Source organism: Odontesthes bonariensis, chromosome 3, assembly GCF_027942865.1.
Source record: "Odontesthes bonariensis isolate fOdoBon6 chromosome 3, fOdoBon6.hap1, whole genome shotgun sequence".
Lineage (NCBI taxonomy): Eukaryota > Metazoa > Chordata > Actinopteri > Atheriniformes > Atherinopsidae > Odontesthes > Odontesthes bonariensis.
In genome coordinates, this window is record NC_134508.1 from 11,573,021 (window position 1) to 11,644,209 (window position 71,189).

Genomic DNA, 71,189 nt, shown 5'->3' on the forward strand with positions numbered 1-71,189 from the left:
TGAAATCTGGACTGTTTGACGGACATGGTATTGAGTTTTGAGTCTTTCCAGAAGGAAAGTTTGAATTCATTATCATCCTGGAGAATGACCTCAGCATCACCAAACCTACTTTATATTCATGGATGACAAAAGTGTCCAAAAGCCAGTGTATACCTGTACAATACAATACAATGCAGAGGTCATGACAGCTATCTTCCCTGGTCCTTTAGCTGACATCAACGCCATTTAAAGGTTGGGTAGGAGATCCTGGATTTTGAGTCCAGCGAAGCTGCATTTTGAAAATACACAGGTAAAAAGTCCCAACCCTTTTCTTCACTTTCCCCCCGAAGGCACGCCTCTAGAGTACATGAACGCGCACGAGCACGAAGGTGCACGAGCGCTGTTCTGACAGCAAGCATCGATCTTTGCAGTATTTAGTATTTAGTATATGCTAACTATACATTTAATAATGCTAGGTGCTAGCCAAGCTGGCTCTTGTTTAGCTTCCTGCCAAGCTTCTGGACGCGTAATTCGTTCATGGCGCAGGGTACGCGCACAGGGGGAAGGAGGGGGAGGGAGGAGCAGATGGCAGTTTGATAGACGGCATCGGAATCCAATCATTGTGATACTGTTTTTCCTAGATTGTACGTTCCAGAGGCCACAAAAAATTTTCATATTTCTGTCAAAACTTTTAATTAATTGGTTGCAATGGGGGTGTGAAAAGTATTTCAAGCAATATGTAAAAAAATGCTCCAGAAAAAGATCCCCTACCCCACCTTTAATCAATGATTGTGGAAAATGGTTTGTTTTCTTCGGGTTGTCATCTCTATGTGTTTCATTGGACCTGAACCGAACAAATATCCAGCATCATCTCTCCTTGTCCAAAGTAGATTGGTGATTAGATTACTGAAGATCCCTTCATCCAATCATCCACAGTCCATGATAGCTTCTCTTTAGCACACTGTAACCTGGTTTTCCTCTGTTTCGGTGTTAGGGATAGTTCATATCTGGCTTGTCTGGATGTAAATATTTTGCCTCACTCATGAGTTGAATAACCTTTGTGGAAGGGTTTTATAAACATTCCCATTGTTTTCATTGACTTGTTGGGGTCTTGTTTCCTGTCAACTAACCAGGTCCCACAGCTTGTTAAGCTCTGCAAACACAGTATTAACTGCACTCATATTTAGAATTGCGCAGGTATTTGTATTAGAAATACTAAACACAAGGTCATTTTTATTCCATATTTTCTTACTGAATCTGAAAAAAGGAATTGCAAAAGATTAGAAACATTTTGTTGAGATACTTTAGGTATGTTTTACAAAGGCAGAACATTTTGATATAAAGCAAATAATACTGGTTCTGTGTCACATCTGTGTTTTGTTTACCTTTTTTCAACTGTTTAGGAAAGCTGAATGTACATCTCTGAAGTGTGGTGATTCCATACTTTGCCAGGGGTTGGAAGTGCCTACTAAGCCAGTTTGCATTCTGCAAGCTACATAGTCTACAATGATGACCTGACTGTAATGATGCAACCATCGTAGATTGGGTCGTGTGGACACTTTTTAAAACTTTGGGTTAATGAAAAGTGTATCTGTAAATATGAAACTGCCACTATTTATTTTTATCTATGTGTCTTTATCGTCTGTGCAACTTGTTGAAAATGCAACAGAAACACCTGACCTCCCTCCTCTGGTTCCCTGTTAGCTATGAAATTGAAATTTGTTTAGTATGCCTACAAGGCATTAGTTGTTCTGTCCATTCATATTTCCCCAACTCTTCATGCTTTTAGTCTCCTCTCTGTCTGGCTGCAGAGGTTTTGGTTGCTGATCGTGTTGTCATTGTTGAGTAGCGTACAACGCAAAACACACTGCACAATTTCAAAGCAACAGAAATTAAGCCGAGGTGAGAATGTACACATAAGAGAACATCAGAAACTGCTGTCTGCGAACACCCAGAATGGGATAACATCACAAAAGGCCAAAAGAGCAGCTTTTTGTGTTAATCACTGGATGTTTGGGTTGTGAGGTCTCCCAAACTGAAGCTTATGAGGACAAACATGATGCTGGAAAAGGCATTACAGCAATTAAAAAATAGGAGGCCAGGTGATTAAGTTAATGGTATAGTGTCGCTAATCAAGCCATCTGATAAATTTTGTATCACTCGCAACTTACACAACTTGTGTAAGTTTTGATTTTGGGATTGTCGTTGTTGCTGAAAATGTCCACCAGAGGACGGCAAAGATCGCGTTTGCTTTGAATGCCTTTTGTGTACACAACTTAAACAAAAGACACTTTATTTCCCACGTTCTAATTGCAGTCATCAAACATTCTTTTCACGTTTCAGGGTTGTTGTTTTTTTTATACGGTAATAAAGTACATTAAGAGAAGTTTATTGTGATCTCTTGTAAGCCCCTTTGTCAACCTGTCAAAAATGGTCTTTTTGTTGTAAACAGTTTCATGAAAGTTTAAAGGTCTGAAAAGCAGTTGGGAGGCTGGAATATATATTATAAAAAAGCAAAAGCAATAAAAAAAAAAGGGTCCACAAAATGCAAGAGTTTTGTGCATGAGGATTTAATTTCTTTCTAAAATGTTCTAACCCTCATTCCCCCTAATATGAGAATCAAAACTTAGCGACAACAGTATCAGAATAGCTGAGTATTGTGCGATAACAAGAAGTTGTAAGAGCTGTTAAGTTCTCCCCTCCGCAGTTGCAGACTGCATGACACATCTACTCCATGTGGTGGTACTGCAGCAACAACTTGCGAATGCCATTTCACTCTCCTCCACAAACAAGTGGTGAGAATATGCAAATGGGTGAAACAGCAGAACCTACAAATACAGTCACTACATGACAAACGCAACACAATCCAGGTGCACTGCCTCAAACAGTGCTAAATATAAAAGGCTTATCAACACAGGATCAATGCCATCAAAAGCACCCAAAAGCAAATGTACTTGTAGATCAATGATTTATGTGTCATACAAGATCAAATTTTCATAAAAACTATTTTTTTCATTTAAACATTGCTCATGGAATTATAGTCTTGTAGTAAGAGTATGACAAGTATGTAATGAATATTGTCAAATACTTTATACACAAGGCTTTGTCTCATCTTTTCCTTTGTTTAATTTTTTACTTCTTTCCCCAGCCTGCTGGCGGGTTAGTATAATTTCCAGCTGCATCTTGATGATCTTGAAACCCCTTAAAATTTAAATAATCTCACAGTGCAATTACATTTAGCTCTTGAGGAGAACAGCCAAAGGAAAAGTCTTAAAAGGAAAAGGTGGCTAAAAAAATGTAATCTGAAAGATCTTTTTAGGTTACTACATTAATGCAAATGTGTTATAAATTGGATGTCTGAAATAAAAAAAAGGCATTCTTTCATCCCGAGCATGTCAGTCATGTCCTTTTGTGTCAGTTTTGTCTAGCTGAGAGCAATTGTGTGACATATTGAGTTTTTCATGGGCTGGAGCCCATCGCAGCTGCCATCGGGCAAGAGGCAGGACAGACCCTGGACAGGTCAACAGGTCATGAGGGCCAAACCCAACACAAATAAGAGGAAACACGCATGCTTACTCCCAGGGTCCATTTAGAATAGCCATTTAACCTAAAATGCCTGTTTATGGAAGAGGAAACAAAGAGAACTGATACATGTACGGGGAAAACATGCAAAGTCCACACAGAAGTCCGCATCTTGCTGTGAGGCGACAGTCTTAACCACCACACCACAATGCATCATATTCAAAAACTAAAAAGTGTTCCGACAGTTTGTTCCGCACATTTACCAAAGCACCTGCATGTAGGTTTAATCGGTTAGGAATTGCTTTTGTAAATCACAAACTGTTTGCTTGGTGAAAAAGAAGGGTGGTGTGGTGGTTAGCACTGCTGCCTCACGGCAAGAGGGTCCCTGGTTTGACTCCCGGCTAGGGCCTGTCTAAACTGGATTAAGCAAGGATAGAAAATGGATGGATGTTGAAATAAAAAGTCTTCCTCAAAAACTAAACCAAAGCAAATGAGAAGAAATGTTATTGAGTTGTGTGCAATGAGTACTGAAAGTGTAAATGTATTATCTCTTGAACCCCTTCCTCAAAACAATCAATTTAAACTGAACACAGCACAACAGACTGACAGACTCAAGCTCTGAATAGCTGTTGAAGCAGCATCTAACCACTAGCTTCTAACCAGATATCCAGTGTACTTCTCTGTATTTCCCTATATTATGTTAAAGACAAAAAAAACACAAAGGAAAACCTTGAGAAATTTAGAGTTCTGCATTTATGCTCCTCTGTAGGAAATCAGAATCAGAATCACTTTTGTTGCCAGGTATGTGAACACACATGAGGAATTTGACTCGGGTTTCACTTCGCTCTCTTAGTACAAACAGATAAAAAACAAACAAACATAGACATAAACAAAAACAAAAAGCTATGTACATGTGAAAAAGCTAAATAGATAAGTATATACATATATCTGGTGTATAGACATGGAACACTATTTGGCGAAAGCAGACGTTCAGTTGTCTGATCTGATTTTCAGCTTCGTGGCTTTGTAGGATGTGGTCTACTTCAAGTTATTGGTACAATACTGGCTCGCAGGGCCATCGGCAGTTTACCAACCTGTCCAATTTCCTCCATGGATCTTCCCAAATAAGTTTTATAATTTGTTTCAACCTGCTCATATCCTCTCATTGGGATAGTTGGGAGGTTTGCTAGCTCAGCCAAGTTTTACTTGCAGTGCTGGTTTGGCTTCTAGCATGCTTTGCAGCTCTCAACTTGCAAGATGCCAGCAATGGGTGTCTCTGGTATTTAACCCCTTAAACCTCTACACAATTTGGCCCGATTCACAAGTGCTGTGTATAAATAGGTGCACACGCAAGATCCCGTTGGAAAGCTGATATTTTTGCAATTTGATTGATGCAAAAGCATTTTTACAATACTGTGACCACAGCGGGTACAATCCATGGCAGAAATGATCAAAACGAAAATCACCTCCACTGAGCAATATTTTCCTGACAAAACGCTCTTTTTGGATTGGCAAGGGTTCCAAAAATCTTCTTTATTATGTTCCCACAGATTAATGTGGTTTCAGCATGCAGTTGGCTGCATGATTCTATATATCGTGACTTCAAAATTAAGCTAGCATTGTTAGCTTTTGAGTGACTCCTCACATGAAACTATAGCAGCTTCTGTGTCTTCTCAACAGGTTTGAATAGCCAAAAGGAATTTTTAGGGAGAACCTGGTCATAGTTTTAGAAAAACCTTTATAAAACCTTACATATATGTGCTATTGTTATCAAATATAGACCGGAACATTGTGAGACACCAGGCTTTGGTCTGATTGTGTTTTTAATAAATGGTCGCAGCTACAGTCATATACAAGCGCACCCATCCATCTTCTCTGGAAACGGGTCACAGGGGCAACTGAGGAGAGATCCCTAGACTTCCCTCTTCCCAGCCGCCCCCTCCTGATCTTTCTGAGGGATACCGAGGCATTTAAAAGCCAGCCGAGAGCTGTAATCTCTTCAGCTAGTGTCCTGGATGCCCCTTGGTCCTTCTCTCTGTGAAAATGTCCAAAACACCTCCCCTAGGAAACGTCCAGACGGCATGACTGAACCACCTCAACTGGTTCCTTTCAACTTGCATATGTGTACACATTAATTTGGATTTGAAAAGAACAATTATTTGTGAGTATATTTAAACATCTGTAACTCAGGCCCAGTGACACTTGGGCGTGATTCTGACAGTTTAGGGGAAAACAAATATTTGATTTCAAAAGAGACCAAAGCAAGCATTGACTTAGGCTGCGGCTACACGGAAACGTTTTTCACTGTAAACGATACTTTTTCTTATCGTTTCGCTGTCGCGGCCACACGGAGCCGGCGTTCCCACTACCCCAAAACGATAGTTTTTGAAAACGGGTTGGGAAAGTTTGAAAACGGCCTCGTTTCGTTTCCATTGTTACAGCTAAAACGTTTTTGCGTCAGTCACACGTTGACGCTGTGAGCCAATTTTAACACTTCTCTATTGTCTCACAGCGTGGCGTGACACAGTGGCGTGTGTACTGCATCGTTTCATCGTTTTCGTCTGGACAGCAGCGCGTTTCCGTGTGGTCGCAAGAATTTTCGTACCCGTTTTCAAAAAAAACCTCGTTTCGTTTTCGTGTAGCCGTAGCCTCAGTGTTGTTCAGCTATAATTTGACTATGCCATAGATAGACATTTTAGGAAACTTACCCAGAATGGGCAGGCGTTCATTTGAATAGAGTTAAGTTGTAAAAGAACATCTGCCGTACTTTTAACGGAAAAAAGACTTCTTTCTCTCAAATTTGAAGGAAATCTTGTTCCTCCATTTAGGGAGCTTAATTTTAAGCAACCCTGTGTTTCAAAGGCTTCACATGATTCTGAAGACCCATTGTTTAAAACACAAAATTCAACTGGTTATGACGTGGTAAATCAGCCACTGAAAGGCCCATAAACTGCATATCTGTCACAGAAGAACAAGCTTTACGAGAATCAATAAAAAAAAAAAAAGGGTGTTGCTGTTTCAAAACAGACAGTTGTCATAGTAATTCAGATAAATCTTTTTTTTTTTTTAAATAGGAAAAAAAAAATATTGTTTCAAATGCAAAATTCTTTCTTTTTGCATTTACTTCTAAGGATCATAATGTAATGTTATAAGTTGTCTGCTTTGTGTGAATAACAATGGAAGAATTATTCACCCTGACCTGGAAAATACTAAAGACATACTGAAATGAACAAGCCATCAATAAGAATGAGGACTGGTGGCACAACAGATGACCTGCTTAAAGGACGGAAAAGGGATGAGAGCTCACTTGTTGTTGAAGTTACTTATCCTGCCTTGGTTTATCAAATTGTTCACGACCACATAAAGAATCAACCATGAAAGTTGGCAGGAGGTTATGTCTGTCAAAGCACAAAGGAGTATGACAGTACCAGCCCATCAAGGTCAAGGCTGATGGGGCTGGCTTAATCTGCATTGGAGGGGGCGGGGGAAATATGCAACTAAAGACTCAGAAGACAGGATGCACATTGACAATGGGCCAATGAGACAGTGAGTGTGTCAGTCAGGGGCCACTCTCAGGAGGGTAGACCTTACCATGTTAACATCTGTTCCACCAGCAGAACATAATCCCCTTGTACTAGAAATTAGTCCTAGTTTCCTCCCTTTGCACAAACATCCCCTCTTTTAGACCGTTTAACTTGTTGTTTAACTTGAACTGCAAACTGGTTACATTGTACTCACTTTGATTTGAGTTTTTATATCAGCTTCTGAGATGTGAAAATGAATTAAAGCGAAGACTCTCATTTCTTAAAGTGGGTGATTCTTTCTTTCTCTGAAAATATCCTTTCCAACCGGTGTTTTTAATTTGGGCAGGATGCTAGACCTTTTTTAGTTTTCTAAATAAAGTGATGCAATGCTGTCACTGCATTATAATAATAGCTCATATGAAGTATCATCAGAACAATAGCTTGAGGGCTAATCTCAACGGGCAAAGATTTGGTGTGCACGTGAGGGGGGAGCTGCCGTGGGCTGCGTGGTGCACACATGGCACTGGGGTGAGCCTAATCACAGGCTTGCAGAAATCCTCACAAATGGGGAGGGGGATGGGGGCGGTCCCTGGGGTGACTCATTTAGGTGTAAGCATCAGAGCCGGCCTTTGCCCAGACTTGGAGACTCATCGTTCGTTTTCTTCTCTTTGTCCTCCCCACACGTGTGCATGCACAGCAAAGACAGGCGCAGGAACGTCATCCTGTTGCTTCCCTGACACTTTGTTCGACCGCTCCATAATAATAAGAAAAAAAAATGGACAGTCTCATCCCTCCCATTTCCTTTCTCCTGCAGTTTGGGTGGATTACTGATATTTTCCATTGTTCAGCCAACCACGAAGCCACAACAGTGTGGCACTCCTTTCCTTTACAGAGTAGTCACTGGAAAGTAAGTCTGCAATTCGTCCAAAGTGGTACATATAGTGTTCTTAGAAGCCCGTAAATCCAGGCCTTGTAAATTAGTCTGGCTTCGCTGTGTTCCTTTTGTCATTCTGTGTGATGGACAAATGGAACACAGAGAAGTCACGGTGACAGACTGCTCCAAAATGAAGGTGCGTGTTCACTGTCTCAATGTATACCTGCAGGTTGATGTCTGTCCTTTCTCCAGTAGATTTTTTTTTTTTTTTGTCTCATCCTTTGACAGTGCAACAAGATTGAACTTTACACACCCAGCAGATAGACAGCAACTTCCACTTTTACCTGGTTTCATGTTTCTGGTCAATGAGACCATTGTTCAGTCTTTTTTTTTTGTGTGTGTGTATGTGTATATTGATCCAGAGAGATTTAACTTTCTACATGTTATATGCACCGCTGCTAATTAGTTCATTGATGTTTGTTACATATATTTAGCTTGTTAGCCATTTTTTTTAAATAATTTGCTTCCAAGGAGCCAAACTTTCTTGTACCTATTGTAGAGTGTTGTCCAGGCATCCTGGAGGCCTTTCAACCTGTTCCATTGGACTTTGGCTGCTTTTTCACTTCACTCAGGTGTGTGAGCCATTGATATGTCTACACACAACTTAGCAAAGAACTCATTTGAAATTTTATCTTTAGCCTCTTTCATACTATAGCAACCTGTCACTAAGACAGATAACTTGTTGATAACCGAAAAGGTGGTTCCCAAAGAACTATTAGCCGAAAACTTGGCATATCTCAGCATGGTGTGCAGTGTGTCCGTAAAATTGGAGGACAAAAGAAGACAGCTAATGAACAGTATCTGGAAGTGATCCCCTAAAGAAATGCTCAGAAATGCCCTCAATTGAAGGGTGGCTGTCAAGACTTTTCTCTATCTTTCTATTAATGATTAATGACAATGATTAAGAACATGAAAGCTGACAGAGACAGCATATTAGATGGTGGAAGTGTGTGTGTGTGTGGGGGGGGGGGGGGGGGGGGGGGGGGGTTCACCATGGGTGATCCATTTTTCATGACACTGAAATGTGATCCACTGCTAATAATAACTTTAGGGTACGAGAATGAAAAGCTAATAGCCTATTGTGTCATTCTGAAAATGCCAATACAGTATTCTCCCATTTCATTACAAAGATAACAATGTCTATTTCATTACAGAAGACCATCCAGCTTAAAATTATTTGTGTAATCCCTGTGTGTCAGAAGAATGAAATCAAACACCACGAATTTGTTTTATTCTATTCTATTTGATTGTTTTTCCTTTAATTGTTTACACATCTTTTATACTGTTCGCAGTTGCAACACAATCATTTCCCAAATTGGGATGAATAAAGTATTTATCTATCTATCTATCTATCTATCTATCTATCTATCTATCTATCTATCTATCTATCTATCTATCTATAGAAGGAAAAGTGTGCTTGTGGCGAGTAGAAGTTTCGTGACTGAAAGCGCTCATTTCTCACATCAGTCGTGGTTTAAATTGAGGACTAAAACGAGGACTTGCGTATCAATTATAATTACTGAATAAAAAAAACCCACCAGTGGTGCGTTTTCGCAGCACAGAGCGCCGCTTTATTGGCCAGCAGCGCAGCTGCGACGCGCCAGCGGAGGGACATTCAACTGTCCCATCCGTGGAAGGCAGCGAGGAGGAGGGGGAGGCGGGGAGGGGAGGAGGAGGCGGGGAGTGTGAGTGGATGGGTCTCGTTGTGTGGAGTGTGCGACACCGGGTGATTATGCCGAACAGGCAACAGATTCCTCTCTCGGATTTATCTGACCCGTCTCCGATGAACTCTGCCGGTTCCTAATTTCCATCCGAACATCTCATTCTGGGGAAGAGAGCGCTTTTAATGGGAGAAGTGGTTTTGTGGGACTGACCGGGTGCCGGCTGAGGCGCTCAACGGGCAGACAGACAGACAATAAGTGCGAGCGATCAGATCACAACAAAAGACACAAGGTGAGAATCTTTCCATCCAGAGCTTGTTTTGTAGGAACTTTTTGGGCAAAAGCAGCACGCAGCGTTGGGGTCACCTGTAACAGCTCCACTGTGAGCCAAATGTTTTGTTTTGTTTCCATACATGTTTGATAAGGCTGCCACGCACTCTTAGCTCGGCTACCCTTAAATGTGGACTCTTTCTGTGAAGAAAAATGTATTTAATACCCTAGTTTGACATTGACCCCACAAACTCTGTAGCCCTCATGTGTGTTGGACCACCTGACCTATGCTGGATTAAATGCCAGCTGAATGTTCAGGTGTTGACATGTCAACAATGAGTGTCTTGCTGGTCAGATGCTGGTCAGAAAGGTGTGATGATGTATTAGAAACCTCAGTCATAAGTTGCGGTGCTCCAGGAACATAAAGGTTTCTCCTAAATACCCCTTTTTCTTTCTGTTTTGCAAAAAAAAGATCTGGCTCTGTACTCAGCTGGCCTGCTCTCCTCTGTGTGAATATCCTGTTTCCTGGACAAAACAAACAATGGACGAGCAGGCATGTGATATCCTGTGTATAGGTCTTGTGTCATCTTGGACCTTTGAACGCTCCAAGTGTGTAATGCTGGTGTTGGCGAAATAAACAAAAAAAAACAATCTCAAACACGGCTCCAAACGTCCACATAAAAAGGAAGAAAATGTGACACAGTGTGGGAGGTTGTCTTGCCATCGTTCGCTGCTCTGGCATGAGTGGAGCCATGACAGGAAGGGTGCGAGTGAGACAGAACAAAGGCAGAGGTCTGCTTTGTATAGGTGACTACATTAAATTTGTGCTTCCCGAGAGCAACATGTGCTGCCCCTCTTTCTCTGTCTGACGCACACAGAGACAAACTGCAAAGGCAGCGCTGCTTTGTTTAGACTCTAGTCTAGGAGGTTCAGCTGATTTTATTGCGGTCAGCACTTCCGATTCAATAAAGCTATAAACCATCACAGAATATTCCAACACTGCTGCTTACCTCGACACAGGTGGAGCCATTTTCCAATCAGGGTTTATTAACAGTGTTATCCACACATAAGACAATCTGTGAAAGGGTAAAACGATTCCCAGCACCCAGTCAGCCTGAGCAGTGTGACCTGAGCTGAGAAAGGGTTCTCATCTGTCCTCAAAGCCCCTATTTAGTGTTCAAAGTTGGTCATCAGCATTTTTCTCTTTTCTTTCCCACACATCTTTATTATGAGCCTCTTTGCATGGATTTAAATGATAGCATTCGTCAGTTAGGCTATGCGATACTGTGGTTGTGCAGGTTCGTACATTTCAACACTCTTAGTTCTTGCCAGACTGGTTATGTCGGTGGATGTCCTCTTCCCCGAGAGATCAAACTCTTGATCAAAACACTGCATGTGATAGGTGAAACGAAATCTTTGCTTCTTGGATTAATACACTGTGTGCATTTTTGTTTTACATGGAGGATTTACATATAAATTTAGCCTATGGTGTGATCATGAAAGCTTGAAAGCTGATTTTCATTTCAATGGGAAAAGTTGTATACAGAAAAAATACAAGCTAAATGGTACTTAGGCTTTTTCTGTAAAGATTAGGGTTAGCTACACATTTAAAGCAGGATATAAACAAAGAGGAGCAACCCCATTTAGTTTGTTGTTCAGTGTAAAAAGCTAAAAGGTGAAAGACATTCAGTTTTGGGAATTTAGCTTGACTTGTAAAATTTATTGTAAGCAGTCACTGCCAAATGCCAAATAAACTACTGTCAGCTAAAGCTTATGGCTTCCTAAAAATGCTAAGCTAGCTTTAGATAAACAAAAATGAGCATGTGTTACAGAGGCAGCATATATAATAGCATGACGTAAACCTTTAGCTTCAATAATATAGGCTAACATTAGCCAATACAAGCTAGTAAAATTTCTTAACACTTAAAGAATGATCTTTTTTCTTTTTTTTTTTTACTAAATCCAAATAATGTAGCCATATGGCTCTAAGAGTCATGTTAATCTTACATCCAACTTTCATGTATATGTTCATGGAAACAAGGTGCATATAACAACGAATAAGCTAATTGGACCAAGAACTAAAAAATGTTTTATTGCAAAGGGACTCTTGCTTGTTGTCCTTACTCTGTTTTATGTATTTACTCATTTCCATGAACATCTGTAATGAAAATGCAGGATGCAAAGTTGGCATGAAGCACATTGAAGCCACAATAGCCATATTAATGGAAGTTTGCTTTGGCTGAAGTAAACCAAAATTATAGTAAAAACATGTTCTGCAGCTTTTGAATAGAATTCTTCATTCATAAGAGGCACAGTAACCTATAGAAATTCAAAGCAAAAGATGTATTATTTGGTAAGCAATATCTTATACAAAGCAAAACACAATGACAGCTAGTTAGCTGGAAAAGCATTGATGTTGTATTAGCCCTTTCCGGCTTGCTGCTTGAGGGCTAATTCAGGGTCAGGCACCCGAGCGTTTTCTAGACACCATGTTTGTGGGTCACCAGAAATCTATAGGCTTTATAGTAGAAATCAATACAGGTCCTCAGAGCAGTTGGGCTGGGCATCTGAGCGAAGGGGTTTTGCCCATGAACAATGAAATGATTTAGTTCTAGATGTGTAATTGCGAAATCTTTCACTTCTCCTATGTTCACTGTAAATGTCCTCACCTCTGGTATTTTCTTTAGCATATCCTCTGCAAACGTTGCTCTCAGCGAAAGTTGTGTCAATCGGAATCTGTTGCTCATTGGCAGCTTATCAGTGCGCTGGCACAACATCTCTTTTCCTTGTTTCACGTCTGCTTTGTTCCCTCAGACAGGACATCCTGAGTGAAACAAAGACTCTGGACACACAAACATTGTGAAAAATTCCCGCATTCATTTTGTGTTTCAAAATTACAATTCTAGTAAAGCAAAAATGTCCCGTGCAAATAGTTTTATTAGAGAAACAAACCAGCTTTTGCGTTTGATTTCTGAGTAATTTGGTAGTTTCAGTGTGTGGCTGTTGTGGATAATGATGCTCAGAGTTGCTTTGTGTCTTTTTTCCCCCTCAGAATAGAGCAGAAAACACAAACATCAGCTTGGAGAGTGACTCTCAGCTGGTTAGGAATTCCTCTGGGAGTTTCCGGACCTTATAGATAAAAGAGAATGCATTAACACAAGCTTCAGTCTGTTTCAGGACAAATTCCTCTCAAAATGAAGCATTAAATCCCACCTCTGTATGTACTATTTAAAAGACACAAGGTTGGATTTATAGGTTGCCCATGTGCACCAGTGGCTGTTAACACAGGCACTTGAGAGTAAAAGCTTAACATCCCAGGGGAATGTTACGAGAATATAAATAATTCTAACAACGGCAATGTTTATCCCAATCCAACAGCCTGTGGTGAAGCCATCGATTAGAGATACATCATCATTTACCCATTTTGAAGACTGCTTTAATTAAAAAGGTCTATGTATCGTGACTAAGAAAACTTAATTTAGTATTGTACTGATATTACTCTGACTTTAGAGGAGGATGCATTATTACAGCTTGTCTGTTTCTTGTAGCTGCTTTGTTCTTACAAACTCAAAGTACCGTACATAGTATCACATGTTCGACAACAGCTTAAAGCTGAACAACAAGGAATTACAAGAAACATTAGATTTGCTCTCATCCCTATTTCCATTAATTAAATTCATATACAGATAATTCACAACAGCTCTACATTTTCTCTTACATCGATCTAAAATATGTATAGCTATTAGAATAACAAATACTGTTGATAGCATGCTGAATTTCTAAGAATTAATGTCCCTGGCAACATATTTAACCTGTGTTTGAATTCATTTGGATTCAGGTAGATCTTTGTGTTAAAACCAAAGCATCAACACCTCCAGCTAAGGACTTATTTTATTGGCTTTGTCTGTTTCTTAGCAGGATTACTCAAAAACACTTGCAAGAATTTGCATGAATGTTTTAGAAGAAATGGAGCATGGACCAACTTTTGAAGTGATTAACTTTTTATGTCAGTTTAAATCTAGGATTTTGTGCTTTAAGCCTTGTTGGAGCCATGCAGTCTGGAACTGCACTTTTTAAGCACTTAATGATTATGTTTACCTGGCTAAGATTAGGAAATGACTGAGATCTGGTTTAGTACAGGAAATAGTGCCTAAACCACAGACAAGACTCAGGATGTGTGCTTTGTACACCCACCATCAATCAAAACCCCCTCCCATTTACCTCTGGTTCGTGCCTGTGGGACCTCTTGTGGGTCGCCAATACCACAGTCCAGCTTGCAGTCATGTTTCTCAATGGTACTATTTAAAAATAAATCAATCAAACATAGATGCCAGTTTTTGGATTGAGGGATACTCAGATAATTGAGAAACTGTTGCTGAAACATCTCACGGAGCTGTAGAGGAGGAATTGAAACTGTGAGGCGTGAATTTTACACCTGTTCCTGTAAAATCCAGGAACAGGTGTCAGTGAAAATAAGCCTAAATTAAACTTGATGGTGTATGCTTCCTGTTTGAATACTAGCTGGTTCCACAAGAGAGGGGCCTGATAACTGAAGGCTCTGCCTCCCATTCTACTCGTAGAAACTCTAGAAACCACAGAGAAACCTGCAGTCTGAGAGCAAAGTGCTCTGTTTGGAAAATATAGCAATATGAGATTTATATTCCGAATTTAACAAGGAAGCCAATGAAGGGAAGCTAAAACTGGAAAAGTATGACCTTTTCTGCTAGAGGGCAGCCAGAACACTGGCTGCAGCATTTTTAGAGAATTTTTGGGACAGCCCAATAATAAAACATTTCAGTAGTCCAATCATGATTTAACCAACGCATGCACTAGTTATTCTGCATCACAGAAAACGGGAGGTTCCTAATTTTAGCAACATTACAAAGGTGAGAGAAGGCAGTCCTATGTATGCGTCACATATCTTAAAAGTAGTAGTAGTGTTATCATGACGTGTTAAGGCTCTACCATGGTTGACGCGTCTGCTAGCGCGAGCGGGGTTGATGACGTCACGATTTCGTGCTCGCCATATATAGTGGCGCAAGTCGATGCGCCAGTAGTTGCAATTTTCTCCGTCACAGAGGTGTTGCTGCTACGTGAAGGTTACCGCTACTCTACAACCACGAAAGTCGAGAAGAAAATAATGTCACTGTCAAGAGCAAGAACACTGTCATCAATTATGCTGCTGCAGTATCTGGATAATTTAAAATTTTTAATTCAGTCAACAGAGGTGAAGGTCTGAAGCCCCCGGCATCACCATTGGGAGTCTCTTCCCTCTTCTTTGCCTTCAGGTATCTGTCCCATAGCTTCTTCCACACTCTCTTACAGAACTCTCCCTCTTTCCCCAAAGTTCTGCCCATCTCTGTCCACGAGTTTTGGGAGTTTATGTGCTCCCTGTGCTGTTTCACTGCAGTTTCATACAGCTGCCTGTACAAACGCACCTCCTCACTGAGCCTGGTCTCACATTGGTCCATCCGGTTTGTCGTTCTCGGCGCAGCCAAGTTACAAAAATCGACTGGTGCACGACAACGCGCTGCGCCGTCTTTTCAAGGCAAGCGCCAGGCCTGAAACGTCATTTTGACGTCACGGGCCGCCACCGCCGTGAGCGACGCGTCAAACTGTAAATCCGCCTTTAGAGTTTAATGTGTTTCTCCAAAAACTGTTCTTGGTTTTCTACCTTTTCTTTTTTTTGCATTTATAGGGATTTATAAAGGAAACTAGAATATAATAGAGAACAATTTTATGTTATGTTATGTGTCAGGAGATTTGTGAAATTTCCCAAAACCCTTTAGTCTTTTACTGTCATAGAAAAAACACAGTAATATACTGTTAAAGTACATTTGATTACTAAAAACTAAGAAAAATCCCACAGGTCTCTCTTTTTACTGTGATTTTACAGTGAAATTCTTTGCAGTGCAGGTGGGCAGGTGCTCTCCTCTGGTGGGTTCACTCATCACCTCGGGCACAGAGGGAAGGTTGAACTCAACTGATCTATGCAACATTAGACTCCCCAATATCCCTCCTCTTCCTCCTCATCTTTACGTGTCTCTCAGGCTGAGATGTAATTGCTGTGAGGCTTAGAAAATGAAAATAACAACAAAGCACCGCCCTCCACCACCTCTCTCTGTGTCTGCTGCTGTTGACTCGCCTTAGAGGTTTTAGAGAGAGATGGAAGGGGAGTGGTCATTCTTGACATTGTGCTGCGTGTGTGCCTCTCCATGTCTCCGCACCCTTCTCTTGAATACGCACCACGCACACACATCACAGCAGGAAGGCTGTGAGGTGTGCTTGGAAGCCTGATTGTTATGATCAGACTGAGAGTCCCCACACGGTGAGTGTGTGTAAGGTAAATGAGGAGGGGTTGGAAAGGGACAGGGCCCAAGCTGCTATTATTACCCTCTCAGGCTCAAAAAGAGAATTTCATGGTGTTGAGTCTGGAAAAAAAAAAAAAACGTGCTTCCACAGCAGACATGCCCCACAGCCTCACATCCACAGTGATCAATAGTGCACAGCTCCTAAAACCCCATGTGAATGTTTCACACATTTAGTGCCAAAAGGGATGGAGGCATGGAAATGGAGACTTCTGTGAATATGTTCAGATTCTCGCAACCCCCACCAAAGTAATTTCATGTGGAGTTGGTTTGTTATGTCATTTTTGGGTGGATTTATAGAGTGCTTATAAGGCTTATAAGTTAGAATATGCTTTAGTTCATTTGGAATCAAAATCTGAAATTCATTTTTATATTTGAAATTGTTTAGATTATTTTGGTAACTTTTAGACCCTCCCATTAATTAGACAGATTAAGAACACCCCGGGGGGCGTGTTGGAAGGGCTCTTTTTGTTTGTCAAATGTCCGTCCGGTGTGAAGACGGGAGGTGGTGGTTGAATGATTTTTTGACCACTTTTAGAGCTTGTTAAATCAGATTAAAGGGGAACTGCGGTATTTACTGGTGGTTACTGGTGTGCACTGGTAATCCATATCAAATTTCGTTGCGAAAAGTTGCTTCTGTCGTGTTTTATTTGACATTTTGTACTGGATGTTCGTTGACATTACTCCGCCACCGCTAAGAAAATAGTGTGAGCATGAATGAAAGAAAAGAGGCTTAATGTTGAAAATACAGCAGTTCCCCTTTAAGTTCACTTTTGTTTTTTCATCCAAATTGTAAGAGATTTTTAGCTATTGTTTTGTTCATATTTTTTTTTGTCAGAAATAAACTACATATGATTTTTAAACAATCAACTCTGAAGTGCGTGCAAGAACAAAACCACCTGTTGCCACCCACGGTCTTTGTAAGAAAATATAGTTTGGAAACTCAAAAGGCCGCGACAGGAAATATGAAGACATGTCACCTGCAGTTTAGAGAGAAAATCCAGCTGGAGCCACCTTCGCTGGAGCTTGGGATGTGGAGGAGCGGGGGGGGGAGTCACTATCACCTGCTCTGTGGACCATAACCGAGCAGCCTGCTGGTCCACTCAGACAGGCCAGGCTGAGCTCGCTAACAAGGACAGAGTTAGTAAAAAAAAGTTAGAAAAAAACAGGTCAGAGACATCCCTGTAATTTGACTAAAAAGCCGTCTTTGATAGTTTTGTTGCTCCGCTAACTTGTCTTGGCTACTTCCTATATGAGAGCATGGGTTTGCCCTGCTGTGTTTCACTCTGCCTACTGTACGCTATTGTATCAGCGGCACACATGTTGCTCACATTTTCAGACACTTGCCAAAGAACAACTGTCTCTGTCAGCAACAGTCCTCTCTTTAACTGTAGTCAGTCTTCATCTGCCAGAAACAAATTATGCCAGGTCAGTATTTAGTGATAGTGTGGAGTGGAAAGCTGATACGAAAGTGGTGTGCATGGAGCCGTTATAACAGGTGTCAAGTGCATTTGGAGGAAAGATATTACTCAGTGTCCCCAGGGGACAGCAGTGGTTGTCAGGCTTGGGAGGATGATCAGTGGTGAACACATTTTTTAAATGTATTTATCACATCTTCCCGAGCAGACTACGTTCGACACGTTTCCCTGACACTAGAGCCGAAGTGATTAGTTTATGCAGAGCCGATCCAAAGAAAATGCAGAAGATGTGCTGGATTTACGACTCACCTTTATATTGTGACAAGGTGAAGAATATTTTATATATATATATAAGATGTTTGTAGTCCATCTTTTACTATTATTTCAGCTTTTTGTGGACCTCTTTAAAGTTAAACATACTCATTAAACTCCTACTGAATCCTCTCTCTTAACCCGCATGAGAGCCTCTGGATTTGCTGCCCAAATGGTTGAAGATAGCTCACATCAAATCACAGACATCCCATGGTGATTCCATCGACATTAACCTGCAGTGCATTCTGGTAACACTCATATATAAACAAATGGCCTCAAATGACTTGTCTGCCCATACAAGAAAGAAGCGTCAGTAATTAAGCAAAATTAAATCAAATATACATACATAATAGTAGTTAGAAATATTCTGCTCTTGAATATACACAAAATGTTAATATGGCCCCCTCTGTGAGAGCAGTAAGATAGAAGCAAATTATTAAAGTTGCAGCACTCAGCACCAGAACAGTGGACCCAAACATACCACTAAACTGAGGATGTTTTGTGATGAGTTTATTTTAAGTTATATTAGATATAAAGATACGGATTAATGCAACTTCATGACCAATCTCTCTCCCTGATTAACCCTTGTCTTTGGTTCTGGCTACCAAAAGTAATGATGAAATGGTGGAAAGCACTATACCGGCAAGCAAAAATAGGCTGCAGCTGTTATAAGCCCGTAAAAGCACCGCGATTCTTCTCATCAATTACCTGTTCTATTCACAGATGGGCATTATCCCAAGTTGGGATTCAGATGCTGGCAGTCTAACTTTGACCGGTTGGACTCACTCATACATTTGTGTTCCCTCATCCATCCCCTCTAGATAATATCTTGGAAATATCGGAACTTCAGTGCGTGTGGGAAAACGGCTCATGATACTTTTTTCCTGTCTTCACAGCAACTCTTACAATATTCATACAGTTAGAAATTTGAACTTGTTAGCGTGTGGCGAGTTTTGTAACCGATGAAATATTGAAAAGCAATGAGGACTATTTCCCAACTACAGAGTTGCAGCTGTTTCATAATGTGGGAATCTATTAAACAGCAAATGGACTAAATTAGACATTCTATTGGCAGAAAAACAGGAACAGATGCCTTGTTTCAAGCTCTACCTCCTTCTAGACCTCCATGTGTTGAACTCAAGCTTCCCTTCCAGTTGTGGAAGTGCTCGGACAATGACAGCAGCTTTTTGAGCTTTCAGCCCTGTCAGGACAGGGACAGAGGTTGTCAGCCATACTGGTGACTTAATACTAACAGAACAGTGGCACGTATTTCTGTAAAGCCACACGTATTTGTTTCAAAGAGTCTACAAAAGGTCACACTGGTCATATAATGTGACCGTGCTGCACAGCGGCAAGAAGCACGTCTGTTGTGATGTCTCACACAGACATGTGGTGTGTAGCCAGATAATGCCGTATAAGTGATGCGATTATATGTCCCGTAAATTGGATTGAGAGCAATAAGCCAGAGGGTCTCAGATACGCAGATATAATCAACTGGGGCAGCTCCCCTAATCGTGAACTGTGACTGTAAAATAGATTTAGCTTTTTAGGAGGGAAGAATCAAACTCAAAGGATCTTTAACCCTTTTGTGGGTTCATTATTCAACACAGTTTTTTTTCTGGTGGGAAATTAAACGCGACTGAGATGGATTGTCAGTATTGTGCCCAGTCGTGAAATAACAGCCAATAAGCAATGTCTAAATAATCAAAGGGAATATCCACAAATTTGATGTGACTACCTCATTTCACAGACAAACCAATTACATCCAAAGAAACCAAAAAGCTAACTATCGATTGAACAATATTTTTTTGTAAAAAAGTGTGCTTTTATTCCTTTTCTAACCTTTATTGATCTCTTGTATGGCCTGGCTGGAGCACCCCACCTCCTCCATCTCTACTTCACCCCCTCTTAATCTCCTCCATCGTACTTTACCGGCATGCCTTTGGAGATGTACACTGCGGCCATTCACATTTCCCATCACTTGGATATGATATTAAAAACTTCTGACACAAGCTTTTATGCGTCTTCAAAGAAGTGTCTTGTCGGGGTGGGGGGGGGGGGGGGGGGGGGGGGTTGGCTGACACCGTGGCCTCTGCTCCTCCCCCCTGCTTTGACCTCCTCCTCTTCACAGCATCTGGGTTATGCACACGCATGGTTTGTCATGGCCTGTGGCCTCCAGCGCGCCCCAGAGCGCTGTCCTGTACGGCGAAAGGAGCAGGCCCCAAATCCCCCAGACACCAACGACGAGCCGATAGGTGGTTTGTGACAGCCTGAAGCTCTGCCTCTTTGCCTGCTTTCCTTTTTTTTGTTACTTACTGTTTTTTTTTCCTACCCCCTGCCTGGCCACACAAAACCAGGCTTGACTGTACCGCCTCAACACACACAATAAGCTTCTTTGTGTCTCCCTTTCATTTTCCAAATGGAGCTTGATCACATGGTGTTAATTGGCTGTAATTAAGATGTCTTGCAGTTTCTTAAGCAGATGCAGTGACAAATTCAGTCTAGATATATAACTGGCAATACCTCCCTTAGTGGCTCATTTGTCAATTCTGTTGGAGTCAGGGTAGACATATTTAAAAAAGATCGAGATCTGTTTGATTTATTGCTCCAAAGGAATATGTCAGGATTATTACACAGTAATAATGCTTACAGCGTGAAGCCCATCAAAAAGGCATACATACTATTTGCATGACCAGAGATGGCCCTCTATTATGTTTTATTCAGCTGATCTATTCATCTATGACTTATGATTACAAATCTTCCTCCTGACGGGTATCGTGATGTCTGACAGCTGTGTCCAACTGCCCAGTCCCATTTGCAAGTGACAGCCAGGAAGCAAGATAAGCGTGTGGGCACACTCCTGTGAGGAGTGGGCATTTTAAGAGGGAGCAAGGCATCCTGTGCGTTTGTGTCAGGCCTGCTGTCCAGAATGTCCTCCATTCAGCCCGTCAGCTGCAGTCTCAGTATGTGGCACCGCCCGTCAGCTGCAGGACTGTGTGGATGACAGCTGCCCCCCCCCCCCCCCCCCCCCCCCCCTCCTGCTTTCTGCCTCTGCTGCATTCACTGTGAGGCTTTCCCCATTTAGACTATTAATCAACCACTTACTGTACAAGGTAATTGCCATCCCAGGTTGAAATGAGCCCAGGGACAAGAAACTGTGATGAGCTTGGCAGCATAGCCGACCCTGTCATGTCCTGCCTTGTATTCTCAACAGAGCCAGACCTATTAACATGGAACTTCTGGGACAGAAAAGAGCAAGACTGTAACAGCCTGCCTGTCTGCACTCTTATTAAACTTTCAGTTTCAGTGTCACAAGTGACACAAGACCCTGTTAATAGCAGAAAAGAGAAGACATTGGCATAAAGATAATGGGAAAACCCTCCAGACAGAATAATTTACCGCACAATTTTCAGCGCTGAGAGTATTCCCTCTTTGTCCCTAAGGGTTTGTGACACTAAATTTCCCCATCTGCTGGCTGTGTGGGGGCAGTACAGCGTGAACACTGAATATGCAATCTAGCTCTTCATATCCACAAGAACTGATTGTGTACTGCCTGAGGGTGGAAGTATAACAACAGCTTGAGAAGAATGAGCCCCTTAAGTGAGCGGTGTCTCGTGTGCAGCATATGACTCGTGAAGTGACACTAGAGTGACATCAGAGAGGGTGACCACAGTGTGAGGTCATGATGCTGGGGGCTGTTGTGCCAGGCTGGAGACAGGGAGAGATGGAGATTGGGAGACAGATTTGAATAGTAATGTACACGGGCAAAAGATGCTGTCTATAAGAAGATATTATTCAGTAAGAGGGATTTATCTTAAAACAAACTTCTATAACCAATAATATTGAAAGTTTAAGATCACTATTTTGATTGATGGCCCCCAACTTTAGCATTTAGGTTTACTTTCTTTACTCAAACCCATGTTGTTGTAATATTTAACACAGTTGGGAGAGTTTGTCAAAAAAAAAAAAAAAAACTCTAATAAATCCAATTATCATTAGTTCCTAGTGCCTCAAGCTAAGTTTGACGTAATTTATGCCCAAATTAGGTGTGAGCCTAACCCATTTGAAATGAGAGAGCTGCTCCAGCATGTCCCAAGCTCTGTGATGCTCTGTGATGCTGAGAGTATATTTGCTTTTTAAGCTCTCACTCACATTGGCTTTGAATCTCATAAACAAGTTCCAGGACACCATACTGCATTAGCAATGGGTGGACCAGAGATGTCTGCCCTCTGTTGCACACATGGTGATCACGTATGTGAGTCATGCAACGAAAAAGATCCAGAGTGCAGCAGCAAAACTACAACAGAATGTTTTTAAGCTCACACTCAAAAAGACAAATGGCTCCGTTGTAGGCGTAATTGTAAACACACTTAGCTGTTACTTAAAGATTGCATTAGAGGGCACACCAGCAAACTCAGTTCGTACGTAACTTACAGATTTGCAGGATGTGAACATGGAGACAACAACTGGGACTAGAATTTGCCTGAAGTTATAAAAAAGTGACCGCTGCCACCTCGTATATTGTCTTTAAGGCCCATAAATCGATAATGTTAGCTGTCCAATCACAGTTGCCCCTACACTGTCTCTACTGGCAATCAGATTTTTGTGAGCTAGCTGAACCGACACTCCAAACAAACACAGGGTAACAACAAGTACATTCACAGCCTCCCTGGCAGTGGAAAGTTGAGAATACTTCAACTTGCCAAGCAGCAGCACATACCCCTGGCAGTCCAATAGAATCAGTTGTGCTATATAAATGACTGCTTTAAAAGTGCTGGTATTCTCAACTTTCTGCCACAAGCTACGCTAGCAATTAAGAAAAAAACGAGAGCTCGGAATTCCATTGAGAAATCAAAGACCTCAACCCATTCAAAGCTAATGAGAAGCAAAACTGTTGAAGCCTGAAATGCGTTTGTGTTAATCCTGACAACTGACACAATGACTGGTACCTTGAGTACAGCAAGCTTTTTCCAGCCAAATAAATGACTGACAGTAGCCTGATAAACCAGCCTAAATGGATTGGATGTCTAATTTAGTCTGGCACCGATCAATGGATACAACGGAACATTGTTGATGAGCACAACCCGTTGTCTTTCACACCGCGTCTGTGCCTATAGGCCAACGCTCTGACGAATCAGCGCAACTGACTGTGACGTAGTAAGCGCGACAGAAAGCTTTGGTGGGAGGGGACTCTTCCGGTTTCCAACGAGGCGATTTTGGTTGCAGTTCCACCCTCTTTCCACGTGGGGCGCCCAATTTTGGAGACCAGAATGAATGGAGTCCTATGGAGCTATACGCCCTTTCGTGCCCTTATCTCAAGATATAATTTTTTCTCTAGTAATTCGAATGTTGTTTTCGAAAAAGGGTGTTTAGAAAATACCCATGGCTGAGTTTTAGATTTTTAGAGCCACTCATTTGCTTAAAAAAAGGATTTGAAGTGTATATGACGTCATACATAGCGGGTCGACCAGCTGTCATTAGCACAATGCTAGCGCGTTGTGGACAACAAGAAGCCAACCAGTAAGAAATCAAAGCGATATATGTACTCGTTCAGTAGATTTTTTACTTGAAACCCATGTTGAGCTCTCAGAAACTACATTCAAATCTGAGCGCTCTTGAGGAGACTTATGTGAAACTGACCATTTGTAGCATCTAGCTCCATAGGGCCCCATTCATTCTGGTCTCCACCGACGCTCCCAGTGGAATTCTGGTGGAACTGCAGCCAAAAAGCCGGTACAATGGGGCTTAATACAGAGTGGCAAGGCTGTTCGTTATAATGGCTGTGTGCCAAGGCTGAATCAAACGAGCACTGTTCCATTGCCGCCGCCATCTTTCTTGTTGTGCTTTCGCTTGTCTATGTTCGCTTCCACTGCCCAACGTCGCACTGCTCTGTCGTCACTCCCTCAAAACCCTCTGGCCCGCCCGCGTTGATTCAAAACACATCTCTGCGTTGTGATTGGTTTAGTTGCCATCTGCCAGAATCAGGGCAGTATTTTCAAAATGACAAGTGGATCGAGGCCAGACCCAACCGCAGGCAAAACATTTTGCCGTCCAGCAGTTGGCGCTGGTTTTCCAGGCTAGACTGACAGGTGAACACGTTTAGACATTAATCAGCTAAAGATCCAAACGTTTGCCCCAAGAAGTGGATGAATATGTTACTATCTGCATGCTGGATTTAGCTAAAATATTAGCCATGATTATAGGGTAATCATGTTTCAGATGTTATCATGAATTATCAGCTTTGAGGTAATTATACATATTCTAAGTGGTGGAGGAAAGTATTTAAATCCTTAACATAAAAAAAAAGACTTTTAAAATTCTCGATGAAAGTACTGGATAACAACTTCTGCAATATTTCCAGTATAACTACAAAGAGACAATTTTTTTCAAGGTTTTGTTGACACTAGTTGCCTTTATTGACAGTGGAGAGAAGACAGGAAAGTTAGCAGAGAAGGAGGTTGACACACAGCAAAGGGCCCCAGGCTGGGACCAGGACCAGGACCAGGACCTGAGCTTATGACAACGAGGATTTACAGCTTGGGGTGCTTCCTTTGCCTAATATGCAGAAACAAAAAAATGTAAGAATCCTAACTATTTAGATGACTTCAAACATTTTTGTAATAACATTATCAGATGAGCTCCACTACTGCCCTCATCTGACCAAAACCCAATTAATGGTGGTTGAATGAGAATATAGGAACAAGATGTCACACTCATACATGCTACTGAAACCAGGACACTTTTACAATTAAAAAAAATGAATATCCGCCCCTGGGGTGATGTCTGATATCACAGGCTCCCATGGTTTGATTTTACTTGAGTCCTTACGTCGTTACGTTGTTGTTACTCATGTACAGCACTTTGTTTCAGCCCCGGCTGTTTTAAAGGGCTTTATAAATAAAGTTGAGTTGAGTTGAGTTGAGTTACCCCATTGAAAATGCAGAAATCTTTTTATCCCATAAACATGTTCCCTAGAGACCTGTCTTTAATAACAGTTGGTGGACCAGAGCACTCTGCCCTTTGCTGCACACATGGTGATCATGTGTGGGAATCGTGCAACGACAAAGATCCTAAGTACAGCAGCAAATCTGCAACAGAATGTCTGAAAATGCAACCAAATAAAAAAATTTGAGGTGTTACAATGGCCCAGTCAAAGGTCAGACCTCAACCTGACTGAAATGATGTGGTGTGAGAACTGCACATAAACAAATGCCTGCAAACCTCAATGAACTCACTAAAGCAAAGTTGTAAAGAAGCGGGAGGGGTGGATCCAAAATTTCCTCCACAATGATGGGAGAGGCTGATAATATAGTGGGGTGTACTTAGTTTCCCACACACAGCTTCTGTATTTTGGCTTATTTTTGGTAAGGCAAGGCAAGGCAAGTTTATCTGTACAGCCCAATTCAACTACAGGGCGATTCAAAGTGCTTTACAGATACATTAAAACAGTAGAAATAAAAATCATGATTTAAATTTTAAACAAAAAAGAAAGAAAGAAGAACAATAGATAAAATCGGTTAAAATCAGTAGTTAAAATGTGATTAAGTTTTGAAACTCAAGCTTCAGATTTGGAGCTTTATTCAAATGCAGCTGAAAATAGGTGTGTCTTCAATCTGGACTTAAATCCACTGAGTGTTTCAGCTGATCTGAGGCTTTCTGGGAGTTTGTTCCAGACATGTGGAGCATAGAAGCTGAACGCAGCTTCTCCATGTCTGGTTCTGACTCTGGGAACTGATAAAAGACCGGATCCAGATGACCTGAGGGGTCTGGAAGGTTCATACTGGGTCAGGAGGTCACTGATGTATTCTGGTCCTAGACCATTCAGAGCTTTATAGACCAGCATCAGAACTTTAAAGTCTATCCTCTGATGGACAGACAGCCAGTGTAAAGACCTCAGAGCTGGACTGATGTGGTCCAAATAAATAACGACAGCGTAATATTATAGGACGCGTAAAACCTTAAAAACTAAAGAGGGTCTTCAAATTTTTGTACCATAACTCTGTGCCGCTGTTTTCACATCGGTGCGGCACCCACTACAGAAGTGAACAGGCCACATGGTTCCATAATAGATGCAATAATCAATAGGTGTACTGTATTTCCTACATGTATGGGTCAGGCTAGATTAAATTTAGAGCAATGGGGAGTGCTAAGATCATATTAATCCTTTGCTGGTGTCATCAAGTGATTAACCAATTCTCAGACGTCCTGGAGCTAAGTAGGGACTGGGTGTAAATCACCCGCATGCTTCTTCATTAGTTGTTGCTCGTTGACTCTTTCTGCCATATTTTTTCTGAATTATTGGGATGCATTGAATTGAGGAACATTTACAAAAGAATAGTCAAGGCAAACACCAGTCCCTTCAAGAGCTTATGAAAAAGCCTCATGTTGACTGGACACTTGTGCACTCTTTGAAACTGGGGTCACATAAACAAACTGTGGGATATTGTTACCAGATGAGCTGAAACACTGAGCGCTGCTCCACCTCTTCCTTTTTCTTCCTGCATTGTTTTTTCTCAGTATTCTTCTCAGTTGTCCAGCTGGATCAGGTGTTCGGCTCACATGCGACATGCACTTAATTGCAGCTTCGCAAAGGAAGGCGTCCGGTTGCAAATCGCTTTTTCGGTGACATTCTTACCTCAGAGCTCTCGTGCATGATTTTCCAAGGCAGTTTCACTTTAAGTTTCGACCCTCCTGATACAAACAAAACCAATTATTTTTAGTGTTCCAGCAGAATATAGTGAGAGGGAATGTCTGGTCTCCTCAGGAAATTGCTCCCACATCCCAGACAGAGCGACAAAGCCCACACCCTTCTCAGACAATGAAAGTGAAATACATACTGAAATAAAGCAGTAATATAAAATATGAAGTGACTTGCCTTCAAAGAGCAAAACATTTCAACGCGGAAACACAATGAAACACAGAGTCAAGAATGTCCGACTTCCGAGGTTTGTTTCCATGCATGCTGTGTTTGTATACAAGTGTGTTTATGTGGAGGGGAGACAGAGCCTCTGCAGCAGGGGCCTCGTGGTTCTGTCCTGCCCTCCCCTGCACTCTGAGGCAGTGTTTTGGACTGGGGCCCAGGACTAAGCCTGAGGCGCACTGCTCTGCTCCAGCCTCTCCAGAGCGCCGACACTCACTGACATTACATCAGCTAGGAGACATAGTAGACTAGTGTATGTGCCGAGGCTTAGATGCTGCTTTCAGCTTGTTGCTCTGACGCAAAACAAAGCACTCTGCAGATCAGCTCTAATACTATCTCTGAAAGCATAAGGTGTCGTAGGGAAAAGGTAGAAAGTGACCAGCAGAGAGAAACGATACTCTGCCATGGCTGTCCGCGTTATACGCGGGATGGAAGACCTGGTGGCATCGGGCAGCCAGCTCATCTGGAGCCTGGCACATCAGACGCTGAGGAGGTGGTACAATCGGGGGCTGATGCCATGCAGGCGCTTGTTGGAAACCTGGTTCAGGATCGGAAAATGCTACCAGGTATGTCAGCTCTTAGGGCAATGGCAGCATGAACGATTTCTGGAAGAAGAAAGACGACTATAAACACAGCACGTTTTAGTGGTTTCTTTATTGACAGCTGTTGGTATTACTTTGTGAATTATGGTGCAACTTTCCTCTGAGCTGGCACTTTTTCTCATCTGGCTCATTAGTGTATGCTTATGTTTATTTATTGTCTGTGTGAGGAGGCGCAAGCTGCCTCTTGGTGAGTCACAAAGTCTGTTTTTTTTTTTAACAAGGGTCCCTCTCCCTGCACACATGGCAGTCATTTGAAAAGCAGCATGACCAGCCGTTTGATCCCACCGTCTGGCTAAAGAGGAAAACTTTCAAAGTTGTCTTTGAACTATGTTGTTGGCGAAACACCTGAATGCTCTCTGTAGTTTTTTTTGTTTGGCTTTTTCCGAGCTGACATGTAATGCCAAGTTATGTTTTCCTTTTTGGCATCTTTAAATAGGAGACAGACCGCTTTGTCTTTAAAGGTGTTCTCAGAAATAACAGATGTATCAGATCGGTGTAGAAGTAGCGTTGCTTACAAAGCTCATAATCAGGTAAAGTATCAGTAAATGGAGGGCTTATGTCCCCCCACTTTGTATACACTTATCCTATTACTCCCCAATTACCACTCAGCTTGTGGTTTTTGTGAGTTTTTGTGTGAAGTGGTGGGTTGCTGATCTGGTCAGAGCTGCAGGGTGGGCCCACTGGAGTCTGTGCAGGTCAGCAGCTGATGTTCGTATGAAGCGAGCCCCATCAAGGCTCCATGCTCATAATTACAGGACTTCGGGGTGATGACCTCACTGACACAGTCACGACCCCTCTTTTTTTATTTTGGACGACCCTGTTCTGAAACCTAGACCCCTCACTTCAGCTGGACTGAGGGGAGTGAAAAATAAAAAAATAAATGATGGTACGCTGTCACTGGCGTTACCCTTAATTTTGTAATATTCCAAAGAATAAACACTTAAAGGAGCTGCTTGTAAGACTTATACTAAGGTGAAACGAACTCTTGGAACTGGTTTCATAGATACTGAAAAGAGTCATGTGCACAATTTCAGATGGTGCATGCGAGATTTAGTGGCTGCTGTTAGCTTGAAATCAGACTGTTGACTAAAAACCTTTGTCTCTGTCTCCATGTTTTGACGCCACTGCTTACTACAATGCAGCATTTGATGGGTAGGCCCTTGAAGGAATTGTGGTCTGGACAGACTGTAAGGGCTGCCATTGATTACTCCCTGAGTAAACAGTGGTCCTCACTGCCATACATTTTAATTCATCAAATGTTGACAGTAACAAAGATTCTTTTCCCTTCTTGACAACTGAGGTTAAAAAGCTAGAAAATCCCACACATATACATCTTAAATTAGATGTGGAGATATAGCAGAAGGAGTGGGTATTATGTTGAGATCTGGAGCTTTTACATAGAAATTAGCATCACACTAAGTTAGCGTGACTGCAAATGCAGTCCCTTGTTGAGTTCAGCCCACAGAAGCGTAAATCTCATTAAGGCTCAGGGCAGTGAAAATCAAGAGTATAAAAGTGGCTTGTGGTGTGTAAATGAGTGAAATGACAGCTCTGTTGTGGTGCTGAGGACAACGTGTCCAAGGAGACTGAAGTTTAACACCAGGCAGGGCGTCTTCCTGCCCTGCGGTCCCACTGACTGGACGTCAACATAACCCTCACTTTCCACCACTAAGGACAGTTAGTTTGATGCCACATGTTTTTCTCTGAAGTCACAGAAAGAAAATGCATCCTGGACACATTTAGAGGCAGCAGACAGCATTCAGTCAACACAAGCACACACTTTTGGCAGTGCGGTTCATAGTGTTACTACAGCCAAACGAAAATAAAGTACGCCTACTGCTGTGGTTGTTATTGGAAAAACTATGTAGGTTTAGGAAGCAGGAAAGCAGCCTCTAAAGTGTGTTTTGGATTTGAATATTAAAGCCACTATGTTGCAGATGTTCGTGTAAGAGCAGCATTGTAAATATTGTCGTATCCTTACTCTTTCAAACATGTTTAAAGGTGAGAGGCTGAGAGAGGTGGACTTCGGGGTAGCGGCAGGCTAGCTGTTTTCCATGTGTTTCCAGTCTTTATGCAAATTTGAGCTTAACTGCTTAGAATGGTAGCTTTATATAATATCATCTGAACACAAGAGAAACTGATATCAGTCCATAAAGCTCTTGCTAAGAAACAAAATGAAGAACTGAACAGCTCTTTAAAAAAAGAATGATCAAGTTGGTTTATGCCGTATTGTTGAATTGTGACACCTACAGAAGCACAATTCTTAACATAAATTGTGTCAGCAGGGAAATAAATTCAGTAGTATCTCAGTCCACAGTGTTACACTGCTCATAAATGGCCATATTGTCCAGAGTACTGAAACAGGAAATATCTTAGATAAATATCACAAACATGTTTTGGGACTTAAAAATTCCAACTTCAGGGTTTGCAACAGCATAGTAATGTACTAAAATATGACTCGATTTTTATTTTTATTCCTCACAACGCTACAATATTTTACCTTTCAGTGCACTGAAGTGGGCTTCAGCTGAGTGCAACAACATAAGTCTTAAAACCATTCCTCATAAACAATAGAGTATACATTCAGTAAAACTCTGGAGACAACGTTGTGTTTCTGTTTCATTTCTTTGCTGGAAGGGAAAACACATGATGATGACATTTTTGTTTTTTTTATTAGACTGATGTTGATGCAGAGGAAGGATGTGTGGGCGACACAGACAATATAGCAGATTCCAATAGTGAAAGAATATTAAATCCATTGTTTGAGTTCAAACAAGAGCTGATTTTTGGTTGACGTATCACTGCTGCTGTTTTCAAAATTGCTTTTTTTGAAAATAAGTTCGGAGCCTGATCTTGTAATAAATCGTGTAATAACGATGCTTGCTTAGTGGCTCCTCTTACCTATTCATCCACCACAAAGAAAAACATGACACTGAGGTGAGTCACCGTTCAGCTCCCGAGAAAGAGGGAGGTATTTTTTCTTAGTCTTAAAGCGTGGAGAGAGAGCTTTGAGCAGAGACATACAGGTGGAGCCTGAGTGTGCTATTTTGCAGGAGTTTTCGTGTCTTATTTCATTTTTTTCCCCCCATAGATGACAGAGGGCCGTCTGTGCCAGATTCACCTCCTCGATGACAGGAAGCTGGAGCTGTTGGTTCAGGTAATCTGTCAGGTTAATAGCTTTGCAATGAGATGTGTTTTGTCCCAGGATGGAACTCTGATACATGTTCATTGTTTTCCCCTCGCTCTGGAATTTATTGTGTCACTGTGTTTTTCAGTGTTTTTACTTTTGAGTTTGCATTGAAATGATCCAAACTGAGCTCCTGTGTTTTATCCTGAACCTTCCAGCCGAAACTGCTGTCCCGTGAGCTGTTAGATTTGGTGGCGTCCCATTTTAACCTGAAGGAGAAAGAATATTTTGGATTGTGCTTTATAGATGATACGTAAGTACTTTTCTTCACCTTGAAAATATTCTAACAAGGAAAAACTGCATTGGCTGAAAAGTTGATTGTCATACTAATGATAAAAAAGACACTGGGAGGGAAAATAAAAAATATGTAGCAAGCATGTATTGCAGACATGGGATTTATTATTGTATCCCTGCTCAGTGGCCAGAATAACTGGCTCCAGCTGGACCGTAAAGTCCTTGATCATGACTTCTCCAAGACTTCTGGGCCATTGGAACTCAAGTTCCTTGTGAGGTGAGTGCTCTAATACATCACAAGCTGATCTAATGTGGAACAGTGGAGTGACTTATTAGAATAAAAACCATATTCACCATTGAAAATATCGGTCATACATAAAGGATCATTTTGTAAGTAATAAAGATTTTTTTTCAAGCTTTGTGTCCCTTTAGGCTTGACCTGACCAGCAGGTGGCAGTGTGGGAGCATAGTTAAAGTTGTGCTGTTTTAAGATGAGGTGTTATTTGTGGATTTTGGATAATGGTAACACTGGCAAATGCGTTGATATTGTGTTTCATGTTTGGCTTGTTGACCTAAAATTAACTCCTCGCAGGTTTTATATTGAGAAGATCACCTTCTTGAAAGAGAATACAACAGTGGAGCTGTTCTTCCTGAACGCTAAATCTTTAGTGTTTAATGTAAGTGTTTTTAAGCAGTATGCTTCTCATATTTCTTTTTTTATATGTAATTTAATTAAGTTGCATATCATTGCAAACATGATTGTCCTGTGACAAGATGCCTGATCCAGCTCTTGATCAAATTTAATTCTTGTTACCAAAAGCACCTTGTTTGATTGAGGGATGGTGAGCAAATAATCATTATGTTGCTCAGAATTTTGGACACAACATGCATATCATGGGCTGCACGGTGGTGTGGTGGTTAGCACCGTCGCCCGGCTGGGGCCTTTCTGTGTGGAGTTTGCATGTTCTCTCCCAGTGTTTGCGTGGGTTCTCTCCGGGTACTCCGGCTTCCTCCCACCGTCCAAAAACATGCATGTTAGGTTAATTGGTGTCTCTAAAATTGTCCCTAGGAGTGAGTGTGAGTGTGAGTGTGGTTGTTCGTCTCGTTTGTCTCTGTGTGGCCCTGTGATGCACTGGCGACCTGTCCCCTGCCTCTCACCCAATGACTGCATGGATAGGCTCCAGCCCCCCCGCGACCCGACCGACGGATTAAGCGGGTATAGAAAATGGAATGATGGATGGACATGCATATCATATTCATCCTACCAAATATGCATATTTTATAGGGGTGGGACGATATGCTTTGGTCACGATTCTAAGGTGCCGATTCGATTTGTATCACGATTCTTGATAATTGCGATTCTCCAAGTATTGCGATTTGATATAATCAGTAATTGCAATTTTCTTCCTCCTTAAAAAAAACAAACAAGTTGAATAATACACTTCTAGAATGAATGTCGTTCCCGTAAACAATGCACATCAGTCTGTGTCAGTCAGTCCAGCAGCTGACATTTATTTCAACTGAGCCAAAAAGAGGCATTTTTTAAAGTTTACAGTTACAAAATGAATTGAAATGTCCACACAGCACAAATGTGGGCTAGTTTTAACATAACTTAATGTGATGAATTGATGAAGTTTACCTGGACACGGATATGATGTAATATAATCGATAAAGCTTCCCTTGGCATAGGAAATGTGTTTAGCATAAACGGTATTCAGATTACAATTCTGCTGCCATAATGCTGGACAGGACAAGGGTAAAAAAAAGAAAATAAATAAATAAATAAATCGATTCAGAGGAGAAAAATCGATTTTTAAAATCATCCCATAAAAAAATTGCGATATGTACATGAATCGATTTTTTCGCCAACCCCTAATATTTTATCTGTTATCCACACTTAAACTTTTCTTGATTCTTTTTTTTTTTTTTAATTTCTACCAAAATTGGTGGACATACAAAAATTCGTTGTTGAGGTTTTATGTGTCTCAGAAACTGTTAGTTATCACTAATAACTAGGTACTACACATGATTCATCCAGTAGTATAATGCTACCCTAACGGGACTACAGGAAAGTTTAGTGTTTTTCTTGTCATCTAAGTAGATGAAAAAGTTCGAGTCTAAAAGCTTAAACTGGTCATCGTTTTCTATTACAATATTAAACATACATAAACTGTGGAAAGTTTAGTTGAAAATAAAAATGCACGTAAAAGTGTGTTACTGTAAGCCTGGCAGGCACTATAGCTGCCAGTAAGGGGACACAAGAAATTACAACTGTACGGAGGAGTCCATAAAGGCAGCACAGGATCAAACGTTGCATTTTTTTCTTTCGCGGGGAGAGCAGACTGGTCACCATGGGAGACGGAGACTGTTGAACCTGCTTTTGGGATGTACCACTTTATCGAGGGGCTCTAACTTCTAATAGGATCATTAGCTTGGCTTTCTATAAACTAGAGTGAGTTTTACTTTTTATAGTAAGTTTCAGGATAACCCAGAGCGCTGAGAAATTGTATTAAATCATCTGCATTGACTATTTAAAACACCTTATTGCCTTTTGCGGTAATGGTTCAGTCGGTAACGGTGGGACCGAGGTACGGACTAGAATTACGGGACGGGAGGGCTTTCTGACGAGTCAAGCGGTTGAGACAGACAACGCTGTATGTATGTGTTTTAAAACCCTGCCAATTCTGTTTTCTACAACAGGAGACCATCGAAGTGGAGAGCAAAAATGTTTTCAAGTTAGCCGCATTCGCATTGCAGGTAAGAATGAGTTTTGTCGCAGCCTTTTTCCATGCTGAAACGTTGTCACTCACCCCAAAATGTGGATGAGGGCGGACGGTCGGGGCACGCAACATTTGAAAACATTTGTCTCTTGGGGAGGGGGGTGCTTTAGTCGGTTAAAGAAACGGAACCCTTTTATATTCAAATTTCTCTCTTTAAAATGAAAATGAGCCTCTGAGCTTCTATGAATTTGTGTTTGCCTCCGGGCACTGGTAAAATTTCATTCTTAAAATAAACGTTTCTACTGCATCGTGCAACGTTATTTTTATGCAGATTTTGCAGATGGCTAACATTAGCACACTTGTCAATTTAGAAAGCACAATATTTTTACCCCACTATAAGAACTTTACTAACTTTGTAATTTTCCCTTTGTTTTAAGGAGGCCAAAGGAGATTATACCAGGTAAGAAGTTACCATTTATCTATATTATAACTTCAAAGACGTGTTGAAATTAAGGTTTGGTTGCAATAAATATATAATATGTTTTTCTTTTCTTGTTACTTCAAGTTTACTTCTCACTAAAATATCTTGTGAATAAGATCAAAGGCTTATTCTGATACGAAAACATTATTGCACTTATCTGCAGCTTTTTGCCCTTTTAAATTACATGTACTAACAAACGTATTAGCTGTGTTGGCAGCCAGTTCAATGAACCACAATCCTTTATATGCTTTCTTGAGGTACTCTACAATGAAGTGACGTTTGGTCAGTGCTCAGTATATAAATAATGGCTGTAAATGTACAACTTGACTTGCTCAGATTTGATTTTTTTTTGTTGTTGTTGGACCTTCCTGTAGTTAATAATTGCTTAGATTGTGCTTGTGACATTGAACTGAGTCCCTGCTGGCTTGCTGCCATCCACATGGCCCACAGAATGCCTCTAAAGTCATAACACTCCTGTTGCTTGTCTCACTAAATGCAGTGTTTCTACTTTAAACATGCGGAACACGGGCAGTTCTTAATGACATGTTGAGATTACATCATCTTTTATTAAATGTCACAAAGCCTGATGCGTGCAGCTTAAGGGACACATGTACACATAGAAGGACATTGTTTACAGGATTTGTCCGATGACTCTGGGGGTAGATTCTGTACAGAACCCACCATATTTTGCTCACTTGTGGTGACATTGTTTTCACACTTTGCCTGGCTCTCAGGCTGGACCTGCTAATAAGGTATTTGGGTTTTTTTCACCAGCCGTAGGAGTAAAGGGTATTAGCTGGCATTAGTAAACACTGCTCGGTGTGATAGAGTGAGTGGGCAGACTGAGGCAGCCGAACCTGTGTAGTCTCTGTGCCTCTAAAGGCCTTGCTGTCCATTATCCAAACACAAAGATTTGTGCACTGTAAGGAGTAGCGCACGTGTAGCTTGAATGGTGATATATGCAATGCTGAAAAAGCAGTTTGACTTCATGTCAAACCACTGCCTTTTGTTCTCTTGCAAGAAAGGAAAGCACCACTGCAGCATCTGCTCGTGCTCATTAAACGATTCGTTTACAAGGACAGTGACCTGATAAGTATTTGTTACCATTTATTACAGCTTCAGTGCAGACTTCGCCCTCAGTGTTTTAGTTTGAAATCACTTTATTCTGAAGTGACGTGTGCACCGTGCAGGGTGAACTTTCGCTTCGTGTGGGTGTGGGGATAGGCTGTACTTTGTCCTGCCTCTGAAAGCACAATAAAAGACAACTGGCCAACAAATCTTTTGGAATCAGCAAAGAGTTTTTGTTCCTTTTTTTTGGGGGCATAGAGACTACCCCTTTGTGTCAGATTATAGCTTTCTGATATTAAGTTGTTAGGTAGGCTCTACACTTGTTCTGTTTTACCTGACAATCATTCTAAGAGTATAATCTGTTTCCTTCCTTGGCATAAGATGTAGAAAATGGCAAAACAAAGTTGTCTTCTCCAGACTTTTTGTTATTTGACCATAGTAGCTCTCCACCCTAATATCAAATGCCGGTATTGAACTGACTCATCCCTCGCTATCCTGTGGCAATATTTCTCTTCCTTGTCAGTCATCTCCTTTATTTCTTCTTGTTAGAGAGAACAGGCCCAGGAAATCCCCTCATGAGGCACATAATATAAAAGTGCGTCCTCCTCCCTGTATCAGCAAAGGGTCCTGGAGCAGTAAGATTAGCTGTGGAGGAGTCGGGGAGCTCTCTTCCTCCAGCCAGCTGCCTTAAGAGGGATGAGCCAGACCCACTGTCCAATTGCAGACAACTTGGCGTCAGGGGGACTCACTGTAGTCATGTTATTGTGGTGGTGTGGGCCAACCCCCTGCTGTGCATTGAATTAATGTGCATTCAGGTTTCTCGTTGTACTTGCACCGTGCTTGAATTCCCTTTACTAAGTCACTATTGTATTTTACACCACAGCACTTATTTGCACTTTATTGCTATTGCTTTCACCACCTCCGGCTATAAGCAGCAGCTGAGTGCAACAAGTTGCAGTTGTACTCTGAGAGTTTGGGATTAAGGAAGTTGTGGTAAATCACTCTATTGATTTATGTCTTTAATTATGCCTAAAGAGCCACTGGGGGATTTTTTTTTCCACTTGTATAATTGTAATCAGTCTCAAACCCAAGCTTCAGACACTTATGTGCTCCAGTGTAAATGAACGACTTGTGATTTTAAATTAGCTTGAGTGTGACTTATGTTCAAAATGTACCACTCATGAACCAGCATTACACCCAGTTTTTGTCCGCAGTTCTATTTGCAGGTGTAGCCTGTAGTTAGTGGTTCATTCTCAGCAACCAGCTCTCTCATTGTGCTTCCCTCCGAAGTCACCAAGTCTCAGCCGTGTGGAATAGCTGACACATGAGTATTATCTCTCCCACACTGGGTAGGCTGCACTGGGCTGGGCTGTACCGGCTTTAGGAATGGCCCCCACGCTGCAGGAAGATAGCAGACGTAGTAATGAATTCCAGATTGCTGACACGGCAGCGCGGCTGCAGAGTAGATCACCCCAACAACACCGAGGCCCAGCTCCCCATAAAATGTATGCCATCAAATGTGCAGCCAAGTGCCGTGGCAGCAAAACCCAGTCAAGCAAGGAGAGGTAGCTACAGGGAAGAGTGATTCAAGAGCCTCTCTGCACTTGCAGAAGCTCACTCTTGTTTTTTGTTAAGTAAGCTGGTTCACATAACTGGATCATTAGGGTTCTGTCGTGCCACATCAGAGGATGTTAAATTTCATTACTTTTTCAATAAGAGGAGTTAAATTGATGTCCATAAGTTAACTTAAGGTCAAATGGCTATTAGCTTAAAATCATCCATTGGTATTATTTTGTTATATTGAGGTAATTGTTATAGGCTTAACTGAGGTTGTTGTAATCGCTTTATATTTCATACAGTCTGACCTCCCCATTGAAGGCCAGTCTGGGTGGCAAAAGGTTTTTTTGTAACAACGCTGGCTGGTCCAATTCTTTTCAACACAGACAGAAGCTGCCAAGTGTTTCAAGGGCTTTTGTTCAAATTCACAGTGAACTGAAGCCAGAGCTGTGGTTGTCTGACAGAAACTGTAAATCCAATGAAATTGGATTGACTCGAAGTTTTTCATCACAAACTTCGACATTGACAAACACGACAGTTAGTCTGTTCGGGTGATGTGTTTTTCTGCTGTTTTTAAGAGTTTGCAGGATAGAGGAACTGTAGATGTTGCTTTCATGATGTGGGGACTTTGGCTAACCTGTGGTGGAGGTTTAACAGTATACCATAGTCATTTCATGTTAAATATTCATTATTTTACAGTTCACAGGATTACTGTGAAATACGGCTATGTCAGGAAAGAAAATACACACTTTTTCATTTTTATGGCTTTAGGTAGCAGGACATGATAGAAAAAAATCATGTGGTCCAACGACACATACCATATTACGCTTTTTCATGATTGATTTAAGCCTAAATTAACAAGCATTGTGTGAAAATATAAGTGTACCCTTACAGCTGTCATAGGCATTAGGAGGGTAAGTAGCAGCCCGGCTCTGCTTATCAAGGCATTCATTACACCTCTATAAAAGCAGAGGTTTTCTCAGTTTTCTGGTCTGGAGCATTCAGGTGTGTGTTAACACAATGTCAAGGAGGAAAGACTTCAGCAATGATCTTAGACAAGCAACTGTTGCTGCCCATCAATGTGGAAAGGGATAAAAGTGCATCATTCTACAAAGAGAGAGAACTTTCACAAATGGAAAACATTTAAGACAGTGGCTAATCTTCCCAGGACTGGACGTCCCAACAAGTTCACCCCAAGGTCAGACTGTGCAAAGCTCAGAGAAATTGCAACAAAAAAAAAAAACGATGAATGATGATTTGGGCTTGTTCTGCAGCCACAGGACCTGGACACCTTGTAGTCATTGAGTCCACCATGAACTCCTCTGCATACCAAAGTATTCTAGAGCAGGGGTCCCCAACCTTTTCAGCACTAAGGACCGGTTTGGTTCTGCAGTTTGTTCCTGCGGCCCGGTCGGGGGGGGGGTTTACTTTTTTTGTACTTTACGTTCAACAGACACTTAGGGTGGGGGGTATTTCTATATGCATTATGCATTCACTTCTTTTACATTACATTTAGCAGACGCTTTTACAAATTACGATAATTAGGATATGATGACAGACAGACAGTCATCATTGAAAAAAATAAACGTGCACAATCGGCCTTCTATAATGTAATTTATGCAGTTTCCAAGTATAGAATCTAGCGAGTGAAATGAAAGAATTCCCGATTTCCATGTCATGTCATGTCATTTCTTTTTTTCTTTTTTTTTTCTTTTTTTCATTCCCCCCCAATCTCACGGCCCGGTTTGGAATGTCTCGTTGGGGACCGCTGTTCTAGAGGTTCTACAAGCTACTGGGTGATTGGGAATACTTAGTTTTTCACACATTGGTTCTGCATTTTGGTTTAATTTTTGTTAAGTAAATCGTAAATCGTTTTTCAGTTGCGGTTGTAGTTGTAAGACCTGGTGAGGAGCAGCTGATGTATTTATTATGCCCTCATACATAAAACCTTAGAAATAAACAACGGTGTCCTTTCTTTTTCACATGACGGCATATTGTTGTGGAGAACCAGCATGAGGTGGCTTTCAGAATATTTTTCTCTTTGGAAAGGCTCCTGATAACTTAAAGGCTCTGCATGTGCCTTTGTAAATGAGATCTGGCAAGACATGAGTAAAAGTCAAGTTTAGTCTTGGCAGGCTGTGCTACTCTTTATACTGTATATAAAAAAGATTAAAATAATACCCCGACACTGCACCTTTTCTCAAAAGGGTTTGCAGATAGGATTCAATGCTGCCGTGCCTTAAGATTGAAATTCAAAGCACACTTTGAAAGTTCTGACATATGGAGAAATATTCTAATCTATACATTTTTAGATTTTGGCTTGAGATTCTTGGTTAAATGTTTTCCCTTTTTTGTCCACGTGCTGGTATGGAGCTGTTATTTTAAGATCTTAACAGGACATTGTGGTTCTCTGACTGAGATTCTCGTGTATTGGAGAACCTGCACTTTGAACATAGCGTGTGTTGACAGATCATAATCAGTCTCGGTTGTGCTTTACTGTGACTCTTTCAGCCGCTATGAAGAAATAAACGGCTGTTTCCAGTCAAAACAGATCTGAAAAAGCCTCAAGGATTGTGAATAGATGTGTTTCTTGTTTGTAAAGTTTTAATGTGTCTGTGTGTTTTTTCAGCGTTGAGACTGCCACATCAGATCTGAAGCAACTTCCAGTCCTGCCCACCAGAGTACTGAGGGAGCATCCATCTCTCAATTACTGGTAGGATATCCGAGCTGTTGAGATCTCAGAAAAGCAAAAATGTGAAAGTGGTAAAGGGTGGGTGGTTTTTTTCCCCGAGTAGTCTGGAGATGAAATAAATCATCTTTTGATCTATTTCATCTATTGGGATAATCACCTATTTTTGGAACGGTATCAGTCAGTACTCATCATTATTAACAGGATCTGTTTGAAATGATATTTTGGCTTTTTTGAAGTGGGATAGGGTGAGGTACTTATAAGTAGAGTCGGAGTCTTACTTACAGTACAAAGCGATCAGAGTCTCAGTTTGGAGGAATTCTGCTGGGGGAGCTAAACCTCAAAAATTATTTTATGATTCAAGTGAATTTATAAATGTTTTATTTATATTCATTATATAATTTTATAAAATATAGTCACTTTTGCATCAACCGTTTAATTTGTCACTTTTTCCTCCACTGGGGAATGCCAATGTTGCTCCGTATCACTGCATTGCGTGGCTGCCTAAAATATCCTGCAGCTGCACATCTGTGACTCAAAGCTCCATCAGTTCAATCCTAAAACACCAGTGAAAATGAGTGGAAAAGCACAAACACGTACCATCTTTTAAATCTTTGCCAAAGTAATGCCCAGAACAAGGCTATCCAGCAAGTCTGACACAACTTCTTACTGAGTCAGCTGATCAGCTTTATTTCACCCCTTTTATTCATTATTTAACATTATAGAACAAGTTGTTGTCAACTCAAACATGTACATGGGACATTTAGCAATCCTCAATCCATGATAAGCACTGTTTGCTGTACTATTGACGTGTACCCAATGTTTTTGTGCTGATGTTATAAGGTGAGAACAAGGTTCCTTGTTTATATGCTAGACTCACAAGTGTGTGATCTGACCTGGGGAAAAAAACAGACACTAGATAGTGCAGCTCTCAGTTCCTCATAGGTTCCTTAGATCAGCCATCTTTAGTGATTACCGATTAAATTATTTGGAGTCGATATAGGTTGTTAGCTCTTGGTTGCTGACTGATCACAGCCCCCTACGTAAGTATACGCTTACGTCTCTGCTGCCAAATCTCCTCAGTTATCTATAACACCAGTTCCACAAAGCAGAGATGTCCACAGAGAAGAAGACCTGTGACATGGTTAAGCTTTTGCTTCTGATGAGTTTGCTGACTACTGTGTGGACTGTGTTAATTACATTTGCTCATTAGCCCTGATAAAACACAGGGAGGTGCTGGCAGCATCTGATTGTCTGAAGTATTGCTGTCTGTCTCTTCAATCCACATTTCTGTAGCTCTTCACTGCTCGCCTCTTCTCTTGGTCATCTGAGGCTTCTGCTGACTCTGTGGCAGATAAATCAGTTTTACAACCTAATCAAAATCACAGTCTTATGGTGCATCGGTGACTACATCACCACACATCTGCGTCTGTCTTTACGACTGGTAGACTGCTTTGGGTTGTCGGTGTCACCGTGCTATTAAGGAATGATTACAGTGGGAAGTAAATGGGATCCTTTTTTGTTGGGTTGGTACGTAGATGAAAGCCATCAGCAGACCAGTGGGACAGACTGCATTTTCTGCATGAGCAGACAGAATGTGTGTCAAAGAAAGGGCCCAGTCACAGCAGTCCCTCAGTAGCCACAATGTGTTACACTTGAGGGGTTATTCATTAAATGTTTTATTCTTCCATCCACAGTGAAGACAGAGTGATTGAACATTACAAGAAACTCAAGGGACTGACCAGAGGACAAGCAATTGTGCGGTAAGTTATCAAAACAAGTGTTGTGTTTGTAATAATACCAACATAGTTGTGCTCCCTTCTGCCTCTGTTATAAAAGTTGTATATTCAGAGTTTACTCCAGGTCTTTTTCTTTAGCCTCATGTGTCTGCACTGTGGTGCCTGTTGTTATGAGAGGTGGCTGTCACCATGCCAGAATGTGCCATTAATTAGAAGAGGTGCTCCTCTCGTAGGCAGCCTGCCAGCTTCTGAGGCTTGTTTTTCCCAGGACCAGATGATTTGTGCCCTTGAACTGATCAATGGACTCTCCCTCCCTCTGTGACAACCCTGAAACAAATCGATCTGCTCGCCACTGCAAATGACTGTGGCCTCCCAGTGACTGTAGCTTAAATCCCACTCTGTGTGTTGTAGTACAGCCACAGGCTGACAGTGATGAGGTGCAAGTTGCTGAATTGGTGGTAACCTGTTCCTCTTTCACTGAAGGTATCTGGCCCTGGTGGAATCCCTGCCCACATATGGAGTCCATTATTACCCAGTGAAGGTAACAGCAGCGCCCTGAGTCATACAGTAGCATAACCTTTTAACAAGCATATGTCAACAATCTAAACAGTCTCTCTCATTCTGTGCTTGGTGCTGGAATCGTTTTCTTTTTTTAAATCTTTGCCGCAGCTAAAGCAAGATCTCAATCATTCCACATTTTGTGCTTTTACGCTCATCTGACTCTATCCTACCAGACCTAATTAAATTGAGATGTCTGCGAACATCAAACAACACTGTTACAAAGGTTCCTGTCAGCCTTGCAGAATTTTTAAGGCCATTAATGTATTTGATCTCTTCTTATGTTGATGTGAGCCTAACGGGGTAATAGCTTTGGTAACAGTTTTTTTCTTTCTTATAAAAGTAACTCTAATGAGTGTGTGTGTGTGTGTTTGTGTGAACACACTTTCAGGACAAGCAAGGAATACCGTGGTGGCTGGGAGTCAGCTATAAAGGCGTTGGCCAGTACGATTTGCAGGATAAGCTGAAACCTAGAAAGGTAGGTCCACCTGTCTTTACAACTGTTTCCGCCTTAAAAGTCTTTAAAATGATCATTTGAAAAGAAAGGAATTTGGTACCATATTGCACCGTTCGATCTACTTTCTTGTAGTTTTTCCTTATTGCTGTTGGTGTGCTAATTGATACAGTGCTTCTGGAACTAATTTTAGGATGTGGGATTTATAAATAAACTTGGCATGGTTTTCTAACAAGTGACATTTAATGCTCAGACCAGACGACTGTCAGATGAACGTATGCAATATTTGGCACCTGTGAAATACTTTGATTTGCTGTTGAAAACATAGCTGCCAGCCCCACATTTCTTGTTAGTCGGTTAATGATCCATCCAGACTGTAAATAGGTGTAATTAAGACCCTGGTTCCCATGCCAGGGAAGAGAGGAACACAGATGGGGAAAATATTTGGGACTGTCCCTGTGCACTCAGTGCGTGCAAGGCTGTAAGTTTAGGAGCAAAAACAGGCGGGATCAATACTTGGAAAATGTGAATGGAAATTCACAGGGATTCGAAAACATCTCACCTATTGTTTGTTGTACCTGTGCTTATTGTAATTTAGAAAACTTTCGAAAATAAGCAACTGACCCAAACAAAAGGTGGTAATGTTTCTTTTGCCTTAATTCAGACTATATTAAAATAATTTCTTCGATCAAATGTCAAGCTCAAATGTTTTTTTAAGGCTTAATCTACATGAAACGGGACTTATTTGGATCTTAGCGTAACCGTCATGTTATGGTCAGTTTTGTGAAATATGTCTTGTACAAAATAAATTCATTCTTTGGTGCCACAACTTTTAAGTCTGAAATTGCTGTTTCCTTTCTCTGAGAAGTGTTATTTAATCGTTCCCAAAGTGAGCGTTTTCTCACCCGCCTCTTTCATTAGGTGCACCGTAGCTGTTGTTACATGGCAACAACCTGTTGACATAGCAGGGTGTGCTGGGCATTAATGGGCAACGGGCACAGCAAGCTTCTCCCCAGCTCTCTTAGTGGAAGTGTAATTATGTTGCTCCGTGGGAAGCTGCAGGGCTCAGGGACCGGGCTTGGCACCTTGCCAGCCGGTTGGGGGCATATATGGAGTTTGGGGACAGTAGTGAAAGTGTTGGGGTGCTTGAAGGGTTCATCAAAACCAGGCTGCGCGTTCTCAGTTTAAGTGATGACTGTCACGGGAATCCCATAAGACTTTGCTGTTTAAATGACACGTTTGGGTCCTGCTGATAATTGGAGGAGTTTGCCTACTTTTTTGTTTTTCCTTTGTAATGAGACCTCTGTCTTGACAATGCTTTCTGTCGTAGCCCTTGTAATCAGCCCAAACTGTCCCTCCTTGCCCTCAACCCAGCCCCTCTCAGCATGCTGCATTCTTTATGGTAATCTGTGTGTGTGTGTCTTGGAGGGAACACAATTGATCGAACAATAAAGGACAGTTATTTGTGTGTGTGTGTGGGGGGGGTTAGCATTAGTACTAGTGGGAGGTCAGTTGACCACCAATGCAGTTTGTTGTGCAATTTTAAGTTTATAGACAGCACTGTGCAGAGGTTTACACTCTTTGTAACGGGAGAGTGATTTTAAGAAGGCTAAACTGCTTTTATTCATCGATTAACAGCAAATGGAAATAACTTGACCAAAACTATATTTGATGAGACCAAACTGTGGAGGATGGCTGTGGGTTTTGAACAGATATGAAGCTTTCGTGTTAAGTGATGAATAGAAAAATCTCGAGTGAAAAGATTTTGTCCACTTCTGATGATTTTTGTACAAACTTTTGAAGGCAGCTGTGATAGCTTAACCTTTGATCATCTTCTTCAGATGGATGCCAGTTTGATCTCCCATTACTGAAAAGCCTGAAACTCAAAGGGCCTGTATCCCCGCTGTGTCTAAGAGAAGTGACACGTTTACTGATGTGAATACCCTGTCATTTCCATTATGCCTAAATATTTAAGAATGAAAAATGGCGACTGAGGCGCTCAACAAATCAATGCTTTTCTTCCTGTCTTCCCCTCTGTAGCTTGGGCTCTCTCAGCATGTTAGGGGACAGTCTTTCAGACCACTTGCTGGTCCACATATATGATGAGCCAGCAAAACCAAAACAGATCTTCAGTTTCTCATTGACAGTTTCTCAGGAGACAGTGTCAGCCGAGCATAATGATAGCACGATGTGAAAGACGTGGATGAATTTTAATGAAAAGTGAACAGGCCTTCTCCTCAGTCACTTTTATTCTCCTAAAACTCACATATCAAAACAGAGAAAGTTCCTTCCTGTTGTCAGCTTTTCACAACTCTAAAGTTATGTGTCACGCTGTGGAAATGTACAGTGCTGCCAACCAGCCAGCACTGGTATGTGACGTGCTATGTGAAGGGTGTGGCAGATCTTTTTTTGTACGGACATGTGAGTCAGGGCCTTTGACACATTTTCATACACGCATGATTTCTTTTTTTTCTTTTTTTTTTTTTGTGGACTAGCGGCCCTGGGGGTCCATGGGTTGTGGGTGTGAGCTGGATCTGAACAGCCTGATCCCATCTGAAACCACAGGCATTTCTGGCAAACTCCCACCCTCCTGTAATTAGACATTTGGCAAAAACAAGAGCAATGTAAATGCAGAAGACACATCAATTTAGTGTGCTGTTGTGTTTCCTGGTTTTAAGAAAATTGTTTATTTTAGTATTTTCTACATTAGAATTGTGTTGGCGTGTCACCAAAAGATTTCTTGGACTGTGTCCTCTTTAAGAGGACTGCTTGTAGTCTTGTGACTGTGGAGTGTGAGGTGTGTCACATCACTGACATAGTTTAGAAATGGGCCCCAACAGCAGGCCCATGAGTCCATTAGTTTCATCTATGTGCTGAAACACAGGAGTGGAGTTTCTTCAGTGGGAAGTGTGTTTATTGGTAGACCTCTTTAAACCCATTGTTATAATGTAAATGGTGCAGAGTGATAGTGAGTAGCGGGTGTAAATTTGGTGTGAGCTACGGCTCATTAGGTACAATGCTCTTTGTTTCATCAGCACACTGACCTGTGCAGTATTGGCCTCCACAGCATGTATAACCATCCGCCAAGCTGTGATACCATACAATAAACACGTTTTTATGTAACATGCAAACTAGTAGCATCTAGTTAAAAGTGTATAGTAACAACTGGGCCCTCAACTGTGCTATTAATGATTAAAGTATAGTAGTAACATATTTCTGGCTCGTTTGTTTAGAAAGGAAGATTGCTGCATTGGATTGCACTTACAATATCAAAAGCTTAGAACTACCTGGATAAGATGCGGAGCATTCAAAGTGTGAGTTATGAGAAGTAGAGCAGAGGTTAAATGTCTTCAAACAAGGTAAAAACCTGCCTGGCAAATACCTGTGTACAACCTGCTGATCAGGTTTGACTGAAAAGGAAGAGCTTTATATGGCAGGAAGAGACTGAGAAGCACAGGGCGGGCATCAAGAGCTGCCTGTGACGTCAGAGGAGGAGGGGGGTGGGTAAGGGGGCGTGGCCACCTCAGCTGAAACTCTTGCAACACCTATCTGGCTCCCTGAGAACAGACAAGAGAGAGTATTGTTCGAGGAAGCTCTAGCCCTGTGGGAAAGCCAGAGTCAAAGGATTCAATACAAACCCAAGAGAATTCCACAAGGACCTGATAAGCGCAAAATACCTTCTTGGTAAGCCGTCTAATTGTGTTCATCAGTTACCTGTCGAGATAATTTAGATAGTTCTTACTTTTCAGGTTTTACCTTCCTTCTGCGTTCCTTTTAAGTGTTCCTTGTTGTTCTGTTATACCTTAATGTAGTGTATATGCTGCAATATGTATAGGCAATCTGAGAGTCGTTAAAGATAGAAGAAGCACTATTGTTGGGGGGTTGAGTATAAATTTGACTAATTATTGTGTGGACTCATATTTCATCCTCACGCCTGTCACAATTTTTTTCTCATGGTATGTGTGATGTGCTGCGTGTTGTGCTCCTGTAGTTTAGACTGTTCACATTCTTCCTCTGTGGTTGTCACACGATAAAACAATGTAGAAATTTTAATTTCTGCACCGCTGCCTTCATGTAATTTTCCAAAGTGAGAGCTTCCAAAGAGTGGCTGCAGATCTGTTCAGTTACGGGAGTATGAGTGGAGCAGATGTTTCATTCTGGCACAGAGAGAAGTAGTGCCTCTGTCCTCCTCCTCAGCAGAATCAAATGAGAAGCTGGCTTGCTGCCTGGCACAGTTTTGCTCTCAGCAGTTGCAGCAGCGTTATAATTGCTCCTGTGCTAGCCTGGACTTACACCTCACTATCTGGCCCACTAGGTCTCATTCATGTCTTTAGCTGTTTTATTGCACGTATTGTAAAGTGTGCTAAATGGTAGGTTGCAGTGGCTTAAACAAAGCAAGTTATTTTCATACCTGCCCACTTGCTGTTCTGTCTTTTCTGAGCAGAATGATGTGAATGTTTAACAACCTTTATCTATCAAATATCTTTCCTGTATTTGTGCTGTTAATCCACTATTCAGCCAGTAGTCTGGTTTGTGTACTCAGTAGTGTTTGATGACTTAAACCGCCCCACCCCCTTTTCTGATGAACCATCTCTTTCTCTTTCACAGTTATTTCAGTGGAAGCAGTTGGAGAATTTGTACTTCCGAGAGAAGAAATTTGCAGTGGAAGTAAATGACCCGCACAGGTCAGCAGATAAACCACCTCCTTTATCTGAAGTGATCTTAGGAGGAGCTTTTCTTGTATTTTGAAGTGTTCCTATTTTAGCTGCTGTCCTTGCTTCACATGCCCTGCCACAGTGAAGGGCATCTGCAGCCTCAGGCCAGTTAAGAAGACCTTGTTAATGGCTCAAACCTCTCTGTTAAATGAGTGCTTTCCTGCTGTTCAAGCCCACTTGATTATTATAAACTTGTTAGAGGACCTCTGGCCCTCACACCGCCTCAACTCTGTCTGTGTGAAACAAAGGGTCACATGTTGAATTTGATTAGGATTTAGTAATAACTGTGTTATTAATGATAAATCTTTTTTTTAATATATATGTATTTAATTGAATCATTTTCGCATACAGCATCTTTACAGACTGTTTCAGTGACTCACTGAGTTTGTCTGTTATCTTTTACAGTAGAACAGTAACCAAGCGGACATTTGGACAGAGCGGCCTGGTTATTCACACATGGTATGCCAGCCACTCTCTGATTAAAACCATATGGGTGATGGCCATTAGCCAGCACCAGTTCTACCTGGACAGGAAGCAAAGTAAAGTGAGTGTCTTTTTTTGTTCCTCCCTCGTTCACTTTGCTTTGTTGATATTCTCTATCAGCTCAACTACTGTTGAACCTAAATGGAAGTCACACCGTCTGACACGGCTTAGGCTGCGGCTACACGGAAACGTTTTTCACTGTAAACGATACTTTTTCTTATCGTTTCGCTGTCGCGGCCACACGGAGCCGGCGTTCCCACTACCCCAAAACGATAGTTTTTGAAAACGGGTTCCAGAGTGGGAAAGTTTGAAAACGGCCTCGTTTCGTTTCCATTGTTACAGCAAAAACGTTTTTGCGTCAGCCACACGTTGACGCTGGGAGCCAATTTTAACACCTCTCTATTGTCTCACAGCGTGGCGTGACACAGTGGCGTGTGTACTGTATCGTTTCATCGTTGTCGTCTGGACAGCAGCGCGTTTCCGTGTGGTCGCAAGAATTTTCGAACCCGTTTTCAAAAAAAACCTCGTTTCGTTTTCGTGTAGCCGTAGCCTTAGAGGGCTTGCATGGTGTCTGATAACCTTTGTAGGTGAGGCACCCTGTGATCAGGGTCAGTCAGGCCTGTGTTTGTGTGTGCTCTCATTTTCTGTTTAGGTTGAGTGTTCTGGTGTGAACTGGTCAAGGTTAGGATTAGGTAGTAACTGGTAATGGTTAAGGTCTGAATGAGCATGTGTGTGACTCAGAGCATCTCACTCACAGGTTGTCAGGAAATCTGTGACCAAATTAGGAAGTTTGGGTGACATTCAACAGATTTTATTTAAGTTTATAGTTTTGACGAAGTGAAGAAATCTCTTGGCAGGGAAAGAGATAGTAGGTATCTAGTTTCTTTTCGGCTTAAAATGGAACAGAAAGCCTGATTTGTTATGTCACAATCTCATCATGTGATGTTCTGACTGATTTGTGTCTCATGCCTGGGACATGACACAGGGATATATATCTCTGACTCAGTCTTATGTTGGGAAACCTGATTGGTCTTAATTATTATAAAAATAGTACAACTACTATTATCTATTTGACCTATTATTGGGGTAGTTAAGCTTACTAAGGATGAGTGTATTAACATGCTTGTACGAGTTTTAAAAGGTTGTCCCATTGCCCTAAAGTCAACACTTTGGTGTGCACGTTAATGATGCATATTTGCAGAGACATAAAGTACGAGTGGTGTGATGCACATTTCTTGGTGGAGATGGATGAGTGTGTGGCTATAGTCAAATGAGGTTTTTCAGCTTCTGTGTCGCTCAGAGGCAGCTGGTGTGTTTGTGTTCATCCAGGAATAAAACCCACACTGATTGATGAGAGCAGGGCAAACTCAGCTTCACTTTTCACAATCATTAAAATGAAATACCCTCAATCCCTCCTTCACCTCCCTTTTCCTTCCACCCCCTAACTTTCTGTTCCCTTCCCCACAGTCACAGATGACCACGACCAGAAGCTCAGGAGAGATCGCCATGGACCTCACAGAGATCTCTGCCCCGCGGATCAGTAAACTCTCCAGTGTTAACAGCAAAGATCCACTTATTATGGCCAGCAACGGAAGCCTCATCTCAGCCGGTAATAAGAGAGTCAATCAGCTAATTACCGCTGTTCCACATCAGTTTGACAAGGGATGATTTATGGCAATAATTTGTAGCTAATCAGACGTGCGCCTTTTCCAGGTTCTGCTGACTCTGAAGGCAGCGAGGAACAGAAGAAAGAGAAGATTGCCGAGTTAAAAAAGAAGGGAAAGGACCTTCAAGACACGCTAACGCAGAAACTTGAAGAACTGAAAAAGATCTGCTTGAGAGAAGCTGTAAGTGTTCCTGCTTTTTTATTAGTTTCCACAAGATTCTTTCCTCTCCAGTATCCAAACTGACTGCTGGTCATTATTGTTTTGCAATGCAGGAGCTCACGGGGAGACTGCCCAAAGAATACCCCTTAGCCACAGGTGAGAAGGCTCCTCCAGTGCGACGCCGCGTTGGGACGGCTTTTAAATTGGATGACCTTTTCCCATACGATGAGGTTAGTATCTCTGCTTGTTATGTAAGGCGGCGTGTTTCACCACTGTGTTTCTTTACAAGAGGTTGCTTAAATTGGTTGGAGTTTTGAAATGGGGATTAAGAGCTTAATGGTTTTTTTGGGGCTCAAATTACACAATGCTTTGAATAAATGTTATTTTAGGAAGTTCTCTGTGCAATTCAGTTGGACGCATGAATATAAATGTGGATATAAGTCTGCCGGCTCACTCACATTTGATGTTTTTAGATAAAGTCCATGTTGTGTCTATTAACTCTACTTAAGTTGTTTGAAGTCTGGCTCAGAGTACTGTTCAGAGAAGCACCATTGACAATATCTATGTGTGTTTTTTGGAAATCCCCCTCTAACTGTGTGGGTGTTGTGTGTCTCCCCACAGGACCCACATCTTAGGAATCTGGAGAGCAGGTTTGCCTTGCAGCAGAAGATTGTCGAGGCAGCCATGAAGCTAGTCAATGAGGGCGACCTCTGCAAGACTGTGAAGAGGAAGAGAAGAAACAACTGCCAGGATGCTATGAGGAAGCTGGAGGAGATTGAGAAGGAGATAAACGCCTATAGGACTAGAAAGGGAAGGAAACCCACTCAGAGAGCCTCACTCATCTTGGCAGGTAGATGATCTGCAGTAAGAAAACTGCCGGCTTATCGTAGCTAGTAGAGAATGGCTTGTGTAGAAAATGTAGGATTCTGTTGTTTTTTAGGAGTGGTTATTAAGAATAAGAGTAATTTTCTCTCATCAGATGATGCCCACCCTTCCGACCTCAGCTCTCTATCTGACAGCCTCACTTTGGATGATGGTAAGTTTGGTCAGAGTGCATGCATTTGCCCCCTCAGTACTTCATCAAACTTCGATCAGTTTTACTCAGTTGCTTTTGTCTCCCAGATGATGAACTCAGTTCCCAGAGGCAGCGGTCCAGATCAGTCCAATACTCTCCAAGACCGCACCATGCAGAAACTCTGGACATTCATTACTACAAAGACAGGCGGTCCTCTGCTAATGACCAGCTCACAGACAGGTATACAGCCAGCCATGACACTCAGATATTGATATTTTTGATCCCAGATTTTTGTCAGACATCACACTTAATCAGGAGGTTCTGTGTGAGCAGCTACACACGTTATCAAGTTTTAGGTCAGTCATGCTTTGCCAGTCACCGTAATGTAGTGAAAAAGCAAAATGCAAACAAAATATTGTCTTTTAGTTTGGTGTTTATGAGCACAGAAAAACGCCACACAGATGATGCAAACAGCCGACATCCTGTATAGACTTGCCATTGCTGTTGTTGCTTTGGTAGCCCAAAGCATGGAGCTAGTACAGACCTGTGGAGTAGATCCAGAGTTACATTCCTACCAGTCAACTCCTCCCTCCTTCTCCTGCCTCTCCAGCAATCTCCCTCTTATCAGCCCAAATGCAACGGCTTTTAAAAATAGATGGAAAAAAACATGTAGCTGCCTGTGACGGAGCAGACAACAATCCCAAGCAGAAAGGAAGAGGGAAACAGGAAAGCTTCAGCGATTTACACTCTTTTTTAAATAGTCCGGCTGCTTGATGTTGCATGAAAAGAAGGGTCAGTGTACAATGTTATGTTAGCCATTCAGGTGTAAGGACATGTTAAAGTGCTGGAATCAGGCAATTTCTTTTTTTTTTTCTTGTCATCTTTGCAAATTCTGAGAATAAGCGAAGACAGGGTAGTTGTGTTCTGAGGAGCCCTAAAAACATTGCTTTTATCTGTGTTCCAGATTAAATTACGGCCAAGTCCAGGAATCCTTCCAACACAGTCACAGTGATGCCTTATCAAGCTACAGCAGCCCGTTTAAACCAGCTTCCAGACAGCCACGTGACGCCCGCAGCATGCCCCCCACCCCCCTCCTCACCCGCAACGCCTACAGCAGCACGCAGCTCAGGTAAGGCCTCAGAGATGCACCACATGGATTCAGATTTCTTCTTTTATTCTCAAAAATGTTTTATAGTGAGTAAAAAAAAACAGTTGTTCACTCAAATTTTGATTGAATTCACAGATCGGAGGATGTTCCACAGCATTTCCGTCAGCGTAGCGGCAGTCTGGAGTCCCAGTCTCAGTTCATGATGGAACCCAAACCGCCCGTGCCAGCACTCACCATCTCTCCAGCCCGACGCAGCAACAGCACCGAGGTCCTTGATGACGGCTCCTCCTACACGAGCCAGTCCAGCGTAGAGTACAGTGTTCCGGGTAACCACACCCATAGACGCAGAGCACGTGGCCACCACAGAAAAGCCATGTACGGCAACACTGGCAGCATGCCCAACCTGGCTCAGCCAGACACCCGATGCCACACCTACCAGCCCGGAGCACGACCCACCCCGACAGCTTATTATGTCACAGGCTACCCCAGCTACGTAGAGCCAGAGCCTTACTCCAATGGAGTGTACATATATGAAAATGAGATGGAGGGACACTATAATGTCAACCCATCCTACCACTCCACACAAGCAGCTTATTACAGCCATGACATGTACAGTCACTACGGTCCAGATGAGATGGACGGTATTTCACAGAATCCTTACGCCACATTGCGGCCACCCAGGAGTCGTCCGGTACCTCACACCAGCGAGCAGGTTATCAAGAACAATAACAGGGCGGTGGTGGCTGAACACCTGAAAGGCTGGTATCAACGCAACGCTCCACACAAACAAGCAACGTACAACTACGACTACGACAGAGGCTCCCAGCAGAGCCTGGGCTATCAGACCACGCCTGCCCCCTACACCAACCACAACAGGGCCATTTCCTACTCATCAGGTTCGAGCTCTGCATCATGTTTCAGATTCCTGTGTCCACTGTTGTTCACCCTGTTTGGCATGTTGTTAATTCATTTAGTAACTTGTATCATTTTTCTCCAGTATCCACAGCCTCTTCCACTGGAAACTGGCACCCTCACACGAGTGGCCGTGGTATGTCAGAATATGACATGCAGGAGCCACACGCCTACTCCTACAGCGCAGCCCCCTACAGCCACTCCACCCACAGCAGGTGAGAAAAAAACTTGGCCACAGCTTTCCTCCTTATCCAGTAAGCCACTCCCTGATCCTCTTTATCCCCGAGCTAAGTGTTAGCGCTTAATTACCTAGAATGGATGGCTACAGGAAAATATAGAGTGCAATTTAGTTTGGTTACCTCTTACACAAAACAATACTATGGGCTAATATGTAGCCTGTTTGTTTTTTTTTCTATACCCCCTTAAATTATGAAACTGAATTCACAAACACAAGGCTGTTTAATATTAGAGCCTGGCTCAGCAGTAGGATTATAAGCTCAGTGCTTCCAGCAGTCAGTCCTTCCTCGGAGCTTAAGAATGGTTCTGCTCTCCTTAATTGTCCCTCGGCCCCTGCTTTCTTATAGATATGGCACCTCCCAGCTTTTAAAGGGCTCCTGGCACAGCCCTGGTGGCCAGAGGCGGTGTACTTTTTTCCCTGCTAGTTCCTCCTCCTCCTCTGGTTCCCCTCCCACTTCCTCCCTGCCCTCCTCTTCCCACTCCCCTGGCTGCCGAGTCAGGCAGGTGGCCACCAGCCCCGCACAGCCACGATCCTCCAGAGGGCACAGGCTCAGTAAGGTGCCTTTTGCAAAAGGCTCATAGTAAGTAAACAGCAGTGGCCTGAGCCTGTGCATTTGCCTCTGTCAGTGTGTCCATAGCGTAACTCCACAGTCTTGCTTGTTGATGTTTTGGAGTGAAATCTGCATTTTTGAGATGCTCGACTGATCCCACATTGTTATGTATGATAAGGTAACTGCATGGCTTATCAGTAAGATATGCCTGACCTGTTTTCTCTGTCAGGTGGCTTATTTTCATCCAGTGGTCACATTTCTCTGTAGTGTGCCTGAACTACTCTCTTTTTTTTTGTCGTTTGTTTGTTTTTCTCCGCACTTTGCCATCCTCTTGGCACATGCAAACGCTCCCTGCCCAAGCGCTGCTTTTCACTCATGACCTTTGCCCCCTCTCATGCACAGATGCCCCTCAGAGTTTCAGTGGAGAAGCTGTGATAGGATGGCGTGCCCTGCGGGGCCTTTAGAGAGGTTCGGTGCTGTTGCCTATGCCACTGACCAGGAAATAAACCCCCTTTCCCACAGTAATCAAAGTCACAGCACTCAAGAAAGGGTGAGAGACAAGACCGTAAAGTTACCCCACGTGGTTATCATGGTGATGGTGATGTCTGTTTTTCTTTATGCGGCAGGGACTAACAGGAAGCACAAAATCATTTCACATATCACCTTTTATGATTTTCCGTTCTTTTTATCTGGGTGGTTTGTGGTGGCGGGGGGCACCTGTGTGGCTAAGGGGAAATGTGACCCCTGAGCATTGTTGCATTTGCAAGCTGTGCTTGTGTGTAATGTTTGCGTGCATATTTTGTTTTAATGGGGGAGAATATTTGAATCTTGGTTTAAAACCGACATCAGTATATAATGCCTGGAACACAGGCGGTAACTTTTTATTATTATTAGATATTTTTTGTTTCTTTCTTTTCGTTTATCTCCTGATGTTGGTTCAGAGCCCAGGATTAAATCATTCTCACCCCCCCCGGTTAACCTGGCACAGTCATTCAGTTTGCCACCTAATTTGTTTCAACCTTTTGCGTTCGTTACAGATCCTACATAGACGTAAACCAAATGGACTCGCACATCACCGACCAAATGCCCACTAACAAGGACCCAGATGACCGGATTCACTGGCACGAAAACTCAAAACCAGGAACAATCGTTTAGTTGCCCGTCCTTGTGCTGAGTGAAATGATCACTTTGACTTGTTGTCATTGTGCCTTAAACTGCACTTACCTGTTCTTGTGTAAAGCGGACTCAAAGAATGAAGGAACTTCTGTGGGAAAGTAAACGAAACAAATGAAGTGCTCTCATTTTCAGTTCTTTGGAATGCAGTTGCCAAACTGGCACAAACCACTACATTTGAATTACTTGTAAAATAAAACACTCAGTGGAGTGTCTACATGTTGGGACCGCACACGCCTGTGGTGACATCCCCAGTGGGGCCTTGCTGTGGACTTTCACAGCGTTTACCTTCAGAGGTACTTCACAAAGCAAGGACTGAGAATTTCTCTGTTACAGGAGCTCCAATGAACAAAAGAAACGACTGATCCTGTTGTGTTACTGACACTCATGTATGAACACTGTAACCATGAAGGACATTATCAACATGAAGGGATTGAACTCATTGAAAATGAGTTAAAAAAAAAAAAGCCAGATGCAGTTTTATCACGGGGCTGCTTCAGACGCCCACTCTGCTTCCACTACTGTTGTTTCTCACTTACTAAATATTTAATCTAACCATCTGTCAGTACTTACGAAATAAGTGAGCCAAATTCCTATTTTTTGCACCATCTGAGTATTACCCCAAGTCACCAGTTTGATTTAATTTCCACTTTTGTTTTGACATGGTTATTTCTTCCATGCTGGAAATCATGGGCTGGTGCTCTTCATTTCTCTGACGAGAATGATCTTGTATGTAAGTGACGGCATTGTAAATACACTGGTTCTATACTTTTTTTTAGAGCGTTTTTTTATGTATTTGAAAGGCATGTAATATATAGTAAACAATTATTGTTAAGCTGGTTCTTAGTAATTTTTTTGTATAATGACATTTGTTTGGATTAAAAGGAAAAAAATGTGCATCTGAGTCAGTTGTGTTGATCTTCAAAACGCTTAGACAAAAAGGGGAAACAAACCTTCAGAGAATGAAGTGCAGCTTTAAAAAAAATATATAGCTACATAACCTCAAATCAATTTTATTGGCTGAGTAACAAACTGTCACAGTGGACTTGGTCAACAGGAACACAAATACATTGTCCTCTTGTAAATAACTTGCAAACTGCCTATTCATGAAGCATTTGAGGTGGCAGATGGGAGTCACCGGGTTTAAAAATGTATTCAGAGCTGATACCAGTAATGGTGAGAACTAAGTATGAGTAAGTGAGATCATTTCATAACTGCAGAACTCTGTTGCTCAGCTGTTTTCCCACCATGTTGTTTAAAGCTGTGCACCAACCAAACCAGTCTATAAAATCTGACACACCCTCTCTAGCCTATAACCTCTTCTGTCATCCCTGTGAATGACAAGCTAGTGTTTATAGCACCAAACCCCTCCCCGAAGCCATTCATGTTGGAGAAGTCTGCGAGCACACGTTGTCCATGCATCCACCCTATTACATAGTGCTACAAGCCTTCATCTCCCTCCCTATTTTCCTTCCTTCCTTCCTTCCTCAGCCTGCACACATTTTCCTGCCACTGAGCAGATTTTACTCATTCGCATTGCCCCGCAGTGTTGTGCCTCATGAGCGAGCTCAGAGGAGGTCTCAGATGCTTCCAGCTCCTCTGCTTCACCCGAGGCAGTGACAGAGGGGGAGAGTGCTTTGTATCCAGCTGTCTCCCTCTGTCTCTGCTGGCTCACACCAGCTGCAGCCAGACATCAGGAGAGGCTGTTCCAGCTGACACTCGGCTACAAAAACAATAGGCTCCTATGTACTTTCTCTTCATCTAACACAGCACGTAGGGAGCTCCTTTAATGTGGAGGCTGGATTAGAACTATCAGCGGAAATGTGTCTACACACAAAAAGTTGAAACCTGAGAAGCACTGGCATCATATGTCTGACGGTGTTTTAAATTACTACTGATGATGGGGTGTTAGCACTGCACAGAAAAGTCTCCATACACAGATGTTTCTGACAGCATTGGGGGCATTTTCGCATAATTTGGACCCCCATTTTGTGGTAATGGCCCAGCAACTTCGATGTTTTGTTACAGTTCCATCATTAAGCAGAACTTATCAGTGAAAATGTTTTCATAAACCTGCTCAAGACTGCCTGCCCGGAAGCTACCAAACAGCAAGATCTAACAAACACAACAGAGCATTAAGCAGCTACAGTGGTAGATGTTTCTCTGAAATGATGGCAGAGCTTGAAAGATGAGCTGAAAAGAGTTTGATTATTGGAGAAACATTCACAAGACAAACAGAAATGTTCATTTAAATAAGTACTAATGGGACTTTCATTTGTGTAATTAGGGAAGCTTTACAGAACAGGGGCAGTGTTGTCTTTACTCGACGTAGCTGAAAATGCAGCTATTTGTTAAACTGTATGCGTTAACGTTATAAGCTATTGAGAACTCATAACAGTGTTTATGTGCGTTGCACATTAACCTCTTCACTCATCCAGCCAGACTCTGATAGAAATTACTCTTAATTGTGCTGTTCCACGGTTGTGCCATCGAGAAACAAGATGTCCATCTAAAGTCAGGAAGTAATAGCTCTGACAAATTATGAAGGATAAACCCTTGGATTATCTGACCCCGTCACATGTACACAAGTCTTAACTCACAGGCTAGTATGGATTACCTTTTCCAAGGCGCTCACATGAGGATACAGCAGCCTGCTGAGGTCACAACAGGCCATCATTATTGTGTCACATGATCAGTTGTGGTTTCAGTCTAAGCAACCAAATCTGCTGAATGACAGGCTGCTTGAATTATGAGTATAACTGACCAGTTTAGCCAGCCAAAAACCAAAGCCTCAAGGGCAAACCGAGGATCGAGGGAGGGTGGGCAGATAGCAGCACACTGCCAGAGTGTACAAAGTTACATCAAATATGGGGGATTTGTTTGTGTCACGACGTCCACGTCTTTCAGTTCTACGCTTTTATGTAATAAGACATTTTAAAAAATGAGTTAAAATGTCAGATAATCAATAAATGCCTCCTTATACTGTGCCATTATTTATTGAACGAAAACTAAGCCAAAATGCTGAAGTAGTGGGTGGAAAAACTGAGTCCACTATGAATCAGCAGCTTGGAGAACCACCTGTAGCAGCATTTTCTGCATGATGTTATCAGTCTCTGGCATCTCAGTGGAGGAATTTTCACCCACTATTCTTTACAGTGTTGCTTCAGTTCAAAGCTCTCTTAAGGTCCCACCACCGCATTTCAACCAGGTTGAGGTCTGAACTTTGACTGGACCATTGCAACTTGGGCTGCAGCTATCAAATCTTTTTGTAATCGAGTAATCTACCGATTAATCGGATAAAAAAGATCATTTTGCGTAATTAAACAACCAATTCAAATAATGCTCAATGGAAATGATGTGGCTGTAAAATGATCAAGCAATTGGCTTTTATTTCTCAAAAAATACAAAAAAAAACAGGTATTTATTCCAACTCCAACACTTGGCTCCAAAACTAAGCCCATTTAGTGCTTTTAAGTGCCAGTGCCCCTTGGCTCTCCGCCATCTGAATTCCGAATGTGTAACACCATAGACATATGAAGATTTTTCTTATTTCTTTATATGTCTATGTGTAACACGCTCTAGAGGTGTGCTTCCTCAAAAACGGTCCGTGTGGAACAGTGATCCCTGCGCTGAGTTTTTGCCTGGCAGATTTTTTGTAATCGTTTCAGCCCTAATTGCAACAACTCGATTCTTCTCTTCCTCAGAGATTCTGTTGTAGATTTGCTGCTGTGTTTCAGATCATCGTCCCAATCATCGATGACCCAGTGTCAGCCAAGCTTCATCTGTCAGACTGACGGCCTCACATCCAACTCTAGAATACTTTGGTATACAGAGGAGTTCATGGTGGACTCAACGACTGCAAGGTGTCCAGGTTCTGTGGCTGCAAAACAAGCCCAAACCATCATCCCCCCTCCACCGTGCTTAACAGTTGGTATGAGGCTGATATGCTGCGTTTGGTTTTCACCAAACATGCTGCTGTGCAGTCATATTCTATCATGTACTGATGCTTAAAACCCTAAAATTAAAAAGGGTTTATCTTCTTTGGCATGACTGTAGGTTCTGCTGCTCCACTGAACCTTTGAAAGCACAATGACAACTGGGCAGTGTACTTACCAATTCAAAAATCTAAAGAAAAGTGTTGTTTTCTGCCGTGTAAAAGCGCTTCCTCTCCTGTTGAGCAAACACCAAAGACACGCACCTGTTGAGTGTGCAGCAGCACACACTTGTTGACAGGATCCACGCAGCAGCTGCACCAGTAAGAACAAGGGGCTCCACTGTGCCCCCTGAGACATGACTCTACTAGAGTCTGTTGCCACTACAGCTTGTGTTCACTCCTCCAACTTTCATAATATGGATGGGAATGAGGCACCGCAGCAGAGGACATGAATCACCGCTGTTGCCCAGAGGGATGAAGTTGTGCAGCTCGAGTCAAACTTAAATCAGAGTGTCTCGTTTCTTGCAATCCACAGAAAATTGATGCTAGGCCATATTTTAAAGAAACAATTTCAGCCACTTTGGAAACAAAGGGTAAACACAGTTCTCCTCATACCCCTCCTCCTTACGCGTTGCAGCTTAAAACCAAATAACAGAGCATTACGTTGCAACTAGGTTCTTGTTGTCTGCAGTCAGTTTCAAATGGAAATTTGAAAAAAAATAATTAAAAAGAAAGACTAGCAGACACAGTGAGTAACTTGGTGCGACAGGCTGAATGACAGGCACCAACTCGGACGCAAAGACGCGCTCAGAACTATAATCTACAGCAAGGGCATTGATTAGCATTGGGGGTAAGTGGAGGGGAAAACAAAGTTAGCCAATCCATCACCCAGGAGGCACTGACAAGATTAAACACTCAGAGGTTCAGGAGGAATCCTGATGGGGAGGCGTTTCCTTCAAGTTTTCAATCTAAATATTGACAAAGTGAACAGACTCAACTCAAAGCAGCGCTTGCTCCTTTGTGAGCTTCTCTTTATTTGCATAAGGAAAAGGTTGGTTGGTTTCTCTTCAAGTGTGGACTGAAATAAACTGTTACAATGCATGTATGAGATGCCACGCAAAAACTTGAAACAATACAGTCTTGGCAGCAATGCGTCTCAATGCGTGTGTGCTTTTTAGTTTTTGTCAAAAGGCAACACTCTTGCTGCTTTCACATTTTAATTTGAATGCAAACTGAGAGCTTTCTGACACTGATTAAAGACAGATTTTATAAGTAAAAAGAGGCCTGCAGCTGAGCTGCACGGTAACACTTGCACACTGCACAGCGGACATGTGAGGCAGCTCTGAGATGCCCTCTGTGCTGTTGGAAGAAAACTGTCCCGACAAGTTCTGTGTGGAGTGACATGAGATACCCCGAGGTAGAGATACAGCCCTTCACTTTACAAGCTTTCATTTTAAACCACATGCTGCAGGCAAAACGAGAAAAGATTTAAATTAAAAGTCAAGGTCTTTGGCCAAAAGACAACCATGTGCCTGTGCCTCCTGCAAATTCCAGTCAGTCCTTCAGTTTTCCTTCCAGGAAGCTTTGGATCTTTTGGAAATTTTCCTCTTGCTGACCCAGAGCTTCCAGCAAAAGGCCCATAGGTGACCTCTTCAGTCCGGCACCTTCTATCTTGTTTTCCAGTTTGTTCTTCATGTTCCGGAGGCGAAAGGACGCGTGTGCAAATATCACTGAAAAGCAGATGGAAAAGTGCACGCTAGTGTTTTTAAGTTTTTGGCAAAAACAGACCTATAAATAAAGTCAAACCATCTGAAAAACATGTTTCATTGATTTTGAATTCTTTCGTAATACTTCAAATGCGCGTATCATTACACGCATGAAAACACTACGTCGTGAAAGGTTTCAATCAGCTCATAAATTTGATAGAAATCTGGTTGTTTCTATGCCAAGTTTTATTTTACGGGAATATCTGTGTCACATGGGGACAACGTAATCAACTTACAAGCCAGAGGTAAAGTGATGGCCGACATGAATACCATGACACTCCCCAGCATAGAAATCAATATGTAGCTGGCCACCATGATGGCGATCACAAACGCCATGGGGTTCTGCCTCTTAAAGTTGTTGATCACAGTTCTGTTCTCTCCGGCCCATACTGAACCCAGGAAGACGGCCGACAGCACGGCCATGGCCGTAAACATCCCCATAGGGTTCAGGAACCTGCAGGGCGAACACAGAACAAGACATGGCACAAGAGTGAGTCTGAAACTGCTGTGATGGAGCTGGAGAACCTGCAAATTCTTGTGTAGTCACTGGCTCCATCTAGTGGTCAGATGGTATCTGTACATCGACAGGACGTTTTGATTAATGAGACTATGACAGAGACCTGTGCCGTTAGGTGGATTTCAGTTTGATTGAGTCCATCGATATAAAAAAGTAATTTACATCAAAGAAACTACTTTTCTTTTTAATTCTGTTTTGGCTGGACAGAATAGCTTCGTCACAGCTTTCAGCCTTGGCGTGACAACGGCAATGTCACCTGGCCAAGGCATTCCTCTCATCTTGTTTCTCAGTCTGCACATCCTCCACTTCTCTGCTTGCACCTTAGTCCCTCCCACCAGAAATGCGATCAGAATAGATGAGGCCGGACGCTAGGACGGAGGAGCTGGAGTAACAGGCGCATAATAAAGTGAGACATCCTTGCTTCAGCGCTGTCATCAGCCCCAACTGTAAGCACTTTTAAATCCAAGTTAAAAACATTTCTCTTTCGGTGTGCTTATGGTTGAATTTATATTTTTCTTTTTCCCCTCATCTTTGATTGCTTTTAACTGTGTTTTAATTTTTATTCTATTTTTTTATTCTCTTTAAATTGCTTCTTTTTATGCTGCTTTATGCTGTTCTTTTAAATGCCTTGTTTTTATGTAAAGCACATTGAGTTGCCTGTGGAATGAAATGCGCTATATAAATAAAGATGCCTTGCCTTATCATTTTTAACTGACATTTGACACAGTTGCATCATTTAACAATGGTTGTGTTGCAGCCTGAGACTTATTTGTGTCTGTCACAATGGCCCTCATTTATCAAGCCGTCGTAGAAAGCATCGTAGATATGAGCGGAGAACTCGTCGTACGCAGAAGCTCAAGTGAGATTTACAAAACATGCGTACCACACCAATCCCATCGTAAAACAGAGCGGCTGTTGATAAATCCGGCGGTTGAAATCCATCGTAATGATCCTAACCACGCCTTCTATAAAAGGGCCGCACCTCTAGATTTGCGACATGGATAGACAAAAGACGGCAAAGAAACGCTGTCAACGCTGTTGACAGCTGGGACGGCTGTCAACAGCGTTGGCGATGTAAATCGCAGACCGGACGAGTTATGTATTTTCCCCTACTGTGATGGTCAATAAAATGTGATAAACTCCAGATTAAATGAAATCTAAAATTGAACGATGTTTTACTTTTTCTCCAATAAGATCAGGAAGAAGTGGTCCGATATGAAATTGGCCACAAAAAAGGTCGCAGCTCTCGGACGCAGCATGTCACAAACAGGGGGGGGGGGCTCTGATCCAGGTTTGGATTTGAGTGCCTTGGAGGAGAGGGTGGCTGGCCTGATCGGAGCTACGTCTTTTTTCCTTGAATAACAGAATGTGCAGGCTGGTGGGATCTCTGGGTACGGGGTCCTCTGGATGTACATCTGGAAATGGCACTCCATTTTTTTGGGCAATGTATGGAGAACCCCGCATGCAATAATAATATTGCATACCTTTTCGGGCGTATATAGAAGGGTTCCCCCGCAGCCGAGAGACAGATCCACCTGCCCTTTAGGAGCCCTAACCTCTCCACAGTGCGCAGTGTTAAAGCGCCTCTCCTGTTCGGTGTGAGGGTGCGCGGTTGAATAATGAGCCATCACTCTTCCAATTACGGAGTTGTACTTGTTTAATTTATTTAATTTGCGTTTATGTTTATATTTATGTTGAAGTCAAATAAAACATGGGCCTTCTTTGAAGTGATAAGTCTGTAATTTTAACCAAGGGATTTGTTGCGACTCATAAGGCACGCACTAGTGACGCTGCTGTTTATGTATGCTATTGCAGTCACCGCAAGTCAAAATGGAAAAGTGCGTACACGGCCTCAGACCTGTCGTGGCGATTTCATCTTTCCTGCGCTCACGATGGATTTGATAAATGCCAACCTTTGCGCAGAAAAGAACGTACACACGACCTACGCACGTTTTTCGTCTTACGCAAGTTTGATAAATGAGGGCCAATGTCTATATTTATTTCCAATTTGATTTAAAATGTGGTATTAATGAGTCATGGCCCCCTTAGACATTCTGGATGCAGCATACATTGGTGCATCTGCGCTTATAGCTTATGTAGCCAGCCTCATCTCTCCTCCAGATACTTTTTATGAACTGTGACATCCTGCAAAAATATTTAACTGTGATCAATTTTTTTTTCTTACTGCAAAAGCTTTGTAATATTTGCAGTGATGGACATATTTGGTATGAGAACATTTCAGCCCATACATATGTTCTGATGATTTATTCAGTTGGACATTTTGAAATACACCAGGAAACAGCTCTGAGCAGTCAGGAAGTGGACAAAGAAGGTGAGGATGTCCTGCAGTACCAGTACCAGGATGTTAGCAAACATCGTGGGTTCTTACTGGTTTGCTTCCCATAGATGCCATCATATCAAACTTGTGAGTTTGGAGACGCTTTGAGCCCTTCTGAAGGAAGGAATCTTTGGTTTGGGCTGACTGCTGTCCTGCTGGAGGAGGCTGCTACTGTGGAGGGGTGCTGTTGCCATATAAGAATTTAACTGGTCCACAAGGTTAGCGACAAGTGTCAAAGTAGCGTCCATGTGAATGCCAGGGTGGAGATGCCAGCAGCACATTGCATAGCAACAAGATGAGCAGTGTTCCTTTGCCGGTCAATGGTACACAAATACTGCATTTCCACAAGACAATTCAGGATGTAAAAAAATGACATCCAGTGACTTCTAACTTCCCATCGGTGTAATTCCGAACTAAGTTTGTTGTTCACGTTTGGCCTGGAAAAGAAAAAAAGAAACTCAGCCACCGCTTCAAGACGTACACAGATATCTTGTTTGAGTTGTGAGATGGCGAGCACGTCCGACGACACATCTCTGATATTTGTGGACTAGCGACATACCTCCCTGAAAAGCAGGGCATCACACACAAATCAAATCTTTCATATTTAAACAAATCAGTGTGACAAGGAGGAATTATTCAGCTCATCTCTAAACTCACTCCATACTCATTCTGCCTGCAAAGTCTTTAATCATTTAGAAATGTTATTCTTCTGTTGTTTGAATTCAATCCTTTTATTTCCCTTTATTTGTTAATGCAAAAATAACCCCAGTATATTGATGTTGGGGTTGTAGTATAATCCAAAAGCTTCCTCAAACACTGTCAAGACAGTCTTTGAGATGCTCTGATTCAGAGTTTGAGCTGTAATCACATGGTTTCATTCAGAGAGGAACCAAAAAGTGTCAAAGTTCAGCTCTGCTGGTTAAGGGGTCACGAACTGGGACGGACTCACTGAAGAATTTTCTCTATATCTCACTATAATCAGAGGCAGCTGATAAAGCAGCTGTTTCATCACCACTGTGTTCTCTGCAACAGATGACTCAACAAAAGGCTTACCAGACTTTGATGACCCCGGCAACAACATGACCATCACCCAGCACAGGAGACTGACCATCACAGGACTCCTCTATTTTTAGTGCGCTGATCTTTTATTGGAACAAAGTGACAACGAAAGCCAAAATATCTCATACGGGAGATATTTAATCTCTGATCTGGTAGCCTTCCTTGTACGGTGTTACCAGTTTATAGACCAGCCCTTCAAGAAGATTTTATTTGCATGTTGACAGAACATTGTATTTCCTGCATGTAGTTCAGATTCAGGCACAGGGTGGCACAGTGAGAAAACAGACACATGACACTGCGCTGAAGCTTTTTAAAAGTAGGTTAAATCCTACTTTACAAAAACAATCAATTAAATAAGCACGAAAACATCTCAAAACGTGGATATTACACACCAAACAACTATAACATCACTTACCCGACAATGAGGGAAACAGCGATGGCCAACACCAGATAATTCGTCTGATAATAAAGAAGGTTGCTGACAACTCTGTTGTTCCATCTCGCCAAATCTTTCACATCCGGTCTAGCAAACCTCTCCGAACCGGGGTAGAAGTCGTCCCACGATCGGAGCGGCGTCAGCTCAACTTTAGCCATTTCCGTCCAGTCTCGTTCACTTTTTACTTTTGTTTGATAGCACACAAAACCAGCCGTGAAAACACCTGAAGCGTCAGCACATTAATCTCGCGAGAGCTTGGTAGCTAGGACGCTTTAAATCCCGCCTTGAGAACGTGACGAAATATCGCGCTATTGGTCAGCACGCGCACGGTTTTTACGACGCTTCTTGCAACGCTTCATGGGAGATGAGCAGAGATGACAGAACAATATTTTGAGAGGATAACTGGTTTGTATGGGCAAAATAACTGCCATTAGAGTTACAGGTACGTTTGCTGTGTTATCTTTGTTACACACACGTTGGCCTTTATGCTCGTTACAGACAGTTTGGAAGGTGCTCGTGGGAAGCTAAAACTCACAAGCACGACATCAATGACATGTGGCTAGCTAGCTCCTTAGTGCTGGATATATAACCAAATGTGCTTCGAAATGACTGCGTTTTTGTCCTGTGTGCAGATGTGGAGCAGACTATTGAGTCCTCGTGTGATAAGCAGAACAAGTTCTTGGAGGAGTTTCTTTACCATGCGGCTGAAGACCGACGAGTTCCAGTCTCTGTTTACTGATGGGCTGAATGGACTAGCAGGTGGGACAGAGGGAGGTACCGCGCTAACCCTCAGATCTGCCCTTCGTGTGGTTTTACTAAATAGATTTTTGCATATTTCAGTTAGTCCTGCCTATAAATCTGATGGTAGAAGTTTTCACTCTCGGACATATCCGAAGAAGATTCTAGGTTTAGGAAAGTTGCATTGCAGTTGTTAAACTACTACAGACTGATGCAGGGTAGCAGTGTAGGGTCTCTGAAGATTTTTGTCCTTTTTTTTTTTTTTGCTTTTGGTCCTAAAATATTCTCTTCCCCTCCAGACAACAGTGCTTCTAAAAACATCCCCGGCAGTTAAGAGTTATGGCACGAATATGGTGTTATGATACAGGCTTTCAGCTTTAATTAAAGTGTATTGAGAGTTAAGTTGGAGAGGTAAAGGGTTTAAGGCTGTCATAATGGAACATAATCCTTGTGTTGACTCTCCATGGCAAAATATTCCTCTTTTTAACCTATAAAACCTTCAGCGTTGTCATTCCAGCATGTTTTTGGGTTGTTGTCCGTCTGTACCGAGCACTGACCAAGCAGCTTTGATGCATTTTGCTGAATCTGAGCAGACGGGCAGCACGGTTACACATGCAGTCGACTCCAGCTACGGTTACAGCTCGATTTGGCCAGTTAATTGGACCACCGTCCTTGTTTTAGTGTCCACGCGCGGGAGGGGAGTTGAGTTATTGACATTCTGATGCTTCCAGCTGTCTCTGTGGGAGATCATTAATCGTGTAAGTTTAGCTGAAGTCACTGCACGGACGTTGTCTTTAAGTTACTTGAATGTTGTTGTTTTTTTGCCGGATGACGCTGTTATAAAATCAAGAGGATTTCATTGGAGCAGATTGACAGTGTGGAAATGCTTCAGAAGACTGTGAGTTGACACATAGTCTTATTGGGGTAGTAATTGGTCACAATTTTGCTGCATTTAGGTGTCTGACAATAGAAACCGAAAGATATGGGAATGTGAGCAGCTTCGTTTGGAATTCGGCTGTGTTGAAATGCACGATACATTCCCAGCCAGCAGTGATACACAACCGAAACTGGTAAACGACAACACATAAACACAGATTATCCTTGATTATTGTCATTTTCAAGACTGATAGCAGCAAGAATAAATAACTTTTTGAACCCATTTGGCAGAATATATCTGATTTTCTGATATCTGATTTTTTTTTTTGTCATTACGAGTGCCAAAGAACGGTTTGCTGTTGATAACAGTACCAGGATGTTTTTTTGTTTGTTTGTTTGTTTTTTGACACAATGTTTCAGTGGCAATAAAATTAATCCCTGCAGGACCTTGTTTAGAGTCAATAGCCGCATTCCCACTGTAGGAACCTTTGGCAGTTCCTATAACCTTTTCAGGAACGGGGCCGTTTTTTCCCGCATTCGCACATACAGGAACTCGGGACCACGACCCTCAGTTCCTATAACCATTTTAGCTCCTTCTCCTCAGCTGGGTCTGTTCTGGGTTCTATAGGAACACATCTGACGGAGGTGTTTGGTGGTTGGTAGCTCCGCCCCTTGTCATGTTGTCACGGCTGAAATGTTTACTCATACGACACGGACACAACCGGCGCGTGTTTAATAAGTTAAACTGACACGTGGTCTCCTTTGTCTGCGGCGCTCTGCTCTCCTTCTTTCATGAAACGAAGAAGTATGGCCTGCGCTCGATCCTGACTCTCTCTGTGAGCTCTTCCAGCCTCGATGTTAGACGCCCGATGTGATCGTCCATGATTAATATCACCATCATGCAGACCATGAATACGGTAGCCTCCCCGCTCTCCATATTAGCTTCTTTGTTGTGTTTTTGCTTCTCTCCTTACTTTTACCGGGTTTTGTTTTGTTGTTGAATGTGACGCTAAAGTAACACGTTGCTGTCGCAGACGGCTGCGTCCCATCAGTCTCCATCAGGTCCCGACTCATGTGCGAATGCAGACTGAAACAGTTCCCCTGGGGAAGGGCAGTTATAAGAACGGCGTTCTTAGAACTGCTCTGTCCGAATACGGTTATAGCTGCTTAAATAGGTCCGGTGGCATCACCCACCCCTCTAATCGACCCGTAAGCAAACTGGAGAGAATATATAGGTATTCGCCTGCTCCCACACAGAGGAGAAGCAGTAGTCTCCACATTATTTTAGAGGCGTTTGGCTCATTGTGTCTTAAATGAAGGAAAATGCCACATTATTTGCATGTTAAAGTTTAACAAAGTGCCTCCCTCTAATCTCAATGTGAATATGTTCTAATTAAAGCTGACACGACGCAGTTTAAGCCTTTTTCAACTGTAACTTGCATATCTTTTGGTAAACAGGTAAAAAAATGAAATAAAATTGCTTTTATGCAAACATTTCAGGGCTTGACTGTTCGCATGTTTTTGGCTTTTCCAGAGGTGTTTGAGAAACACCAGCACGAGCTGCGGATAGCCGGCGGCGCGGTGCGGGACCTGCTGTCTGGGAAGCGGCCTGAAGATGTGGACTTCGCCACCACAGCCACGCCGGAGGAGATGAAGCGCATGTTCCAGGCGGCTGGTATCAGGATGATCAACAATAAAGGAGAGAAGCACGGGACCATTACAGCACGAGTAAGAGACTGAGCTGTCTGAAGGCAGGGTGTAGCCATTCATGCTTCGAATGAGTGTTTGAAAAGCTGCTGCAAGTTTTACTGAAACAGCTACAAGGTATTTTATCTGGTGGCCTACTTTACTGTGATTTCTGACAATTTTGGACATCTCATTTTTTATTTTTTTTTGCACATGTCGCTTCATGTAATGACGCTGTGCTGTAGAGCCATAACAACAAAAGCGTCCATATACCAGTTTCTGATGGTTACCTGGGCCTCCATCACCTCATACTGTAACACCCCGTTGAGCCACAGCTCCACTTCATCGTCTGTTTACACAAACGTATCACTTCTGTCTTTAGGCTTCACCGCTGCTCAAACTACTGTTTTGCTTCTGAGGTTTTCACCAAAGGAGAATCAGCCCACTAGTCATGGTCAGAATGCTTGTCTCTGACAAGCAGTGGTATTACTTACTGTTGATGTATATGTTAGTGCCACCTACTGGCCTGGTGCGACTATTTCCGCATTTGTGGGAATTTTTTTCATTTAATTAAAAAAAATGTTTTAAACATAATTTATGGTGCTGAGTAGCCTGGGAATTCTCATGCTGCTTTGCGCTCGATTTCATTCTCACTGCAAAGTCAGCCTGGAAACCACCGCCCTTATTTTTGCCAGAGTTTGGGAACCAATCACAGAACGGGGGGGGCGGCGGCAGCAAGCCGATGACGACGTCCATGCGCTACACCGAAGCTTGTAGAGTGTTAATCCAACATGACAGCGGACACAACGTTACCGTTCAATGCAGCCTTAGAAAGTGTTTCGGAGTAGATTCACCCTAGGGTCATTTGAACCGTGACATCCAGCCAAGTAGCCCACCCGAAGTTTTTCCGATATTGGCTGAACATCAGCTGAGTTACTGAGTTATCCCGAATAGCTTAGTACAAGCGCTGACGGACCCTGGCAGTATCTCCAAAATTACCACACTAAAATCACATGCCATGACACCAAACTTCTACAGTTGTACAAATATGGTCTGTACTCACAAAACGATGCATTTGGAAGTTTGTACATAGTCCAGGAGTTTATTATTATCAACACAAGCCTGATAGCTTTTCTGCTGCTAAAGCTACGTCGACGTCACTTCTGGGAGCTGGGAGCTTCAAAGTAAGATGAGGGTTGATCTACTACTGTAGACAACAAAGCAAGGCTGCTCAATTTCTCCATTATTAAAATAAATTCACAACTCTACAACATAAAAATTCATAAAAAAAACATGTAGAATATAGCATATAGGCCTACTTTGTTGTCAATTTAAGTAGCTTAGAGCGCAAGTTTACTTTTATTTTCCATTTTTTTTCTTCTTCCTCGTCGAATTTCTGTCGTCATCTGGTATAAGTGATACAATTGGCTCTGAATCGCGCGCAAAGCAGCATGGGAAGAACCTGACGTCATTTAATAGACATTCGTAGCGCCCAATAAACGGCTCTAGGCATTCGTAAACCACGCCTCAAATACGAGAAAATGCACACCTAGTTCCCAGACCACCATCTCATCGAGATTGTGGACGCGTCAGCCAGGCTAGGTGCTGAGTATGTGTGGTCATACTGTATGATCTGTGGATGTAGATTGTTAAAGTTAATCATATGTACAGAGAAAACGGCCGACAGTTTAACTGGGTGAAAGACAAATATCCAACAAGATGGGCGAGCATCATCTGTCTGATCAAATTTAAATAAAAAAAGTAGTTCTTAAATTTAGATTTAAGACTTTTGTTGTGGCTTCACTAACATCAGTCCAGCCTGATGTTGGTTCCAATAAGATGTCTGTAAAAAAAATAGTTTTAAAATTTAATAAATGTTTACATGTAATCACAGTTCTGCACAAAAACCAGTCCCTGTTAGCGAAAACCAAGTTTAATGATGTCAACTAAAGTTGAATCAAAATGGATACGCTTGCTCACACAAATTAGAATATTTAAAAATGAAAGACTTTTGCTGTGGCCACTTGTTTACTTTCAAAGAAGGGGAGAAACTCTTCATCCTCTTTGACACGGCTGAGAATATTTAACGCATCGGAGGTCTTTTCATCTCGTCTTCTCTTCCTTCCAGTGGCTCAAAAGTTAATCTCGACTCGCCACCTTGAAAGATGTCTCAGTTTCTGAAATGCACTTAAAGTTAGGAGGCTTGAGAAGGACAGGTGTGTCCTCAGCAGAATTCATTTTAGCACAAGAGACAAACAAATGTTACACAAAGGTTTTTAAGAAAAAAAAAAGAGAACTTTTTCATGAGTTTTGTTAAACTTCATCAAAGCAAAGATCAGAACAATAAGCTGCAGTCTGTAATAAAACAGTCGGGCAGGCAGATGATGGACCTGCACCCGTGCCGTGTTCGTCTGAAATCCGGCTCGGAGGAAAGAGTTCCGTTTTGTTAAATGGCTCCTGCTCTGACGTCTCTCTCCTCGTTTCTCTTTCTCCTGTCGGAGGCTTGGCACAATGAGAGGAACTGAGACTGTACACGCTGAGAAACGAGAGGGGAGGCTTGGTGGATTAAAATCTCAGGGTCACCGGTAGTTGGATCATTGCCGATAGAGCTGCTGTGTTTTATTCGCTGCCATGTTTGACAACTGCTTCAATCTTCCCGCTTGGCTCCCTGCCGCCTCGCAGAGCTGGTATTTTCAGAGAAATTCCGCAGCATGATAAGGTTTGAGGTAGATTCCCAATGTACAGAGCAGCATGTTTCAGTGTGTTCTGGGTATGTACCACGGGGGCTGACTTTCCTGTGCATCGAGTCACTTTTTTAAGAATGTATCTGTTGGTCATCTGTCATAGCTACACAATGATAACTTTGAGGTGACCACGCTGAGAGTGGACGTTCAGACAGATGGACGGCACGCAGAGGTGGAATTCACCACTGACTGGCAGAAAGACGCTGAGCGGCGAGACCTCACCATTAACTCCATGTTTTTGGGTAACTTCTCCTTTGTGCTCCACTCAGTCTGATTGTGAACAGTGTTGAGGATTGATTATTTGTCTATCTGGGTCCCTTTTTATTATTTCTGTGAAGTTATTTACTTCAGAACTTATAACTCTCTCCCCTAACAGGGCTTGATGGCACGTTATACGACTATTTTAAGGGATATGAAGACCTGCAGAACCGTAAAGTGCGGTTTGTTGGCTCCGCTGAACAGAGGATACAAGAGGACTACCTGAGAATACTGCGATACTTCAGGTCAGTTGCCTCACTCATTCACACTTCAGATCTCAAAAGGAGTCTGTTGGTGCAATTTAAAAATGAATCCCTTTTGTTGATTTAAAGTTAGTGCTGTGACCTCAGCTCTGTCATTTCATCCCAGGTTTTACGGCCGGGTGGCTTTAAGGCCCGACGACCAGGAGCCTGAGACACTGGCTGCCATCAGAGGAAACGGCCGTGGGCTGGCAGCCATATCAGGAGAGAGAATTTGGGTGGAACTAAAGAAGATGGTGGTTGGTAACCACGCTGCCCATCTGTTGGAGCTGATCTATAATCTGGACCTGGCCCAGTACATAGGTGACAGAAAGGGTCAGGGGTGTGGTTTGAACAGACTTTTAGACGTTTGTGTTGCAG

The 71,189-nt window shown here is 42.2% G+C and overlaps 3 protein-coding genes across 9 annotated transcripts in view; 2 read left to right on the forward strand and 1 right to left on the reverse strand.

Annotated features, from left to right (window-relative positions):
* Nucleotides 1-9,641: 9,641 nt before the first annotated feature.
* Nucleotides 9,642-55,114, forward strand: frmd4ba (FERM domain containing 4Ba). 7 transcript variants are annotated; one of them, XM_075460273.1, is made up of 24 exons: nucleotides 9,642-9,912; nucleotides 30,602-30,667; nucleotides 30,856-30,950; nucleotides 31,116-31,208; nucleotides 31,524-31,608; nucleotides 33,632-33,688; nucleotides 34,089-34,111; nucleotides 39,387-39,470; nucleotides 41,144-41,209; nucleotides 41,669-41,726; nucleotides 42,135-42,221; nucleotides 46,806-46,882; nucleotides 47,318-47,456; nucleotides 48,863-49,004; nucleotides 49,109-49,242; nucleotides 49,335-49,451; nucleotides 49,843-50,071; nucleotides 50,201-50,257; nucleotides 50,344-50,476; nucleotides 51,201-51,365; nucleotides 51,480-52,240; nucleotides 52,342-52,471; nucleotides 52,841-53,074; nucleotides 54,082-54,169. In XM_075460273.1, coding segments are annotated over exons 2-24 (3,033 nt in total). In that variant the 5' UTR covers nucleotides 9,642-9,912; the 3' UTR covers nucleotides 54,083-54,169. The 7 variants fall into 7 exon arrangements, with proteins under 7 accessions (XP_075316388.1, XP_075316387.1, XP_075316384.1 ...); XM_075460272.1 differs by lacking the exon at nucleotides 9,642-9,912 and adding an exon at nucleotides 24,534-24,566; XM_075460269.1 differs by lacking the exon at nucleotides 9,642-9,912 and adding an exon at nucleotides 27,189-27,474 and having other exon boundaries at nucleotides 47,321-47,456.
* A 4,051-nt stretch (nucleotides 55,115-59,165) lies between these two features.
* arl6ip5a (ADP-ribosylation factor-like 6 interacting protein 5a) lies at nucleotides 59,166-64,511 on the reverse strand. The gene is made up of 3 exons (XM_075460275.1): nucleotides 64,247-64,511; nucleotides 60,154-60,371; nucleotides 59,166-59,881 (listed from the first exon to the last, which is right to left on the reverse strand). Exons 1-3 carry the CDS (start codon nucleotides 64,423-64,425, stop codon nucleotides 59,706-59,708), a joined length of 573 nt encoding a protein of 190 aa, XP_075316390.1. The 5' UTR covers nucleotides 64,426-64,511; the 3' UTR covers nucleotides 59,166-59,705.
* A 90-nt stretch (nucleotides 64,512-64,601) lies between these two features.
* The window catches only part of trnt1 (tRNA nucleotidyl transferase, CCA-adding, 1), a 9,137-nt gene continuing 2,549 nt past the window's right edge, over nucleotides 64,602-71,189 (forward strand). Inside the window, exons 1-6 of the mRNA XM_075460276.1 lie at nucleotides 64,602-64,709; nucleotides 64,900-65,026; nucleotides 67,416-67,609; nucleotides 70,415-70,553; nucleotides 70,688-70,814; nucleotides 70,939-71,132. Coding sequence (XP_075316391.1) covers nucleotides 64,900-65,026; nucleotides 67,416-67,609; nucleotides 70,415-70,553; nucleotides 70,688-70,814; nucleotides 70,939-71,132 — 781 coding nt within the window. The 5' untranslated portion in view covers nucleotides 64,602-64,709. The remainder of the gene's footprint in view (nucleotides 64,710-64,899; nucleotides 65,027-67,415; nucleotides 67,610-70,414; nucleotides 70,554-70,687; nucleotides 70,815-70,938; nucleotides 71,133-71,189) is intronic.

What these genes read in the sequence shown, in the direction of transcription:
- arl6ip5a (XM_075460275.1), bottom strand. Translation starts at nt 64,425, where the DNA reads ATGGCTAAAGTTGAGCTGACGCCGCTCCGATCGTGGGACGACTTCTAC. An exon ending in GCTGTTTCCCTCATTGTCGG is followed by an intron (nt 60,372 to 64,246) that starts GTAAGTGATGTT and finishes TTCGCCCTGCAG; the next exon opens with GTTCCTGAACCCTATGGGGA. An exon ending in CATCACTTTACCTCTGGCTT is followed by an intron (nt 59,882 to 60,153) that starts GTAAGTTGATTA and finishes TCTGCTTTTCAG; the next exon opens with TGATATTTGCACACGCGTCC.
- frmd4ba (XM_075460268.1), top strand. Translation starts at nt 27,313, where the DNA reads ATGGCTGTCCGCGTTATACGCGGGATGGAAGACCTGGTGGCATCGGGC. An exon ending in AGCTGGAGCTGTTGGTTCAG is followed by an intron (nt 30,668 to 30,855) that starts GTAATCTGTCAG and finishes TGAACCTTCCAG; the next exon opens with CCGAAACTGCTGTCCCGTGA. An exon ending in TACAGCAGCACGCAGCTCAG is followed by an intron (nt 51,366 to 51,479) that starts GTAAGGCCTCAG and finishes TTGAATTCACAG; the next exon opens with ATCGGAGGATGTTCCACAGC.